Source organism: Mobula birostris, chromosome 15 (genome assembly GCF_030028105.1).
Source record: "Mobula birostris isolate sMobBir1 chromosome 15, sMobBir1.hap1, whole genome shotgun sequence".
NCBI lineage: Eukaryota > Metazoa > Chordata > Chondrichthyes > Myliobatiformes > Myliobatidae > Mobula > Mobula birostris.
Window position 1 is genome coordinate 39,437,330 of NC_092384.1, and position 72,089 is coordinate 39,509,418.

Here is a 72,089-nt window from a genome sequence, read left to right on the forward strand (position 1 = left end):
CCTTTTGAACAGAAATGAGGAGAAATTTCTTTAGCCAGACATTGGTGAATCTATGCAACTAATTGCCACAGATGGCTGTGGAGGCCAAGTCATTGGATATGTTTAAAGCGGAGGTTGATAGGTTCTTGATTAGTAAGGGCATCAAAAGCTCTGGGGAGAAGGTGGGAGAATGGAGTTGAGAGAGATAATAAATCAGCCGTGATGGAATGCTGGCAAGGACTGAATGGCCTAATTCTGCTCCTAAAGCTTACGGTTTTATGAACTCTTGTGTTCAGGTACAAAGGTTGAGCAAGCAGCTAACCTTGAAACTTTCAACTCTCACAACTCCTCTTGTTAATTCTTGAAGAAATAAAATTTCAATGAACATTTGCTCACAAAACATCTTCCGTTGTATTCTATGAGACAAATGCCATACCGTACTGCAACTCAATTGATTGTAGACTGGTCAATAGTCTACAAATGTAACCAATTTAACTCTTCAAGGTTGAATATAATCTTCAGAGCAGAAGCTCTTAATTCCAGCATTCACTATGCTTTTTAATCCTTTTCTTAACTTGTCCTGCTAATATCAATGAATCATGCAGATATGCAGTAACATGTGTTGTCACCCAAACTAAAACAAAATAACTGAGCCCAGAACACACACACTCTTCCAACTCAAGCCTTCTTCTATTTCATTTGTGCACAAGGAGCATGGCCCCTGTCACCCACACTCTTCTGAAGTCTGAACAGAAAAAAAACTGCTATTTTTATAAAGAATTGGCTTATCAATTACCGATATTGACCATTTGGTAAATTGTATATGCCTGAATTCCTTACTTGCAAGGTAAATTACCATTCAGAATGGAGATTTTAGATGTCAATTGAAACTTCAAGCTGACAACCGATGATGCACAAACAGGAGGAAATCTACAGATGCTGGAAATCAAAGCAATCCATGCAAAATGCTGGAGGAACTCAGTAGGCCAGGCAACATGTATAGAAAAGACTACAGTCAACATTTCAGGCCAAGGCCCATCATCAAGACTGGAAAAAAAAGAGATGAGAAGTCAGAGCAATAAATTGGGGAGGGAGAGGAGGAAGGAACACAAGGTGATTGGTGAAACCATGAGAGGGGAAGCGGTGAAGTAAGGTGGGAAGTTGTTTGGTGAGATACAGTGCTGGAAAAGGGGGAATATGATAGGAGAGGACAGAAGGCCATAGAAGAAAGAAAAGGGGGGAGGAGCACCAGAGGGAGGTGATGGGCAGGTAAGGAGATAGAGTGAGAGAGAGATCGGGGGGGAAATGGAATGGGGAATAGTGAAGAGGAGGCAATTACTGAAAGTTCATGCCATCACGTTGGAGGCCACCCAAATGGAATATAAAGTGTGGCCTCATCACGACAATAGAGGAGGGCATGGACTGACATGTCGGAATGGGAATGGGAAGTAGAATTGAAATGGGTGGACACTGGGAGATCCCGCTTTTTCTGGCAGACAGAGCATAGGTGCTCAGAGAAGTGGTCTCCTAGTCTGTGTCAGGTCTAACTGATACACAGGAGGCCACACTGGGAGCCCCAGATACAGTAGATGACCCCAACAGACTCACAGGTGAAGTGTTGCTTCTCCTGGAAGGACTGTTTGGGGCCCTGAAGGGCAGTGAGGTAGTAGGTGTAGGGGCAGGTATGGCACTTGTTCCACTTGTAAGGGTAAATACCGGGAGGGAGATCAGTGGGGAGGGACAAGTGGACAAGTGAGTCACGTAGGGAGCAATCCCTGTGGAAAGCAGAAAGTGGGGGGGGGGTGAGGGAAAGATGTGCTTGGTGGTGGGAATCCCATTGAAGATGGCAGAAGTTATGGAAAATTATGTGCTGGATGCAGAGGCTGGTGGAGTGGTAGCTGACAGCTAATGATATTTTTAAGTTAGTAAAGCAATTATACCTTAGCTGTTGGGTGTATTTCACATCCCTCTGTCATTCCTCTAGCTCCTGTCTCCAACACCCCCTATTGTGTCAAGGGATGCTTTGTATTACGAAGACCTTTCTAGAAAGATCTCACTACAGAGGCCTCACTTGTCTGGTTTGAATACACACTACCACAGTCAATCCCACATATCATCTGGAATAAGCAGAGGTGTTTCCAGTGTCATTTCAAAGGTCTCCCTTGACTACTAATGTCCTAGGCTATTCTTGCCCAGACACTGTCTTTAATCCTTGCCTTAACACAACTTCCACACGTGCCCATATCTTTCACTTCAGTCTTCTTCAATACATTAACCTTTTGTTTTTTTTGTAAATAACTTTTTGAAACCGACATAACTTTTAACCTAAAATATGACAAAACAATTAGAATGCCAAAGGTCATAAGCAATCATTGGCTTTTGAAAAATTAGTCTGATTGAGGAAGATAGCAATTGAGATAACTGATAACTAACTCAGTTTGCTTCTCTAAATATCAATTCCAATTTGCCAATATATATGAGATGGGAATCGTGTACCAAGAATTGGAGATTTTTAAATCTTTCGCAATATTAACAAAGGACTGCATTCAAACATTGTGGAACTCTGTCCTTATTTCTTTCAATATTATCTCTTCCAAATTACAAATAATTAAATCTTAGTAGCTTTAAAATAACCAAAGAGGAAATAGAGAACTCTCAGGAAACTCTCAGGAAAAGAAACAAAACCAAGGCTTATAATTTCCGCCTTTAGAAACCTTTAAAAAAGTTAATTTCCACAGTGAAATAAAACCTTAACACTCACATTAAAAGCTAAAGGAAAATATTAGAAGATGAAGCCACAAACAACTCTTAAATCACATCTTAAAAAGGCACTGGCTCTTAAAATATGAGACTCTACAACTTAATTTCTTATTAAATAACACACAATCATTCCTTTAGTTGCATCATTCATTTTACATATTGGGTTTAGATGGAGCATATGATTGCTTCAGATTTCCTCCCAGCAAAGGCTTAAACATACGTAACTGCTTTTTGTAACTTCCTTTCCCTCTCAAGCTTATTCACTCTTCCTTTCTCTCTCATTCTGCCTCACCCACTCATTCCCTTTCTTTTCCTTTCTGCTTATAAATGAAAGAAACATCCAATGTTTAATTTAGATAGTACCTGTTGTTATTTCAAACTATCCCTTAGCACAGTATTTCTCATTTCCTTTCTCATTCTCGCTCACTCACACATTTTCTTCTCTCCCTCTCACACACACATACACATATTTTCTCTCTATCATCCTGTTTGAATCAATAGGAATGTCCTATGCCTGGTACCTTCTTACTTTAGACAAAAAAAACTATTCCAGTTTCATCCTTGAAGCACTGACTTACAAATACCCCGCATCATTTTTCACTTCCTCGCTAAGCATGACTCAAGTCTCAATGTCTCAAGTTTAATGGACTCAGGAGAGATGTGTAACCAAAAAACAGAGTTAATGTCACTTTTTTTAAGTCAAGGGAAAACATGCCTATGAAGGTTCAGAAGGGAGGATCAAGAGCACTGTAACTAAAACACTCTTGGTCAACACTACACAGGGTACTGGAATACATATTCTTGCTACAGTTCTGCCTACTATAATAATAGTTTTTAAGACTAGTAGAAAGGCAGAAAGGTGGCAGATGAGATTTGGTTGCAAGGTTGAAACCAGATTGAGATAATTAAAACCATGAAGGAAGTAGGAAAGGTACACAGAAAGAAACTGTTCCAAAGGCAGTTAAGTGAAGAGTAAGGAGATATAATATAGTCAGAGTGTTGTAGAGTTGTACAGCATGGAGATAGGCCATTTGATTGATCTCAGATCCATGCTGACCACTTGTATTAATCCCATCTTCCAGCGTAAGGCCCATAGCTTGCTCTTCCTAGGTGATTCAACTGCTCATCTAGACACTTCTTAAATGCTGTCAGCAACTCTGCCTGCACATGCTCTGAGGCCGTGTGCAGCTACTCACTGCTCTCCAGTTAAAAGATATCCCCCCCGCCCCCCCCCCCCCAGATTCCCTTGAAATCTATTATCCCTTACACTAAATCCATGCCTTCTAATTTTGTCTACTTCTGATACAGGATTAGGTTTCCTCAATTTGGATAGGTACAGGGAGCTTGGTAAAATAGATTGCTGTGCGGTAGGGTAATTCTAGCCAGTTTCTAGAGTAGGTTACATGGCCGGCACAACATTGTGAGGCGAAGGGCTGTAATGTGCTGTAGAGTTCTGTGTTTCTATGTTTAACATGTACATGCCCCTCATAATTTTATAGACACCAGCCCTCTCTTAATCTCTCCTGTTCCAGGGAAAACAAACACAGGCTTTCCTCATTAACTGAAATGCTCCATCCCAATGAATCTCCTCTGCACCATCTCCAGGGCATTCGTACCCTTCCTGTGCCTTGGTGACCAGAAATGCACACAGTGGTACTCTAGCTGAGGTCTGACCGATGTTTCATAAATTGGAACATCATCTCTGTGCTCTCCTATTTGACGTGCTGGCTAATGAAGTCCTGTATCCCATATATCTACGTAACTATGGGATCTATCTGCATTGCCACTTTCAAGGATCCTTGGACTCATACACCAGTGTCTTTCTGTTTCTCTGTACTCCCTAAGAGCTGATCGTTCAATTATAAACCTCAAAATGCATCATCTCATTTCTCAATCCATTCAATCAATACTTCAATCTCACCTGTATCTTAAGATTACCCTCCACTCCAATAACACCACCACCGTTTCTCAAGTAACTTGCAAATTTACTGTTCCTTTTTCAATATTTTTATTGATATTATATAAATTACATGAATACAAATACAAAATTCATAAGGATATAAGTAAATAATATGAATTACATTACATTTAAATCACAGTAATATGATCACAGTATCCCATATTCCAAAACAATCATGTATAAAAAATATTGAATTATGAAATGAAATAGAATAAAATAATTCTATTTTATTTTCAAAAATCTACCTCCACTACCAAAATGAGCTGGTTGGTAAAAAAAAAAAGAAGAAAAAAGAAAAATACCTTACCATATGATATTATAATAATAATAGCACAGATCCACACTTTAATAACAGTTCAAAGATTGTGAAAATAATTCTGAAAGGGTCCCCATAACATTAAGAAATCATGTTTCACTTGAGCAAGATCGCCCTCCTGGCCATAAGAGACATAAAGGCCAATACCCACAAATTAGATGGCTTCAATTTTGTAGTACTATCCTCAACAATATCAAACAAGGCAGTCAAAGGATTGGGCTTAATGCTGACATTGAAAAGTGCAGAAAAAGTTTGAAATACATCTTTCCAGAATTTTTTAAGGCTCAGACATGACCAAAACATATGAATTAGTGTGGCCACTCTATTAGTACATCTCTCACAGTAAGGGGAAATACCTGCATAGAAACGGGAAAGCTTATCTTTAGACATATGAACTCTATGTACCACTTTGAATTGTAATAAAGAATGACGAGCACATAATGATGAAGAATTAATCAATTTTAAAATAATCTTCCAGCTCTCATCAGATATGAAAATCTGTAAATCCTTTCCCCAGTCTTCTTTAATTTTATCTAAAAGGGCCATTTTCAGTCCCAACAGTAGACCATAAATGTAAGATATTGAACCGTTATCAAAGGGTTTCAGATTAAAAATTGTATCTATTATATTCTTATCTGGACTTGTAGGAAATGTAAGTAGTTGAGATCTTAAAAAATCTGTAATCTGCAAGTATCAATAAAAGCGAGTGTTGGAAAGGTGAAACTTCATTTAAAGTTGCACAAAAGAAGAGAGATTCCCTCCATCAAACAAATCCTGAAATCACTTAATACCCAATCTATCCCATTCTTTAAAAGATGAGTCAATTAAAGATGGATCGAGAAAACAATTAGAAAATATGGGACTTGAGAGAGAGAATCTCAATACAGGTGTCCCCCGCTTTTCGAACGTTCGCTTTACGAAACCTCACTGTTACAAAAGACCTACATTAGTACCCTGTTTTCGCTTTCAGAAGGTGTTTTCACTGTTACAAAAAAAACAGCGCACGAAAAAATCAGTGACGAAAAAAGGCAGCGTGCACCCCGAGCAGCCGCTCTCCCCCGGATTCAGAACGGCATTGCTTAAACACATTGCATTGAGCAGCCGTTAGCAAGATGAGTTCTAAGGTGTCAGAAAAGCCTGAAAGAGCTCGTAAGGGTGTTACACTTAGCGTAAAACTAGACATAATTAAGCATTTCGATCGTGGTGAACAAAGCAAGGACAAAGTGAATTTGGCTTGTGGAAGCTGACGAACATGATGTTGAAGAGGTTTTGGCATCCCATGACCAAGAACTGACAGATGAAGAACTGATACAATTGATAGAGGAAAGGATAACAATCGAAACCGAATGCAGTAGTGAAAGTGAAGCAGCTGCATGAGATTTTCGCTGCAATGATAAAGTACGACTTTAATTTTGAAAGGGTATGTAGGTTTAGGGGATATTTGCAGGATGGTTTGAGTGCTTACAAAGAAATGTATGATAGAAAAATGCGCGAGGCTCAGCAGTCAAGCAAGCCTTCCACATCAGCTACAGCAGACGACGAACCTCGACCTTCGACATCAAGCCGGGCAGTCATAGGAGAAGATGAGCTGCCTGCCCTGATCGACGATGAGATGACACCCCCGTGTCCCACCACCTCAACCTCTGGGCCCCAGATAGATACTGTACCGATTCGTGGAGAATGCAGCAGTAGCCGGGAGGCACACAGCACATCTTTAAGAAAAAAGCCCATGCAATCGGCAATCGCCTCTGATCTGCGCCGACATTTACGTGCCGGGCAGCACCTAATTAATTAGCATGTTTATTTCGGCTTTTTTCTTAAAGATGTGCTGTGTGCTTCCCAGCTACCGCTGCGTTCTTCGCGGCAATGTATCGGTTCGGCGGCCCGGGGGGTGAGGACCACTGCACCACCCCAACCTGCGACAACACAGTCTAACACACCATCATCAGTGTGCTCGGCGCTGTTTTCCCAATTCTGGTAAGTGATACTACATTGTACATACATTATTTCTACTTTATATAGGCTGTGTATTTTTACCTGTTATTTGGTAGATTTGGCAGCTTCATAGTTTAAAGGTTACTGGAGAGCGCGTTTATGCCAACAGCGCTTGCGTGAGATTTTCTGCCGAGAGTGCTTGCGTGAGATTTTTGCTATGGAGATCTGTGCAGGCAATCGTTATAGAGAAGTATTTCTACTTTGTATAGGCTGGGTATTTATCATATCATTCCTGCTTTTACTATACGTTACTGTTATTTTAGGTTTTATGTGTTATTTGGCATGATTTGGTAGGTTATTTTTGGGTCTGCGAACGCTCACAAAATTTTCCCATATAAATGAATGGTAATTGTTTCTTCGCTTTATGACATTCCGGCTTACGAACTTCATAGGAATCATAGGAATTCCGGCTTCATAGGAATGTTCTACCTTCGGGTGGCGGGGGAAACCTGTAAACCAAAATGTTTTCTAAACTGTAACCAAATCATCAATGTATGTTTAACCACCACATTGTCAATTAGTTTATTTAAAGATAAAGGAAGCGAGGATCCAAGTAAAGAAATAATGGAAAATTTTATAACAGAGTTGACAAAGAAACCCATATAGGGTAATTCTCATGGTTAATGTAATATATCCTCCAGAACGTAATATTACATATATTAACTGCCCAATATATAACCTAAAATTGGGTAGAGCAAATCCTCCATTCTGTTTGGTTTTTTGAAGGTGAGCTTTATTTATACGAGGTTTTTTCATTTTTCCATATATAGGAAGAAAGAATTGAATCCAAAGAGTCAAAAAAAGATTTAGGAATGAAAACAGGCACAGTTTGAAAAAGGTATATAAATTTAGGTAAGATATTCATTTTAATAGAATTGATTTGGCCAATCAATGATAAAGAGAGAGGCGACCAATTAGAGAGTGTTTTTTAACATAATCCAATCAACTTTAAAAATTTTCCTTAAATAAATTTTAATAATTCTTAGTAATTGTTACTTCTAAATACGTAAATTGTTTTCTTAAAATTTTAAAAGGAAGGTTAATATCAGTTGATCAGTTGGTATTAAGTTGTTTAAAGGAAACAGTTCACTCTTCTGTAGATTTAATTTATATCCTGAGAACTGACTAAAATTAGTCAGTAAACAGCACACAAATGGTAAGGAGGTTGTAACATTAGATATAAAAAGCAATAAGTCATCAGCATAGAGCAACACTTTATGAATAGTACCTCTCCTTAAAATACCAGTGATCTCTTTAGACACTTGAAAAGCAATTGCTAAGGGTTCTAATACCAAATCAAAAAGCAGAGGGCTCAAAGTACAACCTTGTCTAGTTCACGTTGGAGTTTAAAGGGTTTAGAATTCTGAAAATGAGTACGAACCTGAGCAGAGGGAGATAGATGAAGTAATTTAATCCAAAGAATAAAATCAGGTCCAAAATTAAATTTTTCTAAGGATGTAAATATAAAGTTCCATTCAACTCTGTCAAAAGCCTTCTCCGCATCCAAAGATATCACATATTCCGATACTTCCTTAGATGGAGAGTGCATAACATTTAACAAACACCATATATTAAAATGGGAATATCGATATTTAATAAATCCTGTCTGATCATCCGAAACTACAGAAGATATAATATTTTCAAGTCTGCGAGCCAACACTTTAGATAAAATTTTAGTATCAAAATTGAGTAAAGAGATAGGTCTATAGGAAGAACAGTCAGTCGGATTCTTATTCTTTTTGAGAATGAGTGAAATGGAAGCTTCGTAAAAGGACTGCTGTAGTCTTCCTACCTTAAAGGAATCAGTAAGGGTGGAACTTAAGTGTGGTATAAGCAAGGAGGAAAAAGCCTTATAAAACTCTCCAGAGAATCCATTGGGTCCTGGGGATTTCCCAGAATGCAATTAATTCTCTAATAGCCTGAGCAATTTTCTCCTGGGAAATACGTTGATCCAATTGCCTACAATCATCTAACAAGAGATTAGGAATATTTAATTGATCTAAAAAATAATTTATTGCAATATTATCATTAACAGAGTCAGAACTATACAATTTAGAACAAAATTCCCTATAAGTGTCATTAATTTCAAGGTGGTCAGTTGTCATGTGCTCATTAATTTTTTTTAATTTGCCGCTTGGCTGAAAATTGCTTCAATTGATTAGCCAGTAGCTTACCAGTTTTATCTCAGTGAATATAAAATTGACTTCTATCTTTTAAAAGCTGGTTTTCAACTGGATACCTTAGAATAAGATCATATTTAGTTTTAGTTTTAATATGTCTCTTATATGCTTCAGGATCAGGTACCGAAGCATATTTATGGTCCAGTTGCTTTAACTGATTGGCTAATTCATTCCTCTCTTTATTAGCTTTTTTAATGATGTTTGCAGTATAAGAAATAGCTTGACCCCAGATGTATGTTTTAAAAGTATCCCACATAATAAGGCTAGATGTCTCTTCCAACGTATCTTCTTCAAAAAAAAGAGTAATTTGATTCTCCATAAATTTAAAAAATCCTCATCAGATAATAGAGTTAAATTAAATCCCCAAAATCTACTCATGGGGATAGGACCAGGAAGATTTAAAGATAGAATTACAGGAGAGTGGTCAGAAATAGCTATCTCTTTACATTCGATCGATCGGACTAATGGAATCATTTGACTGTCAATAAAAAAACAGTCAATCCTGGTATAAGAACAATGAACATGAGTGAAAAATGAGTACTCCTTGTCCGTCGGATGGAGAAAACGCCAAGCATCAACTATACCATATTTAGTTAGAAAAGATTGGATAAACAAAGCTGATTTATTAAGTGTGGCTGGATTAGTAGATGAGTGATCTATTACTGGATCTAACCAGCAGTTAAAATCTCCTCCCATCACAAGCTGGTAAGTACATAAATCTGGCAAAAATGAAAATAGACGTTCAAAAAATCCTGAATCATCTACGTTGGGGGCATATACATTAGCAAAAACAATCAATTTACTGTCTAAATTCCCTGATACAATAGCAAATCAACCATTAGGGTCTGAAACAACTTTAAGCTGAATAAAGGAAACTGTATTATCTACAAAAATCGAAACTTCACGTGATTTTGCATTAAACAAAGAATGGAATTGAATATCCTTCCACTGAGTAAAAAAACATAAGCTATCACAGTTGCGTATGTGAGTTTCTTGTAAAAAAAATAATGGGTGCTTTTAATTTTTTAATATAAGCAAACACTTTGTTCCTTTTGATGGGGTGATTCAGCCCTTTCACATTCAAACTAAATAAGTTAATATTTCGAACCATTTTAAATACCAATCAACATGTAATTAAAAGATCTGGCCATAAGTTATTAAAACTAGAAAGGAAACCGTAAAGTAAGGTATTCAAACAACAATCATATATTCAACCCAACACAGCTCCCAGAGGAAAATAGGCCTTATCTCCTCCCCCACCCAAAGCGAGACAGCTGACCAATAGACAGTCAGTGAGCTAAGAACTAAGTACCCGCCCCAAAAAATCCTGTTGACAGAAAAAAACTCCAGTCCTGGAAGGTCATTATGTCCCTGCCAAGACACAACATAAAAAGGAAAATAACCCAGTATTCAAAAATATGAAAGGATCAGTTTAAAGAAATTCAAAGAAAGCTGTATTAAAATAAAGCCTCAAAAAAGGATAAAATAAAGAGGTATCAAAAAAAACATAACAAAAGACAATATATGAACAGCCAAAATGTAAGCTTAATGAAACCTTATTTCAAATTCATATTAACAGAAGAAAAAACTTGATCAAATAAGAAATATAACAGTTTTAGACTTCATCCTTCAGAAACCCTTCTGCATCTTCAACCGACTTCATTCTTTTTCTCAATCCATTCTTCAAAACAATACTCAGATGGGCGGGGAACTGAAGGGATGGTTTATATCCTTTGTTGTAAAATTTCAGCATAACTTCTTTATACTTCATGCGATCAGCCATAACTTCAGGCGAATAGTCTTCCACAAATCTAACCTTGTAATTTTGGAAATTAATCATTCCTTGTCACCAGGTATGGCAAATTAAAAGGTCCTTAATATGAAATTCATGAAAGCTTTGTACGACCGATCTGGGTTTCGCCGCCGAGGACAGCGGCTTCAAAGTCGGGGAGCGATAAGCTCGATCAAGCTTCAGCTCGGAAGTGAATAAAGCAGGGAAATGCTGCTTCAGAAAGTTTGCAAAAAACTTTGTAGGGTCAGCGCCTTCAATTGATTCTCCAAGACCCAGGATTCGCAAGTTATTTCTCACAACACGCTGGAGGAACTCAGCAGGTCGGGCAGCATCCGTGGAAACGATCGGTCGACGTTTCGATCCGGAACCCTTCATCAGGACTGTAGGGGGGAGGGGGCAGAGGCCCTATAAAGAAGGTGGGGGGAGGGTGGGAAGGAGAAGGTTGGTAGGTTCCAGGTGAAAAACCAGTAAGGGGAAAGATAAAGGGGTGGGGGAGGGGAGGCAGGGAGGTGATAGGCAGGAAAGGTGAAGAAAGAATAGGGGAAAACACAATGGGTAGTAGAAGGAGGCGGAACCATGAGGGAGGTGGTAGGCAGCTGGGGGAGGGGGCAGAGTGACATAGAGATAGGGGAAGGGAGGGGGAGGGAATTACTGGAAGTTGGAGAATTCTATGTTCGTACCAAGATTATGCAGATCCACAGATTATTTTGTGTTTGCAAGTTATTTCTCCTGTTTCTATTTTTGAGACTGATAATCCTTTTCAGCATTTTATCGTTGGATAAAGATAACTCTTTGCAGAGTTTAATTGTATCTTCAACGTCCTCTTCAAGTGTCATTAGCTTCGCAGTATTTTCCTGAATTCGGTTCTCATGCTCAGATAAAGCTTGTTGAATTGTATCCAATTTGCCGTTAAGTCACTGAAGCTCCTCAGAAAATTCCGATTTTTGCCGTTTACGGAAGTCACTGATTGAATCCAAAGTGACTGGGGATTCACTTTCTATTTCTCCTTCATTTGCAAACACTTTGGTTCTTTTCCCAGCCATAGTAAAGCAATATTGAAGTATTATAATAAGGTTTCAGAAAAAAGACTGGTAAGAGACAATTAAGTAAACAGGGTAGGAGCAATCGAAAAACTATGTTACTCCATCAGCTGCCAACAGGGCTCTGAAGCAAATTTACTGTTAATGCATCCAATGCCCAAATCTAAATAATTCATGCATATTACTAACAGCAAGAGTTCTAGTGCCAATCCCTGTGCGGTTACGTTTCACACAGACATCAGATCACAAATGCAAGCCTTGACCATAACCCTCTATCTTGCATGACCAAGCCAATTTCGGATCCACTTTATCAACTTGTCCTGGATCCCATGGGTGTTAACCTTTTGGACCAGACTCCAACATGTGTTCTTGACAAGAGCTTTGATATTATCCAGATCGATGACACTGCCCTCATCCATACACATTGTTACTGCTTCAAAAAATGCGTTCAGATTGGTCAGATTAGGCCTGCTTTGGATAAAGACATACTGGCTTTCGAGTGATCATTCATACTGTCCCTATTAGGCTTACAGGTTTGTAATTACCAGGCCCTATTTTCCTTCTTGAACAGAGGAACTATATTTGCCATCCTGCAGTCATCTAACCTCACTTGTAGCCAGAACTTCAGTCAAAGTCCCCGCAACCTTCTCCCTTGCCACCATAGATAAATCTCATCTGGCCTGTGAATTTATCCAACCTTTGGCCATTGTGTAGCTCATCTTCAATTATAGAAAAATGTGCCAGATTTTCATCTTCCCCTTCTCTGAAAGTCTCTTTCCACTACAAAGTCTGTTTCCTTTGTAAATACCAATGAAGAGCACTCATTTAGGACCACACCTATACTTTCTGGCTCCATGGTTATATGTAAAGGTGACTAGCAAAGGAATTACAAGATCACGGTCCTTAACAAAAGAATGATGTTACAAATGTATTTTTTTCTGCACAATGAATTGTTGGAAGCACCGATATACAAGACATCCTACAACACGTTGATGACACCACAATTTAGAATACTATGTACCATTCTAAACGAAGGAATCAGAATCAGCTTTAATATCACTGGCATGCATCATGAAATTTGTTGCTTTGTAGTAGAAGTACACTACAATACATAATAATTTTTATACTGTAAATTACTGTAAGCATATATATAAAGTAAATTAAGAAAGTAGTTCAAAAATAGAGCAACAAATTAGTGAGGTAGTGTTCATGGGAAAGAAGCTGTCCTTGAAATGTTGAGTGTGTATCTTCAGGCCCCTGTACTTCCTTCTTGATGGTAGAAATGCAAAGAGGGCACATCCTGGGTGATGGATGTCTTTGATGGTGAATGTCCTTAATGGTCGATGTCATTAATGATGGATGTCTTTGATGGTGGATGTCATTGATGGTGGATGTCATTGATGATGGATGTCTTTGATGGTGGATGTCATTGATGATGGATGTCGTTGATGATGGATGTCGTTGATGGTGGATGTCATTGATGGTGAATGTCCTTGATGGTGAAGGTCCTTGATGGTGAAGGTCCTTGATGGTGAAGGTCCTTGATGGTGAATGTCATTGATGATGGATATCCTTGATGGTGGATGTCTTTGATGGCAAATGTCATTGATGATGGATATTCCTCAGCCCGAAATGTCGACTGTACCTCTTCCTATAGATGCTGCCCAGCCTGCTACGTTCACCAGCATTTTTTGTGTGTGTTGCTTGATGGTCGATGTCTTTGATGGTGGATGTCATTGATAATGGATGTCATTGATGATGGATGACGCTTTCTTAAAGTATCGCCTTTTGAAGGTGTCCTTGATGCTGGGGAGGACAGTGCCTGCTATGGAGCTAGCTCTGCTTACAACTTTCTGCAGCTTTTTCTGATCCTATGCAGTGGCCCCTCCACACCAGATGGTGATGCAACCTATTAGAATGCTCTCCCCAGTACACCTGTAGAAATCTGTGAAAGTCTTCGGTGACGTACCAAGTTTCCTCAAACTCCTAATAAAATATGGACGTGTTATGCCTTCTTTGTAATTGCATCAATATGTTGTGCCCAGGATAGATCCTCTGAGATGTTGACACCCAGGAACTTGAAACTGCTCACCCTTTCCACTTCTGATCCCTCAATGAGTGTGTGTTCTGACTTCCCCTTTCTGAAGTCGCCAATAAATTCCTTGGTCTTACTGACATGACAATAAGTGCAAGCTGATCTATTTTGCTCCACATGTCATCCGGTCATCACCTGAAACTCTGCCAACAATAGTCGATTCATCAGCAAATTCAAAGTTCAAAGTACATTCACCATCAAAGAATGTGTACTATATACAACCTAGAGGTGCATCTCCTTACAGGCAGCCACAAAACAAAGAAACCCAATAGAATCCATTAAAAAGGACTGCCAAATACCAAATGTGCAAAAAATAAGAACAAATCATGCAAACAATAAAAAGTAAGCAAATAACATTCATAACTAAAGTCCATGGAAGTGAGTTCACAGCCACGAAGCCAGCTCATTGCTGTAGCTGGCCCAGGAGCCCGTTAGTTGCAGGCCACAGTTTCAGTTCGGTGCAGGGATGAGTAAACATTGCCAACCATGGGCTTAACCCTCGCCTCCAACCCCGACACCCTGACCTTTTTAATCTGGCATGGCACTTAAATTAGTCAAACATTAGCTTGTTCTTTGCTCTCGAGACCAGGCCCTGCTGCCTCCACTCTGCCTCACCTCAGATCTGCCGCTTCAACTTGGCTATGTTCACTCCAGCAGAAGCCACATTGGCTCGCTCCTTACTCTCGAGTCTGGGCCGTCACCTCGATTCAGCTGGTACATGCCACACCACAACTGTCTCACACCTTCAAGACATCAGCTCACACTGCAAAAATGCCAGGTTGTACAGGCAGTTCAAAAGCTCAACTATGAAAGGGAAGTACCAAGATATTGATTGCAGTGATCGTTTTCCAGAAAAAATGCGAGTAGCAAAGAAGTTCGAAGCTTTATTTGCTGCCAGTAATGTGTCACTGTATTTCACCAGTGCCTTCTTAAAAGGCTATGCCTAACCACACAGTCGTGGGTGTAAAGAGAATAGAGCAGTGGGCTAAGCACACATCGTTGAGATGCACCAGTGTTGATTGTCAGTGAGGTGGAGATATTATTTTTGATCTGCACAGACTGTGGTCTCCCGATGAGGAAGTCAAAGGTCCAGATGTGTTGGGTGGTACAGAGGCTCAGATTTTGAACTTGTTGATTAGTAATGAGGATATGATTGTGTTGAACACTAAGCTGTAATCAATAAACAGCAGCCTGATGCAGGTATTACTGTTGGCCAGGTGATCTAAACATGAGTGGAGAGCCAGTGAAATTGCATCCCCTGTAGACCTATTGGGGCGAAATGCAAACTGCAGCATGTCCAAGTCCTTGCTTAGGCAGGAGTTGATTCTAGCAATGAGCACCCTCTCAAAATACTTCATCATGGTAGATGTGGATGCTACTAGTCAATAGTCATTGAGGCGTTCACCTTCTTCTTGGGCAATAGTATGATCGGCGCCCTTTTGAAGCAGTGGGAAACTCCGACTGCCAGAGCTGATGTGCATCCGATTCCATCTCTAACTTCAATCGAAATTGTTTATTCGGCCTTAAAATAGCCTTCTGTAGGTAATAACTGGACTTCTTGCGTTCTGGATCACCAGTCTTGAATGCCACAGATCTAGCCCTCAGCAGACTACAAATCCCCTGGCTCATCCATGGCTTTTGGTTTGGGTATGTTTTCAAAGGCACACGCTCATCCACATAGGTTGATGAAGTTGGTGACAATTGTGGTGTATTCATTCAGACTCAAAGACAAGACCCTAAATACTGCCCAATACACCGACTCAAAGCAGTCCTGTGAGTGCTCCTCTGCCTCCTTTGACCGTACCCGCTTGGTCCTCATCTCAGGTGCCACGATCTTTATTCACTGAGAGTAGAAGTTCAGCCAAGTGGGTGGACCTTCCAAAGTGTGGGCATGGGATGGCACTGTAAGCATGCTTGATGGTGGTGTAACCGTGGTCGTGTGCTTGCTCCTTTGGTTCCACAGGTGTTATGTTGGTGGTAATTGTTTAGAAACTTCCTCAAAATGGTCAGGTTGAAATCCCCCACAATGATAGGGAAGTTATCAGTGTATGTTGCTTCATGCCTGTTGATCATGGTGCCTAGCTCCTCCAGCCTGTCTACATTAGCCTGAGGTGGAACGTACACCACTACCAGGATGATGGCAGAGAAGTCCTTCAGCAGATAAAATGGACGATACTTGACCACTAGATGTTCCAGGTCAGCTGAGCAGGACAGAGACAAAACCACCCGTCCGTGCACACAATGAGTTAACCATGAAACATTCTCCGCCACCTCTACCTTTAAAGGACTGAACTGTCCTGTCTTTGTGGAGAATGGTGAAGCCATTGGGCTGCAGCGCTGATTCTGGTATGGCTTTAAACTGGAAAGGGTGCAGAGAAGGTTCACAAGGATGTTACCAGGTTGGGACAGCTATAATTAGAAAGAGACAAGGATAATGGATAATGTGGGGCTGTTTCCCGTGGAGCATAGGGAACTGAAGGTGACCTATTCAAGGTATATAAATTCATGAGGAGCATAGAAATTGTGATAGGTCAGTCTTTTCCCCCAGGGCAGGGGAGTCTAAAATAGGTGAAAGAGGAAAGATTTAAAGAGATCGGAGGCGCAACATTTTCACATAGAGGTTAATAGCTACATGGAACAAGCTGCCAGAGAACGTGGCAGAGGCGGCTATATTTGCAAAGTTTAAAAAACATTTATACAGTTACATGGATAAGGCTTGACAGAGTAGATGTAGGGAGGTTATAGAGTCCAGAACTAGCCGTCACAATCTCAGAATAAGGGGTAGACAAGTTTGAAAAGAAATTTCTTCAATCAAGAGATGATGAATCTTCGGAATTCTTCGTCCAGGAGGCTGTAGAGGCTTAGTCAATTGGTCATTCAAATCAACATACGTTTGAGGAGGTGGTACAAAAAACAGAACAAAGGAAAGTCAGCCATGTTGAATGGGCAGAGCAGACATAGTGTATCAGGTGGCTAATTCTTATATTCTTCTGTACAGAGGGAAAAATCCTCTCAGCGTCTTACTTCACAGACCTACTCAGAAACTTGCATTCCTGTTTCTGTATCTTCTTGATACAGATTCCATGGGTTAAAATGACGAAGACCGAACATAAACTGGCAGAAGTCCAGTTCTGACGAAGGATCATCGACCAGAAGCAATAAATACTGTTTCCATGTCCATGGATGGTGCCTAACCTGCTGACCTGCTGAGTAGCCTCAGCATTTTCTGCTTTTACTTCAGATTTCCAGCAAATCAACTGGCAAATTTTTAAGCAAACTCGAAAGGGCCTCGTTAATAGTAATTCCACCCTTTCTTAATGTGAATGCATTGTGTAATTTGCAGGTATACTCCCGTTTACACATAGAACACGGAACTCCCCAATACGGCATCATCGAGCCCAGGAAAGTCCCTATCCACTGCTCGTGCCCGTGCCCGTGCTCGTGCCCGTCCGCGCACTAACGGAACCCGCCTATGGGCGAGCAGAGCGCACTTCCGCGCTGACGTGACGTTTGCTGCGTGGTGACGTCAACGCCCGGGCGGTCTGGTTTCCCCCCACCTCCTGTGTTGAGGTGGATTCGCGATGTCGAAGAGCGGAGACGGCGCTCGGTCCAGGTCACGGTAGCGCTTCATGGCCACTAGTAACTACACCGAGCGGCTCATCATGGCTGGAGTGGCGACTTCGAGCCATCATATGGCTCAAAACCAGCCGTACAGAATAGGTCCTTCCGGAAGCTCGGACATAATTCCCCGCCGATGCCAGGCGCAGGACATCGGCCAGGTCGAGGCCCAGGTTAGCGATGAGTTCGCCGTATCCAGAGACAAGCAGATTTACCTGGAGAACAACAAAGACGTAATTCAGGAACTCTTCCAGGTTGTCCTGACCATCTTGGCGCCGACGCCTATGGCACAGTACCTATCGGAGTCGGTTGACTCTCAGCAGATCTGGGCCCAACTGAAGGGGACTCAGGAGCATGTGAAGAAAGCGAAGGTAGGCTATGGGAATGCCTTAGGGCGAGTTCTACCTCGGCCTATTGGCCGCAGACTTGGTGTTTCTGTTCATTCTCGATCTTCTCCCCAAGGAGGGGTAAAGCCGGAAATAGGCCAACAAAAATAACCCCAGTCGGCCGTGTTACACGAACAGCAGCAGTAGACCATTTTAACAGTAAACATTATGGATGATAGACTTCTTCACAAACGTTTTCTTTGTTCTGGTTTTGAAATTGTTGCTTAGGCCGGGAAACTAAGTTTGGTACTTCCCAAGTGTTTGGGCTAACTTTGGGACTTTTTAATGCACGAAATTTAACTTTTAATGTATACTAATTCCATGATAAATCCTTGGTGTCTTCAGATGTGGAATAAGAATCTAGTTTTGAAAGGGGAAGTTAATTGTGTTACTTTAATTGGATTCGCTGTACACTTTAAGACAGGACGGTGACTTGTGTTTTAGCAAAAGCTTGATTCTTGAGAGGTTAAATTTTACAGCCAATGCTATTAAATTTTAAAAGGCAGGTTTTTTTTCTTCAAAAAGAAATTTAGGGTTCTTTCAGGCTTGGTGTGAGTTTGAATGGAACATAATACTGTTGACCCATGGGAGAAAAGCAAAATGTTTAGAATACTTGACATGTAAGTCATGGCATGTTTACAGAAAATTCCATGGTTGCAACATTCAAAAGCTGCAATTCAATTGAATCATTAGTTTGTTAAACAATCTTTTATAAAAATAGGTAGAATGATGCTAAATATACAAACGTTTGTAATTTTGCCCTTTGTTTTTAGTCAACCAATTGGAGCAAAATGAAAACTGAACCGAGAAGTTCAAATAATACCAGTGGGGAAAGAAATCAAGTTGGCAAGGCTAAAATTTTGGATTAAGGACTCATCCTTTGGGGAATCATAACACTGGGTGTGTTCTGTCTGCAATTTGTGCTATTCTATTTGATCTATAGAATGCTCTGTAGAGTGTTGTTTTTTGCTGGGTGCTCTAGTTCCCCTTGTTCCCCAATTCCTAAAGCTATGCCTGATTGGCTACTGTAAATTACCACTTGTTATAGGCAACTGAATAAAAATGTAATTAATAGTAAATGTTACAGGGTAATAAAGACAAAATAAAATTGAGATTGCTCTGCTGAGGATAGGCTTGAATCTGAGGGGCCAAGCGCCCAACTACAGTTGTCATTAAATATTTTAAGAACATGAAAAGCAAGAAAGTGAATATGTTGCAGAGATTGAAAGATGTGCAGTGTCTGTGATAGGTTGCTGATTAAGGTGACTAATAACTAAGAAGATAGGGCTTTCCCTCGGACTGAACAGTGTGTTCTACATAGTGGGCATCCAATCTGGATATAGTTGCAACACACATAAAAGTTGCTGGTGAACGCAGCAGGCCAGGCAGCAATCCTGACGAAGGGTTTCGGCCAGAAAGGTCGACTGTACCTCTTCCGAGAATTGCTGCCTGGCCTGCTGTGTTCACCAGCAACTTTTATGTGTGTTGCTTGAAATTCCAGCATCTGCAGATTTCCTCATGTTTGGATATAATTGCTCCAGTTTTTCTCCAGCATTTGAGCTAATAGGCTTTCAAGGTGAAGTAGCAATGTTCCTGGATGATGAAAAGTGAAGAAATAAAGAGCAGGTATTGCAATTGCCATGTTTGCATGGGAAGTGCTCCAAGGAGGAGGATTGGTTTTGGATGGGAGCGGCTATGAGGGAATCATGGAAGCAACAGGTCCCTCTGAATGCTGAAAGGGGAGGGGAAGACATCCAGCTGTGAAATTTTATTAGAGACGGCAGAAATTGTGGGGGCTAAGAGTGGAGGCTGATGGAATGCAAGGTGAAGATGAGAGGAACCATATCTCTCTCCATTGGGAGGGGAGGTTGGTGAGAGCCTGTACTGGAAGTATAGTCGGCCAACTATGGTTAAAGGAAACTCAAACAACAGGAATTCTGCAGATGCTGGAAATTCAAGCAACACACATCAAAGTTGCTGGTGAACGCAGCAGGCCAGGCAGCATCTGTAGGAAGAGGTGCAGTCGACGTTTCAGGCCGAGACCCTTCGTCAGTCCTGAAACGTCGACTGCACCTCTTCCTACAGATGCTGCCTGGCTTGCTGCGTTCACCAGCAACTTTGATGTGTGTTGCTTAAAGGAAACTCATGGTTGAGGACAAAGACACAAATATTAAAGGTACTGGTGTGGAAAGTCTTGTGATCAGACAAAGTACATTGGAGCAAATAGAGTCCTTGCAGGAAGTAGGGTAGGAGGAGGTGCAGCCAGCAAAGTTGGGGGGGGGGGGGCGAGGGTGGTTGGTAGGCTTGTAATGGATGCTAGTTGCTAACCTATTCCCTGAGACGAGATGATAAAAGTAGGGGAAGAATCATATATGGGCCAATTGACAGAGCAGGGTGGAAATTGTCAGTGAAGAGCCCAGAGCTACATTTTTGATTTGCAGAAAATGAGCAGAGGTGAAGGCGAATTCTTTTCAAGAGTTTAGCCAGGTGAAGAGGAGTGGTAATGAAACATGACTGCCTCGCCTCAGTTTAGGGAAGAAGTGAAAGTTTCACCGTGGATTGAAAACTGTCACAGTTAGGATGGTACTAAATTCAACACTAATAAAAGTGCGAAGTGCTAGACAAGTGGAAAAACAGAGTTAAGGGAGGAAGAAATGAATCTTGGGACAAGAATGGTGGAAATAATAGGTTTGTTGGGGTACTCCTGCTTCTGCATTTTTGGAGAGGAATTAATACATAGGTTGACTGGGATCTGGAGCCTGTGGGGCTGTTGACTAGATAAAATGAGGCCTGTAATTGTCTGGACGTCAGTGGTCTTGATGTTTAGCATTGGTATGGTAAGATGTATTTTACACTTGATGCAGTTTCTGAGGTAGAGGTCAGTTTGCAATATCACATACATCTTGGGTTGTTTGATGGAATTGGTCTCTAGTGAGTGGGGTACAGTAAGTTCAGAGGGGGTAGATCAGAATGAGTAAAGACTGTTGAAATAGTCAATGTTGTGTCATCACTTATCACAGAATAGGTTTAGAGGGGGTAAAAGCTGAGAGTCAAATTGATTTGAGAATTCGGGAAACGAAAATGCATCCACCATCGGAGGTGAAGAATCGTAGCTGAAGAATAGATGCAGCGATAAATGCAACAGCTGATGAGTTCAGCATCATGTCGGGTTCAGAATTCATTATGATGGGGGAATAAAGAATTGAAACTGAGGAAGTTCAGAATGGATATAGTGAAAAAGTCAAGTGAAGAGATTGGGTTGGAAGAAAAGGAAGGGGAATCTTAGAAACATAGAAAGAAACATATAAAAATTACAGCACAATACAGGCCCTATGGCCCACAAAGTTGTGCTGAAAATGTTCCTACCTTAGGGTTACCCATAGCCCTCTATTTTTCTAAACTCCATGAAAAAGTCTCTTAAAAGACCATATCGTATCCGCCTCCACCATCATTGCCGGCAGCCCATTCCACGCACTCACCGCTCTCTGCATTAAAAAAAACTTACCCCTGACATCTCCTCTGTACCTACTCCCCAGCACCTTAAACCTGTGCCCTCTTATGGCAGCCATTTCAGCCCTGGGAAAAAGCCTCTGACTATCCACTCAATCAATGCCTCTCCTCATCTTATACACCTCTGTCAGGTCATCTGTCATCTTCTGTTGCTCCAAGGAGAAAAGGCAGAGTTCACTCAGCCCTTTTTCATAAGGCATACTCCCCAATCCAGGCAACATCCTTGTAAATCTCCTGTACACCCTTTCTATGGTTTCCAAATCTTTCCTGTAGTGAGGCAACCAGAACTGAGCACAGTACTCCAGGTGGGGTCTGACCAGAGTCCTATATAGATGCAACGTTACCTCTCGGCTCCTAAGTTCAGTTCCACGATTGATGAAGGCCAATACAGTGTATGCCTTCTTAATCACAGAGTCAACTTGAACAGCTGCTTTGAGTGTCCTATGGACTCAGACCCCAAGATCCCTCTGATCCTCCACACTGCCAAGAGTCTCACCGTTAATACTATAGTTTTCCCCTCTCTGTAACTTAACACACTACTCACATGATCCACTGAGTTTTTCTAGCATTTTGTTTGATCCTCCACATTCCATTTTGTTGTTCTAATGAAGCACCCTTGGCCCAAAACTTGACAGTTTTTCTCCAGTTAATGCTGCTGGATCCCCTGAGTTTTCCGATATTCTCTTTTTTTGGGGTATAAATTGATTTGCTTGGGCTAGACACGATCAGTTTCAAAATGAGTTGTTTCTAATTTTATCCAAGGTCAAACATAATTTTTCATAATTCTCCATTCTGATGTAATGATGCTCTGAATATTGGTCATTTTACTATATAATTTTTACAGCTAAATGTTAAATTATTTTGCCTTAGAATATTCTATTAAGTGCATTGTTCTTGTATCTCGTTTCAAAATTGCCAAGTAACATTTGGAGTTGTCACTTGGATCAACAATAATACTATCTTTCCTTGTCCATTTTGCAAAAAAAATCTTGATCTCCTCCCCCCTCCCCCCCACAAAGACTGAGAATAGACCATTTGCAGAAGTAGAAGTATTGAATGAATAGCCATCTAATTTTGTTTTGCCTTTCTTTTAGGAATATATCAAAGGCATTTGTAATCCAGAGCTTCTTCAAATTGAGTGTTATCCAAAGGATATGCATTGCATTTTTGCAGGAGCCAGGGGCTTATTTCTGAAGAGTCTTATACAAGACACTTGTGCTGACATCTCCATGAAAAGTGCTGGAGTGATTGCCATTAATGGATGTGCCGAGGCAGTGATAATGGCAAAAACCCGAATACAGCAGTTTGTGAAGCTCTTTAGAGACAATCAATGCTTACCACCCGGAAGGGAATCTTACATTAAAAGAAAGTTCAAACTTTTTGTAGAATTACATACTGATAAATACACAATGGATTTGCTGCTCTTGCCAAGTTCCGTACAGGAGGAGCTACTGAATCTTACTCAAGAAGTACTTCATCTTAAAACATGTATAGATCTTACTTTGGATAGTGATCATTCCCAACCTGTTGTCCACGATGCAGTTAATTCTTCTCTAGAGACACAGTGTCCAGAGGAAAAATGTGATGATCTGTCTTTTGAAGAATCTAGAAAGCAAGCTGGCACACCTGTATCTGAACTAGCTCACCAAATGGACACAGTGTTTACACAAGATACACGACAGTCAGGAAGAGAAACAGAAACATCTCACGAGGAGACATCAGTGGTTAAGGAAAGACAGTCATGCAAAAGAAGATCGTCTGCTAGTGAAGACAGACATACAAAACGGCAGTTTTCTGGCGATATTGATGAGTTCACTGCAATTAATGCTACAACAAAATCACCTTGCATTGATTTGGTCTCTGATTCTGATGTATTGGTTCATCCCTTAAGTGGACAGCAAGATAATCAAATTGAGGAAGACTCTACCACTGCTACTTCAGAAAAGGAGTTCAGAATGCTAGTGGAGTTTTTTAGGTCAATGGGTTATTCCATTGATATTATTAAAAAAGTCATTAAGGAAATGGGAGAGACTGAGGAACCTATGGAACTGCTAAAGAAAATTGTTGAAGAAAGTAACCGTTTGGAAAAAGAGCAGGCCAGTGAGACAGATCAAAAATCTGTTCCAAATACTATTCGTGAAAGGCTAACAAATAAAGCAAGGAATTCACAGGTGAAGAAACTTGAAGTTTGTACTGTTGGAACTGCTGAAGATAGACCGAGAAAGCAAATATCTGGTTCAAGCACCAGTTCTTTTCCACAGAGAAATGAGTTACTTAAAGAAAATTTCCATTCTGAAGATGTAGCATTGATTGGTAAGGCACAGAACAACAAAGACAAAGTCTTAAAGCTGCCTGCACTCAGACCAACTAAAGGCACTGAAAGTTTTTGCTCGGCTAAGCTTTGGACCTCTGACTTGACTAATGAGAGAATGCTAAATGAAAATGATATTGTAGCAAGAGGAAGTTCTGAACAGACTAAATTGCCTGTTAATTGTGGTGTGCCTTCTAATCAACAAGTAAGAGCTTCAGTAACTGGAGTTGAACGTTTCCATGATTTACTTAAAGGGCCTTACAAACTAAACCTAACAAACGCTCCTGGGAAACAAAATTTAAAACATATCGTAATTGATGGAAGTAATGTTGCAATGTCGTAAGTATGAAATTATTCTCAGGGTTAATTGGGTGGTATGAGCTCGTTGTTCGGAAGGGCCTTTTACCATGTTGTATATCTAAATAAATATATAAAAATGCTGGAGGAACTCAACAAGTCAGGCAATATCTTATAGTGAGGAATATACTTCATTCTTCTCCATGGATGCTAACTTGCTGAGTTCCTCCAGCATTTTGTGTGTGTTGCTCAAGATTTCCAGCTTCTGTTTGTTTTCAATATGTCATTCACAAGAGTAAGGTATCTGCTGAACATGACACTTGAAAGAAAGAATTTCTTCAAAGAAGCAAATGAGGAGGAGATTGGTTAGGATGTGTATGGTGGGAGTTGCAGATGCAGTTACAAGACAAAAATATTTTTTTAGCAGGATCTAAGAACCCATGTATACTTGGTGCCAGTGTGATAACTTCACACTTGAAAGCATATTGCAGAGGGAAATAGATAATTGATTCAGTCATTGCTGTCCAGGTTATGACCAAGAATATATGAAAATGAATGCATAAGGCCCTGTGTAGAGAGCACAAAATGTGTATGTCAGTGAGGTGGGGTTGGGGGGAGACTAAAGAATATAAATTCTGAATTGCTACTTGGTGAAATAAACTGATTTACAGATTGTCTAAAGTACTACTTTAATCCGGAGCAAAATTTAGCTTTCTTTTTGGGTAAAGTTCTTAATCACGGTGTGTTAAGGATACTTTTGGGGAAAGGCTATTTTTGATATAATAGTTTGCCACAAGAGAGAATTAGTTCTTATAGTTAAAGTTGTGATATTAAGGAGAGCAAGCCAATATTATAAAAGAGGATACCAGAAGTTTTTTTTTTCCCAGATATATAAAGAGTAAAACAAAGGCATGAGTGGATTATCATCCTGTTGGGAAAAAGATGCTGGAGAGTATGGGGAAACAAAAATATGGCAGATGAAATTAATAAGTCTTTTGTGACAGTCTTTACTGTGGAAGACATTAGCAGTATGCCAGAAATTCAAGTTTGTCAGGGAAGTGAGTGTGGTTGCTATTACTAAGGAGGAGGTGCTTAGAAAGCTGATAGGTCTGTAGGGAGATAAGTCACCTAGACTAGATGGACCACACCCAGGATTCTAAAAGAGGTAGGTGAAGAGATTGTGGAGGCATTATTAATGATCTTTTTAAAAAATCACTAGATTCTGGAATGGTTCAGGAGGACAGGCAGATTGCAAATGTCACTCCACTCATGAAGAAGGAGGGAGGCTGAAGAAAAGAAATTATAGGTTAGTTAGCCATGCTTCAGTGGTTAGGAGAAGTTGAAGTCCATTGTTAAGGATGAGGTTTCAGGGTACCTGGAGGCACATGATAAATAGGCCCAAGTCAACATGGTTTTCTGAAGGCAAAATCCTGCCTGACAAATTTGTTGGAATTATCTCAGGAAATAAGCAGAATAGGCAGAGAAGAATCTGTAGGGGTTTTCAGAAGGTCTTTGACAAGGTGCCACACATGAGGCTGCTAAACAAGAACCAGTGGTATTACAGGAAAGATACTAGCATGGATAGAAGATTAGCTGACTGGCAGGAGGCAAAGTGTGGAAAGAAAAGGGCTGCAGTGACTAGTGCTTTTCCACAGGGTTCATGTTGGGGTTGCTTCTTGTCATTGATTTAGATGATGGTATTGATGGCTTCATGGTCAAGTTTGCAGTTGATACAAAGGTGGAGGGGCAGGTAGTGTTGACGAAGCAGGGGGTCTGCAGGACGGATGGGAGAATGGGCATAGAGGTGACAGATGAAATATAACATAGGGAAGTGTATGATCGTGCAATTTGGTAGAAAGATTAAAGCTGTAGATTATTTCTAAACAGGGAAAAAGTTCAAAAATCAGAGGAGCAAAAGGCCTTGAGACGCTTGTGCAGGATTTCCTACAGGTTAACTTGCAGGTTGAGTTAGTGGTAAGGAAGGCAAATGCAATATTAGTATTCATTTCAAGAGGACTACCATATTAAAGCAAAGATAAATTGCTGAAGCTTTATTAAGGCATTGGTCAAGCCATACTTGGAGTTTGGTGAACAGTTTTGGCCACCTTAACTAAGAAGAAATGTGCTAGCATTGGAGAGGGTCCAGACAATGTTCACAAGAATGGTTCTGGAAATAAAATGGTTAACATGTGAGGTTTGTCAGGCTCTGGGTCTGTACTCCCTGAAGTTCAGAAACTGACGGGGAGGGGTTGAGGGATATAATATTGAAAGGCCTAGATAAAGTGGACGAGGAGAGGATGTTTCATATTGTGGGGGAGTCTAGGACCAGAACGTACAGCCTCAGAATAGAGGGACGGCCATTTAGAACACAGATGAGTAGGAATTGCTTTAGCCAAAGAGTAGTGTATCTGTGGAATTCATTGCCACAGATGGCTGTGGGGGCCAAGTAAATGGGTATATTTAAAGTGGAGGTTGGTAGGTTCTTGATTAATTAGGATGTCAGAGAATAGGGTTGAAGTGGATAATAAATAAGCCATGATGGGCTGAATAGCCAAATTCTGCTCCTATGTCGTATGACATTTCAGGAAGGGAGATTTTAATGTTTTGGTATTTTTTTTTGCATAATTTGATTCAATCCAAAATTGGGACCTTTAGTCAAAATGGAAACAATAATAGGTATTCAATTTAAATTGACTGCGATAGATTTAAAATCTTTACTATAAGGTGTGACAAAGGCTGATGTTCAGAGAATTAATGGATAATGTACCTCAAATGTATAGTAATCAAGAAGGAAAGGGGTATTTCAATAGTAGATGAAAAGAAACATTGTAATAGATTTAATCAGTGGAAAAGCTAATATTGTTTGAAAAAGAAGTTAGGTCCAAAGATTGGGAAAATTTTGAAATTCAGCAAAAGACCAGGAAATATTTATTTGGGAAGTATAATGAGTAATCTTGTGTCAGAAACACAATGGACTAAAAAAGATTTCATTAATGTATAAGAAGAAAAAAATGACCAGATGTGAAGGATTAATTATCTTGGAGGAATAAGAAGTGGCAGAAATTAAATACACACTCCTGCCAGGTGTTGTTAATCTACTGAGCGCTTCAATATTTTCTGGGGTTTTTTTTGTGCTGCATAGGAATAATTTCCAAACCTCATACATGTGAGTGTCTAAGTTAAGTTTGCTGAGATGGGATATACAAATGCAATTTCTGACATACATAACTTTTTCTACTTTCCTGGAACATATGGGCCATCTAGTCTAGCGATGTGCGTACCCCATCCCACTTCCCTCTCTCCTTTATTGTCCTATTGCATAATCATCCTTCAGCATTTTGATTTTCATAGTTTTATTAATAGGCAGATTTTTAACATCTCACTAATGGATCAATGAAGTAAAGAGATTTGGTGTAAATTATGGTATAGAGGCTCTTTCTGCTTCCTCCACCATCCTGCAAGCTGCTTGGTTCTTGCTCTTTTCATCAAGGCCCAGCACAGACAGTAAGTAACCTTCATGTCGACCTTGCTGGACACCCTCTACCCTCAAATAACAGCCAAGCAAATCTTCATTCAGTCCATATGGAGACAGTGTATGCTTGTGTCCTTCTTGATCCAAAGCCTGTTTTGGATCCATTTTACCTATTGAAATCTATAAATTGTGGACATAACAAATTGAACGCCCTGCTGCGTTTTATAAAAGTAAATAATTTATAATCAGAATCTTTTCCCTTTTAAAAGATAATCGAAGCATTAAATTGTTAATATTTCCAATTAGCAATTTTGGTCTTGTCTTGAAGGTTTTCTTGTGCCAAAAATAAATTAAGTCTAAATAGCATATTTCGCAACTCCTTGAGACTACCGCCAATTCTGATATGCAGAATAATCCACTTCATTTTCTTTCTGCATTGAAATCAACTGCCCTACTAATGGCTCAGCTTACAAAAAGTGCAATACGCATCAGTTAATCAACCTACCAGCGCTCGTGTCTGGACGTGGGAGTAAACTGAAGCCCCAGGGAGAACAGGAAAACTGCACCAGAACAGCATTTGAGATTGAGGTTGAAACTGGGTTCCCGGAGCTGTGATTCTATACTCAGAAGGAAATGAGCAATGTTGCTCCTATAGTTTTGTCTTGCAGATAGTTTTTAAAATGGATGATGCAATTGTGCATATTTTGGAAATGAATTATTGCAGGTGGTAGAAATCTGAAATAAAAGCAGTAAATGCTAAAAATGCTCAGCAGTTCAAGTAGTATCAACATCTGGCCAATTGCCTTTTATCAAAATCGTGTCTGAGGAGGGAAGGGGAATAGGTAGATAGTGCAGTGTTCCACTGTGGCTGTTCCCCTCAAAAAAAGGTATAGCACTTTTGGATACTGTTGGGTGGGGGGTGGGGGAACATCCTACGCAGTGAAAGCCATAAGGACCAGACCAGGTCCCTGGCACTGAGACTAGTTCTGTTAGGGGAATGCGAGTTTGTAGACTCACAGATGGTGTGTTGCCAGGGTCAGGGACATCTCAGATAGGGTCCTCATCATTCTATGGAGGGAGGGAAGGTGAACAACTAGAAGTCATGGTATCTATTGATACCAAAGACATGGGTAGGAAAATTGATGAGGTGCTGAAGAGCATAAAGGGAGCTAGGTAGGAAGTTGAAAAACAGGGCCTCAATTGCAGTAATCTCTGGATTGCTGCCTGCACTGTGCACCAGTGAGATGAGAATAGGTTAATTTGGCAGTTGAATATGTGGCTGAGGAATTGGTGCAGTGGGCAGGGTATCAGATTTGTTAATCATTGAGATCTTTTCTGGTGAAAGTATAACCTGTACTAAAAGGATGGGCTACACCTGAACTTGAAGAGGACCAATATTCTCATGGGCACATTTGCTAGAGCTGTTAGGGAGGGTTTAAACTAGTTTGACAGGGTAATTAGAGCCACAGTGATAGGTCAGAGGGTGAGGCAGTTGGTGTAGAGGTAGATGCAGCATGTAGAGAGACTGAGGAAGGACAGACATAATTGCAGTCAGTTGGATGGGTTGTTACTGGAGACTTGACTGTCGCAAGGGCAGGAATGGTTGCCAGATACTCCTTGGTTTAGATGTTTCAAAGGGGACAGTAAAAGGTGGAAGAGTGACATTGCTAATCAGGAATAGTTTCATAGCTGCAGGAAGAGTGGACATCCTCACATCCTGAGGATGTTATCTACTGACTCTGTGTGGGTGGATGTCAAATAGGAATGGAGCAATCACTACTGGGAGTATTCTATAGAACTCCCTCCCCCCCCCCCCCCCCCCCCAATAGCAAAAGCAAAAGAGACACTGTTGATGCTGATAGGAAGGCAGATTTTGGAAAAGTGCAAATATACAGGGTTATGGTCATGGATGATTTCAGCTTCTCTAATATTGATTGGCATCTCCTTAGTGCAAAAAAAGTTTAGATGAGGTGGAATTTAAGTGTATCTAGGAAGGATTTCTGATACAATATGTTGACAGGTCAACAAGGGGAGAGGCCATACTGGGCTGATACTATGCAATGAACCTGGTCAGGTGTCAGATCACTCGGTGGGTGAGCATTTTGGGGACAGTGGCCACAGCTCCCTGACCTTCACTGTCGGCTTGAAGAAGGATAGAAGCAGGCAGTCTGGGAAAGTATTTAATTGGAGGAAGGTAAATCACAATACTTTTAGACAGGAACTTTGGAGTTTAAACTGAGAACAGATGTACTCAAGAAAATGCATAACAGAAATGTTGTTTAAGGAACTCTTGCATGGCATTCTGGATGTCCCATTGAGGCAAGGAAAGAATGGTAGGGTGAAGGAAGCATGTGGGATATCTGGTCAAGAAGAAGAACAGACTTGCGTAAGGTTTAAGAAGCAAGGATCAAGCTGGTCTAAAGTTCTCACCTTCTGTGTAAAGAGCTTAAGAATGGATTTAAGAGAGCTAGAAAGGGACATGAGAAGACCTTGTGGTGAGTAGGATTAAGAAAAACTCGAGGCATTCTACACGTACATGAAGAACTGGAGTATGACGAAAGTGAGGAAAGCACTGATCAGGGATAAAATAAAAAACATGTGCCTCAAGATAGAAGTGGTATGGGAGGTCCATAATGAGTACTTTCCTATATTATTCACCAGTGATAGGGACATTGATGAATGTGAAGTCAGTGTAGAACAGACTGGTGTGCTGGAACATGTTGATCTTAAGAAAGAGAATGTGCTGGAATTTTTGAAAAATATTAGGATGAATATCCCCAGGGTGGGACAGAATATATCCTAGGTTACTATAAGAAGCAAGACAAGAGATTGCTGCACCTTTGGGAATTATCTTTGCATGTTCACTGGCCACAGAAGTAGTACCAAACGTTATTCCTTTGTTCAAGAAAGTTAATACGAATAACCCTGGGAATTATAGTCCAGTCAGTCTTGCATCAGTGTTGGGAAAACTATTGGAGAGGATTCTTGGAGACAGGTTTTATGAGCATTTGGATAAGTTTAATCTGATAAAGGATGGTCAACATGGCTTTGTGAGTGGCAAGTCATGCTTCACGAACCTAATAGCTGGTATATCTCGCTTCTGTACACCCTCTCATCTCCAGCTGAGGTTCTACCAGCAATGGTTGTATCATCAGCAATTTTTTAGTTGGTATTTGAGCTATGCCTAGCCACACAGTCATGGGTACAGAGAGAGTAGAGCAGTGGGCTAAGCACACACCCCTGAGGTGCACCAGTGTTGATTGTCACCGAGGAGGTAATATTATCACCAATCTGCACGGATTGTGGTCTTCCAGTTAGGAAGTTGAGGATCCAATTGCAGAGAGAGGTACAGAGGCCCAGGTTCTGCAACTTATCAGGTTTGTGGGAATGATGGTGTTAAATGCTGAGCTATTGTCGATGATCGGCATCCTCACATAGGTGTTTTATTGGCCAGGTGGACTAAGGCCATGTGAAGAGCCATTGAGATTGCGTCTACCATGTTTTTTGCAGTGGATCCAGTACAATCTCACTCTTGTATTGGGATTGCAATGAGATTTAACTGATTCCATCAAATTTAGCACAGTAACTAAAGCATGACTAATATTTTCTCCTCCTTCCTCATTCTGTGCTTGTGAGTGCATATGTTAGACATGTTACTGAATATGCGTGCACATCGTTATTCACAGCAATAAAGCACGTCATGACGTTCTGAATCATAAGTAAATTCCTTGCATAATTGTACAATGGAGATGCAAAGTATCTAAGCTTTTCAGTGGAACAAAGTAATGAATCACCATTTGTCTTCTGACTGGGGATTCCCATACTGTCATATTACCATAAGCATAACTTCTTTGCAATGATCTTTGTACTTTTGACCTTTGCATAACCATGTGAATAAAATTTTGTTAATAGTTTGTAGTTTTTCTGATGCAGTAAAATTCCAGTACTGAATTTTTCATGGCTTTGCTGCTGGACTGGCAGATTTTCCAGGTTATGAATGACATTCCAGTTCGTACCCAATAGACTTTTAATTTGCTTTTTAGATAATTAAGCTGTTGAAAGTTGTAAGTTAAAAGGGAGCACATGAATGGGAGACCCAGAAGGGAACATGGCAGTGGGCACCAAGAGAGTGGAAAAACATTATACAATGAGCCAGGTATTGAATCATGTAGTTGGAAAGCACATCATGGTAGTTTTACTGTAATTGTAGAAATGTTCAGTTTCTATGAGAACGTTGAACTGAGTAGATTTTTATTTTTGAGGCATGTGAAAATTTTGAGAGTTAATTCTGGAAATTGTGTTGGAAGTACTAATTTTGTAATTGGATATGATTTCTCCACTGATTCACTTTTTACAGTTGGAACAAAAAAAATGGCAATTGATAGCTCCTTGCAGGGATCTCCACAAGTGTGAATTACAGTGCCTATAAAAGTTACTCAACCCAACCCCCCCCCCCGCGAAGTTTTCATGTTTTATTGTTTTACAACATTGAATCTGTGTCAAAAAAGTCAGATTAAATCCTCTCCGATCACAGAAAACTCTTATGTATTTCTGTCAAACAAATTTCTACAAATTGGTCTAAATTTATTACAATTATTAAACACAAAATAATTGATTACATAATTACCCCCTTCAAGTCAGTATTTGGTAGATGCACCTTTGGCAGCAATTACAGCCTTGAATCTGTGTGGCTAGGTCGCTATAGGTTTTGCACATCTGGACGCTGCAAATTTTCTCGTTCTTTACGAAGCTGCTCAAACTCTGCCAGATTGCATGGGGATCATGAGTGAACAGCCCTTTTTAAGTCCAGCCACAAATTCTCAATTGGATTGAGGTCTGGACTGTGATTTGCCCACTCCAGAATGTGAATTTTCTTGTTTTTAAACCATTCCTGTGTAGCTTTGGCCTTATGCTTGGGATCGTTGTCTTGCCGGAAAACAAATCTTCTCCCAAGTTGCAGTTTTCTTGCAGACTACATCAGGGTTTCCTCCAGAATTTCCCTGTATTTTGCTGTATTCATTTTACCCTCTACCTTCATAAGCCTTTCTGGGCCTGCTGCAGTGAAGCATCCCCACAACATGTCGCTTCATGGTAGGGACTGTGATTCAATGTTATATATCAATTAAACAAGAAAACTTCCATGGAAGTGAATACTTTTCATAGATACCGTTATAGGTGAGTAATTTCTTTAGCCAGAGAGTGGTGATCTGTGGAATTCTTTGCCACAGGCAGCTGTGGAGGCCAAGTCTTTCTGTATATTTAAGGCAGAGGTTGATAAATTTTTCATTGTTCAGGGCATGAAGGAATACAGGGATAAGGCAGGTAATTGGGGCCGAGAGGAAAAATGGATCGGCCAGGATGAAATTCTGCACCTATATCATGGTCTTGAATGTGAATTTAAGGAGCTAGAAAAATCTGGAGCAGTTATAAAAATTTTAGTTTCTAATTCAAATGATGCATAGGGTTGTAAAAAGAATGGTGGAGAAGATCAGTGATTATGTTTCTTGAAGCTGTGTTATCAAGGTGGCAGAGGTCATTGAAGAACATTGGAAACCTATTCATTGATAGGATGGAAGAAGTTGTGGAATTGTTCATTTGGGTGGACATGATCTCAGTTTTATGAAGATGTGTTAAGTATCAATAATGCTTGAAAGTGTCAGAAAAGTTTGAGAACAAATACCTATTTGAGTACTAGCATTTGGGAGTGGCAATGGTTTTGTGAAAGGGAAATTTTTTACTAAGTTAGATTATTTTGAAGATATAATGTGCAGAGAATAATGGAAAACCAGTATTTATCTCTGCTGAAATTTCCAGTCAAGCATTTGATAAGATATCATGTTACATGTAATGGAAAAAATAAAAAATTATGATGTAATATGCTAGCCAGGTTAGAAGGCTGACTCTTCTAACAGGAAAGGGAGCAGATATGCAGTCTCTGTAAAAAGTATTTCTCTTCTCTCCCCCCCCCCCAGGAAATTCTCATGTTTTTTTTACAACATTGGATCACAGTGGCTTTAATTTGACCTTTTTTTGACACTGATCAACAGAAAAGACTTCTTCAAAGAGAAAACAGATCTGTACAAAGTGATCTAAATTAATTACAAATATAGAAACACAAAAAAATTGACTGCATAAGTGTTAACCTCCTTCAAGTCAGTATTTAGTAGATGCACCTTTGGTTGCAATTACAGCCTTCAGTCTGTGTGGATAGGTCTCTATCAACTTTGAAAATTGTAGTTTTGGCTTTATGCTTGGGGGTATTGTCTTGCTGGAAAACAAATCTTCCTCCAAGTCGCAGTTCTTTCAGATTGCATCAGACATTCCTCCAGGATTTCCCTGTATTTTGCTACAGTCATTTTACCCTCTACCTTCCAGGGCCTGCTGCAGTGAAACATCCCCGTAGCATGATGCACCCACCACCATGCCTCATAGTAGGGTATATTGTGTTTTGATGATGATGGGTGTTTGGCTAATGCCAAACATAACATTTAGTCTGATGGCCAAAAAGCTCAATTTTAGTTTCATCAGACCATAGAACCTTCCTCCATTTGACTTCAGAGTCTCCCACATGCCTTCTCGCAAACTCTAGTCAAGGTTTCACCTGCTTTTTTTCAGCAGTGACTTTCTCTTTGCCAGTCTCCCATAAAGCTAGAACTGGTGAAGCACCCAGGCAACAGTTGTTGTATGCGTAGTCTCTCCCATCTCATCCACTGAAGCTTGTAACTCCTCCAGAGTTGTCATGGGTTTCGGTGGCCTCCCTCACTAGTCCCCTTCTTGCACAGTCACTCAGTTTTTGAGGATGGCCTTCTCTAGGCAGATATATATTTGCGTCATATTCTTTCCACTTAATGATTGACTTAACTATACTCCAGCGACTTGCAAATTTTCTTGTATCCATGTCCTGACTTGTGCTTTTTAATAATCTTGGAGTTGATTGGAATGCTATTTTGTCTTCATGGTATAGTTTTTGCCAGGATACTGACTCAACAGCAGTTGGACCTTCCAGATACAGGTGTATTTTTACTACAGTCAATTGAAACACCTTGACTGCACACAGGTGTCCAAAACAGATCTTCATTTAACTAATAATGTGACTGCTAAAACCTATTATGATCACTGATGCACCAATAATGATTTACTGTGTCATATTAAGGGGGTGAATGCTTATGCAATCAATTTTTTTGTGTTTTTATGTTCCTAATTAATTTAGATCATTTTTTAGAGATTTTTTTCACTTTGATACGAAAGTGTCTTTTTCTGTTGATCAGTGTCAAAAAATGCCAAATTAAATCCACTGATTCAATGTTGTAAAACAAACATGAAAACTTCCTGGGGGGGGGGTGGGCAGTGAATACTTTTTATAAACACTGTAAATGATACTTTCTCTGGTTAATAAGGTATAAGTGGTGTTCAACAGGGATTGGCGCTAGGACCTCATGCTTTCACGATTTAAATTAATGTCTTGGATGAAGACACTAAACCCTAAATGCATTAATGAAGAAAATAAGTTGTGAAAAGGACGTTCAAAGCCAAAGTGATATCGATGGATTTCATGGGTGATCTGAAGATCCAGTTAATTGAGTATGTGGAGATTTGTGAGGTGGCCCTTTTTGGGAAGAATTTTTTAAGTTATCTGAATGGTAAGAAATTGCAGGGTTCATATTTGATAACCGTTACTTTCTTCCATCTGTCCACAGAATTTATTTCTCCCTAACAACTGTTTTGCTTCTTAACATTGCCTTTCCACTGACATCCATTTTTTTTTTATGTCCTCTGCAAACATCGATAGTTGCCATGTTTTTGGTCCCATACAGCTTGTTTTCACCATAGCTGATCAATCTGTTCACATCTTCATACCACACACGCCATGATAGCTTGAGCGTCTTTCACTCCATTGAACAGATAACCAAATCAGTACCCTTCATCTGCCTGGTTGAACTTGTTCTTACATTGAACAACTGCTGTAATTCTGTTCACATTATCTGAGTGGAAGATGTCGGGAATTCACAAGAGCTTTTTGTTTGTGCGATATATAAAACTATCTTTGTTTCAGTCATTATTAGGCCCTGTCCTTCATTGCTTTTCCAGTACTTTGATTCTATTGCTGCTGTTTCCTGCAATGAAGCAAAAAATATGATACATTTGCTGCTGATTTCCACCCTATTTTTACTTTGAAGATGTTTGTAAATGCTTTTTATCCTTGGTTTAACATCTTTATTGCCATCTCAGGCTAGGTTAGTAGCCAACATTCATTAGAAGCCCAGACTCCTACAACAATGTACCTCTTACCCTGCTACCTGTAAGAAGCCCATTCGATTTTCTAGCTGTGTTACTTCTGTTATACTGATGACACTTTTGACAGCAGTATTTAAGATATCTTCCTTTCTCTCAACCATGGATTTCCCTAGTTGACAGGGAACTACATCTGCTCTGTTTCCCACATTTCTTTTCTCATCCCTCCCACAATGCGCATAAGCAGGAACCACTTGTCCTTCCATTTTACCCCACCAGCCTCCACGTTGAATAGATCATCTTGTGTAATTTCCACCACCTTCAACTAATGCCACCATTATTTGCATTTTCCCCCCTTCCACTTTCAACATTCTAAAGGCGTTGTCCCCTCTTTTTTTGTTATTTTTTAAATAATCGTCAACCATTCTTTCTCACTGTATGTTCCCATGTAACTGCAGGAGATGTAATACCTAACCATTTGCCTTTACTTGTCTCAGCATCTTGGACCCAAACAATCTTCCCTAGAGTTGAAGTACTTCACTTTCACTACCAGTGTAGTGCTTCTGATGTGCTTAATTTGCTAAATAGTTCTAGAATTCCTTTAGGCTTCCAACAACCGTGTTACAACATTCTCCATGTGTTTTTGTTGCCCTGTTCTGTCCTTTATTTGTAAATCCTTTAAATCAGTTACACTGAATAAGCGTTCACCACCCTAAGCACTCCAAACCTATACTTACTATCTATATCATAGTCGCCATCCTGTCCTATCCCTTCCAATGTATGGGGGAATGAGTTTCAGAACCAAACTGAGAGAATTGCTGTTATGTGGCTTCTATGCAATAACAATTACATGGGTCTTTTTGTTATGTATTAGGCTTTTAAACATACTAACATTTAAGGAAAAAGCCTTAACTATTTAAAAAAGAAACTCCTACCAGAAACCTTTAAATACAGTATGCTATTTGTCTATCTGCCACAATTTTTTCTTGCTTTGTAAATTTTTTTCCTCCATTCAAAAGATGAGTAATTCAAATATTGATGACAGTATTGGGGATGCTTAAATTACTAGCTTTACTATCAGAATCTTGGTCTGGGCAGCATTCAAGGTTGATTTGAAGATGTATTAAAATAATCTGATACTCCATAATTTTATCATATTTTTATTTTCATAGACATGGAATGAGAAAAGTATTTTCCTGTCGTGGTATTGCTATTGCAGTAGAATATTTTTGGAATCGTGGTCACCGAAAAATAACTGCGTTTGTTCCTCAATGGCGAACCAAACGTGATGCCAAAATCACAGGTATGCTCCATTAATAAAATGTGCAATAATTTTAAGTGACATTTCTGTTGCTGGTAAATATAATAATTTGAATGTGTTTACACCTTGAAATTAATTTCTTTGGCTTTGTATGAAAATTTTAATTACCTCAACATTCATATTTTACACTTGTTATATGCATTGGCTATCTTACAACTTTGGCTCTCAAAAGTATCTTAAAAAAATTCAGTCTGAAAGCATTAGATGTTTTCAGTATAAACAATTTTTATTAAGCTGTTAGTGATTGTCTATAATTTGCAATGCAAGTGTGATTTAAAATTTTGTTTATAAACAGAGCAGCATTTTTTAAATGAACTTGAAGAACTCGGTGTACTTTCCTTCACACCGGCTCGAAGTGTGTGTGGTACAAGAATTGCATCGCACGATGACAGGTAAAATGACAGATTGGGCAGACCTTCAAGAGCTCTAATCATACTAGTAGTACAAATACAATACATATATTTTTGAAAATTACTTTAGTATTGAAGTTCTCACTCAATGTTTCTATTCCCCTGATCCCCACTATCCCGATTTTTAAATAACTCATTCACCAGAATCTTACACAGTTACTTGTGCAGGGACTAATTGTATCTGCATGTTCTACATTGACTTTGGTATCCTAAAAAATTAAATAATATCCACGGTGAGGAATCTACTTGAGTCAAACTGAGAGTTTAAAGTTAAAATACTGTTTATGGTACTTAAAATTTTCAAAGTAAGAAAGAAATATTCATGAAGAAATTGCTCCCTGGACATGAATTACCCCATTGCTCAATGTGGAAAGGAGTCCTCATGAGGGCAGATATTGAACACACAACCACTCTTCTAAATTGTCATTCAGAGCTGCATCACGACCATCTCTATATTTGCAAGCCATTGGCAGGAACTGACAGTATCTACTGCAGGTGTTCAAAGAGAGCCTAGATGCTACAGTTCCTCTCACCTTATATTGCACGTGGTAATTGCTGTTACTTACCCCACTCTCCCAAACTATAATGCCTTTACATTTCCTGAGCTAATCTATTAGGAGCAGATGACTGAAATCTGACAAATAGAGAAAGTTTGAATGTGGGTGAGGTAAAACGTCAGTAGAATAGCCTTAAATGTGTTTGTTGGTTGACCTGAGTTGCTAAAACAAGGTAAAGGAATATTGATAAGTTAAGACACTAACCAAGGGAGTGAAAATCTGCCCTTGGTTCCACCCTCGGTGATTGACAAACATTTTTGTCATTCTGTTGTTCCTTTACAGGTTTTTATTGCACCTTGCTGAGAAAACTGGAGGAATTATTGTCACTAATGACAACCTGAGAGAATTCGTGTATGAGTCTGCAGCCTGGAAATCAATAATTCAGGAAAGGTAAGCACACATTTATAACAGTATGCATTGAACATTCTAATACTGGTGCAAAAACTGTTTGACTTGGATCATAGTAGATCCTAAAATCTGTAGTCATGAAACTGAAGATACTAAGTGGGCAATCTAAGGTCAAGCAATTTTGGGTGATGCCATAGTTCAGGTTATGCCTGAATTGATACAGAGTTCAACACAACTAACTTGTAATTTTGAAACATTAAAACCTAGTGTCTGGTAGCATAGATCGGGCTTTCTGAGTGGATCAAGCACTGAAAATAGAACTGTGAGTGAATCGATCTCAAACTGTGGAATACTTTTCAACTATTAGATTTCAGTGTCCATTCGCTTTGCAACCCTAAATATTCTCCTTACTCCATCTTGTACTTTGTTCCTTTAGCCATCAATTTTATTTATTCATATTGGATCCATTGATGAGCATTGCAATATTTGAACATTTTTCTGCCTCATAAATTGAGAAAGAAAAATCACATGCTGGGTTGCTTATTCCTGGCACACTCAATATTTGTGCCAGTACTACAGAAGTAAGCGTTTAGTTTACTATTCGTGGAATTCATGATTTTTGCAGTCATTAATGGGCAGAATTGTGTTCACAAAAGTTGTCAGACCGTTCAAATTCATTTTGGTTTTCTGCCTGCATTTTATATGAAAAGCATGTCTGAACGGTGATTTAGACAAGATTTTAGCAGGTGAATATACATTGTCAGTCCATTTAAAGTTGTCTGTGGCTATTTCATTAACTTTCAGACAAAGTTCATTAAATGAAATTATTGAAATAAAATATTCAGAATTTTGGTTTTTTCCAAACCTTTAAATGTATGGATTTAAATAATGAATGAAAGTATCTGTTAATTTAGATTAATGGGGAAATTCTGCAAGTTAATAACAGGCATTTTTCAAAAAGCATTTTGACTCATCATCAAAACTGGCAGTGAATGAAATATTTTTCTTAGGTAGGGTATTTCCTACCTAAAAAAGATTTGTTATGATTTTTCATTATTAAATATTGACAAAATGCATGGTTCAGAATTGTCTCATTTGCTTGGTAGCAGGCAATCTTTGAAAGAGTGAATGGTTTTATTTTACAACTTTTTCCCCGTTTTGTCATTTAAGTGATGTTTTACTTGAATGAAGCTAGCTTAATTCAAAAACTTCATTTGAGTAATCTTCATGCTTAAACTGCTGATACTTATTCCTTATCTATGAAGGGAAGCATTTTGGATGAATTTTCCAGCAGTAGTAACTAAATTGTGAACAAAAGCATTGACTATGATTTAATTGTCTGCCAGGGTCAGTGGCTTTAATTGCAATCCACCCACCGTTAGTTCATGCAGGTTGAGCAAACTTTCATAATTTGCATGTTGATTACAATCAGCACCAAATTGTTTGGGTTTAGCATTATATAAAATTATATGTTTACTTATCTTTGCTCCTTTGCAAAGGGAATTTATAAAGTCTGGTGACAACCAGAAACACTGATTTTTTGCTTGTCCTCTTTAAAAGGTTCATCATTCTCACAGATTAGAAGGTAGCAAATGTAACCCCATTATTTAAGAAACGGTGAGAGGGTAAAATAGGGTGGGTGGTATGAAGCCCCAGTTGTCCTATCTGTATCAGGGATTTGGATAAAGAGATCAAGTATGTTGCAGCAATTGATGCTGTTGCCTCATGGTTCCGGAGACCTGGATTGCATCATGACCTCAGGTGTCTGTGTGGAGTTTGCAGATTCTCCCCATTTCATGTGGGATAGGGAGAATGTGCAAATTCCCATGTCATAAAGATGAGCTTTTGAGTTAATTAGCTACTGTAAATAGTTCCAGTGTAGGAGTGTTGCATATATGAGAGAAGATAGATTACAGGGATCTAAGTGGACGAATGTGAGTGATGGGTTTGCGCTGGGAGAAGGCACAGACATTTGTATATCACATTGATTCAAAATTGTAAGTAAGAATGAAGAAATAATGCTTTCATGTATTCTGCTCCTACAAAGTTGGGTGGAAGATTGGTTTGTAAGGAGGGATGCAAAGGTTTGGGGGGTTGTGTTCCATTTATAGGTAAAAGGATGAGGAATAACAGATGGCATAGGTGAGAATGCAAGGGTGTTGGTTTTAAGGGACAAAACAGAAAAACCAATTATTATTTTAATGGTGAGAAATTGAAAAGTGTTGATGCTGAGGGATCTCGTTGGTACACTTTGCACCAGCCAGAAAGCATATCCCTTATCACACTTGTTCCAGAATTCCCTTAAGAACACTGATATATCAGCTGGGTTTAGTGATTGAACAGTAGTCTTATGGTCATTATTACTAATAAATAGATTTTTAAAACCACAATTTAAGTTCAGTAGTTTCCAGGAAGAGATTTGAATTCTCATCTCTGGATAGTTACTCTGAATCTAAGTAGTCTATGCCACCGCTTTGCCTGTTCTGCAGGGACTACTCATTAGCATAGGAAACTAGGAGGTGATCACAGAAAAATATACATCAAGTTTAGCAGAACAAATGCCAAAATGATGTGTGCCCTGGCTGGTGTGCCTGAAACCAGGATTCACTGCGTCAAGGGTTTGCCATTCAGGATGGATGTGAAAAATAGTTCTTCAGCCAGTGTTAATGAAATTGTGGAATTTTGGAATTCTCTGCCTATTTGGATTGCAAAGACCCTTGCTGGGTGTTGAGGGAACCAGGGAAAAAGGCACTAGTGAAAGAAAGGAACACGAGGTAAAGGCCAGCTATAATTGTATTAAATGGCAGAACAGGCACAAGAGCAAATGTCTACTGCAGCAAACATTTTTTTATATTGTTATAGTTGAGGCTGAGTTTGAGGCATTCTTACTGCTTGAAATAAATGAATGTTTAAGTAAGAAACTACAGATTTGATAGGGAAAATTAATGATTATGTGCCCAAATTCTTTAGGCAAAAATATTGCAATTATATACACACTTAAATTATGTATTGAATTACCTTATTTGGGCAAGTATTAACCTGTTTATTCTGTTTATTAGATTACTACAGTATACATTTGTTGGAGACATATTTATGATACCTGATGATCCCCTTGGAAGGAATGGACCCAGACTGGACATTTTTCTGCAAGCAGGAACTTCCAGGTACTGCATCCTAAAAGGATTTTATCCAGATGTTTGTGCTGTGGAAAGGAGTCACTAAGATTTTTGAATTTTTTCATGTTTCAAATGTTATCATTCTAAAAGAAGTGAGCTTTTATATGTTTTCATTTATTTTCTGCTAATGATTTTTATTAGAGTGCAGTTTCTTAAACCAGTAAGGCACTCCTGCAACTTGCTGGAATAGTTTCCCCTGAAAGTAAGTAGCATCAGTTGGCTGTTCACCACAGTGAAAACTGCGATTTAATTATGTCTTAGTTTGACATGGGCATGTAACTACTCAGTTCCTTGTTCAGTTCCTGGGGCCAAAAGCAGATTTACAATTTCAAACAACGTTTTAGTACAGACTGTTGTTTTTCAGTTGAGGTTGAATTCTCATCTGCTTGTTCAGGAAGAGTGAAAGATCCCACAAAAAAAAAAATTTGCTTTGGATTTCCAGCGTCTGCAGATTTTCTGGTATTTGTGAAAGATCCCCTATGGCAATTTTTGAAAGATGATTAGGGAGTTATTTTGCTGTTTGGGTCAATAAAATGCATTAATATTTGTATTTCTGATATTTATGGTGCTTTACATAAATTGGATTCTATTTGCTTATATGGGGCTGTTACTTTTTTAAAATAAAAAATAAACTCCATTCAGGCAAATGAAACTGCACACAGCACCCTCTTCACCAATCAGAATCTGAGCTACATCTGCCCTTAATTTGCCATGGTAAAAGTACCATGGATGTATTTAAATTAGGGGTTCAGATACTGTATGTCCAGTTGATTCAATACATCTTGGGAGGGGGAGGGAGAGAAGGAATACATCTTGAAAGTGGTTGTATTATGCCTTATTTGAAAGTGACTCAGTGCACTGGAGAGCAGAATGATGCATTTCGTTCTTCAATAGTATTTTTAGCAGGAAAAAAACACTTCATCCTGTTGAGTTTGATTGCACATTTTCTTTGACGATACTGTCTATAGTGTGGATGTGATCCAGGAACTTTTCCTCCTGCTGAAATTAATTGTTTCTGTGCTTTTCAAGTGCACCAGTCCATATGCTCTTGCAGAGTCCAGGCTTCTGTGTGGCAAATAGCAGTATTGTGCTTGTTGAATTCAGTTAATTTAGAGTCAACTAAGGTCGTCAGTGTGTCTTCAATACAGTTGCTAAAAATGCTAAAAGATTAACCTAAGTTTATGCAAATTTGTATTTGAAAGCCAATATATAAGCACTCATGTCTTGCATATTATACTGTCAGAATGTTGTATTCAGTCTCTGTCAGGCTTGAAGATTACCTTTACTCTGAATCTTAGACTTGGAATTTCTCCTTTTAAGTGTTGGTTCAAGGGCATTTTCATAATCCCAGGTTCTTAATGTTTTGGGGTTTCATAAGGAGTTAAGTTCCTGGATATCTTCAAGTTAAGTGTATTGTTCCTTATCACAGCTGACTTGATCTGGTTCTAGCTATTCAGTATAATCCTAAATTAGAATTCTGATATGGTCCCAAGCAACTTGCTCCTCAGTGTGAGCTTTTTATCGGCCTTCGGACTTGTATTCACTTTCATTCTCAGAACTTCGCGGACAACAAATCACCTTTGCAGAAGCCATCTCGGAATATTGATTAAACGTATTTCAACAGTACATTCTTCTATTCCCATGATGGTTGTGATAACCCTGTGACTACCATAATCATGAATAGCAGGCATTCACGATCTCCAGCAAGAGAATTTCATACCCTTTACTTGATGCTACTATTTACTTGTTCTGGCCAACAGCAATATGGAATTGTTGATCAGAAATTAAACTGAACCACCCCTGATGGCTGCAAGAGAAGGTCAAAAGCTAAATAACTTGCTTCAAGTGGCTTTGTAGTGTCCATGATTCTCCAAAACTTTATAATAACTGGAAAGAGAAAATTGGGTGTGGCTCAGAATGCACCTTGTCACTTGGGTGAGCTACCCTAAAGATACTCACTACCAGCCAGAACATGGCTGTCCAGTTGATTATTACCCACTCTTCTCTCTATACTGGCAGCGTAGAAGGATGCATTACAACAATCCCCAAGGCATTTTTAATGTCATCTAGAACCATCTACGAGTGAAAGAGCAACTTCGATCCCATTGCCAATTCTTCATTATCCATTGGTTTAAATCCTGGAACTTGGTATCCTAATGCAGGGGTCCCCAATTTTTTGCACTGCGGACTGGTTTATTATTGGCAATATTCTAGCGGACCGGCTGACCCTGGTGTGGGGGGGGGGGGGGTAGGGTTGCCAACGGACAAGAGGAGCAGTCAAATACGTTGTGTTTACCCCGAGAAAGATTACCATGACCATAAAGCCTTGCGTGGGCACCTGTGTGCGAATGCGTGTACATACCGATTTTTCTTTCTACAAGTTGTTCTTGGCCATTCTGTTGGGGGGGAGGGGTTAATCACGACCAGAATATAGGTGATAAGTGGCTAATACACTCAATTTCATTTCTAAAAGGGTTTATCTGACGAATTTAAAATTAAACACACAGCGCATATTTTCCTCGCATGAATATAGTGATAAGTCAATTATCAGGAGAGTTTGAAGTAAGTGTTGAATGAACTTCCAGTAGAAGTGGTAGAGGCAGGTTGGATACTATCATTTAAAGAAAAATTGGATAGGTATATGGACAGGAAAGGAATAGAGGGTTATGGGCTGAGTTCAGGTCGGTGGGACTAGATGAGAGTAAGTCTTCCGCATGGACTAGAAGGGCGGAGATCGCCTGTTTCCGTACTGTAATTATTATATGGTTATATAAGTCACTTATAAGTCAATAGCATCATAACATTTTAAGTAACGTTTGGATATTAAACACGCAGCACATATTTTTCCTGTATGAACATATAGAATCATTGCAACACACCAATATCGCTGAATCAGTGGGAATCCTGGGCTTGTTTCCCTGCAACAAGACGGTCCTATCGAGGGGTGATGGGAGACAGCGATACTCGAAGGGGGTTTTTTATGTCCAGTCTATTCCGCAATTTAGTTTTCGTTGCATTCATTGCAGAGATATGTTGGAAATGGAAGCAACGTTTTCAGTGCTTTCGTGGCTATCTCAGGATATTTAGCCTTGACTTTGATCCAGAATGCCGGCAGAGATGTTATGTCAAACATACTTTTCAGCCTGCCGTTATTTGCAAGCTTGAGGAGTTGATCTTCTTCCCGCGCTGACATGGATGACGCGCGGGTAATGACCTCACATGCGTTCAAGCTGAACAGTAGGTGTGACAGGAAATGAGGAAATGTGCAGCTGACTCATATTGCCAAATCGTGCCGTTTCCTTGCGGCCCGGTTGGGGACTGCTGTCCTAATGCACCAAGTAATTTCCTTCAGATGGATTACAGTGATTCAGATGGTGGTTAATTAACGCTTAGGATACTTTAGAAGCAGAAGTAACTGCTGGCTTTGACAGCAATCCCTGCATCACATGGATGGTTTTGATTATATAAATGGACAATTTGGGATTCGAGTGAAATCAGTGGGGGAACACCTACTGTAAATCTTTTTTGCAAGAGTTATAAAAATTGAAAATGTATTTCAAAAACGTGTCTGAACATCATTGCTATTTACGAGATTCAGTCTGCATTTCTGTTCTCAAAATGCTAGTAGAAGCAGTTGAATGTGTGCTGGTGTCATTATTATGTAATGAACATACATCTAACAATTCTGAAAACTAAGCACCTTATGGCATTTGTTTTCTTCCTTTTAGGACTTTGCAAAATGCTGTGGTTAATCAAAGTGTGCCTTTCGCAACACCACCTGTTAATTACCCTCCACTCTTGGAGCAACCTGTGATTCCGCATTTGCGATCAAAAGAAGAAACTGAACAACTGAAACAGGAATTGTTCAAGATCTTTCCTGATCTTACCCAAAGAGAAAAAATTGATCGAATTCTTTCAGCAAATCCACTCATGAGAGATCCCAATGCACTATCTGCATTGGTGCTGGATCACGAGTAATTTGCTGCATTTGTTTGTTGAAATGTTTGTTAAAACATAAATTTTAATATTTCTGAAGTGAAATTTGAACTCAACACCTAAACTATATACCCTAATCCTTCGTAACATAAGAGCTTGTTTCGGGATTGAAGCAGTGCCTGGCTTTGAATGAAAATGTTCTTTATTCAAAGACTGGAGCCCTTCTCTACATCAGGAGCAACTGCTATATCTATCACATTGAATATATTTTTGGCTTCCATCTTATTTTCCTATTACAGCTACAGAGAATGCTGAGTCAATAGTATCTATGTTCCTGTTTGTGTCCTTTCAATCGAGAGAGCACAAAGTGAGAATGGAATTTAAAAGCCTGATTATTTGTACTGGTACCTTATTTAGTGCTCCAAGTTTTCCAAATGTGAGGCATGGATTTCCGGCCAAAAAAAGGACATTGTAGCATTATATACATATATAGGCAGATGTGTTACTGACAGTGCTGCTATGCCAGGATTCTGGCATGATACCCTGCCTTCTCCACTGCAGCCACTACCGTGCAGGAGACCCTTTATAAATATAGCAATGAATGTCTTCTTGGCTAGGTGTGGGGCAGGCCACCTGTGGGTGCTGGTGCAGTTGTCTGCAGTGAGTGATGCACCACTCATTGCTGAGACTTGGAGCTCAGGATTGCACAGCGATTATGGGGCGTTGCTGCCAAAAATGCAACACCTGCTTTCAGTGGTGTCAACCCTCCCAAATCACTGTTGGTTGCATCTAATGGAAACTGCTGTTGTCTCCTCACTTGGTGGCACAGCCCTCTCCAGCCTGGAAATTTCACTAACCTCAACTGAGGCACATTATCACATTTGAGAAGGAGTGGAGATGACACTGGATGTGAGTAGTCTGCCTACAAAATGGACGGCTTCTATCAGTTCCCAACAATCACCTAAATTTACCTTTCCAGCCAGTGCAAAGATCCATATCTTAGCTCTTAAGTGGCTATATCGCTTGCCCTATCCTGTTCAATACCATTCCTCATAGGCTGTCTCTCCACACTAAGTCATGGGGTGATTTGTTGCTGGATCCGTGCAGCTTCCCTGCACAGCAGCTCACAGTAAAAGCAGAGACTTTGTGAACATTCAGACTAGAGCAGTGAGTGCTTAAATTGTATCAGTGGGGGTACCAGTATAACCTTTATTTTTGTAAAATATACATGTTCTGGGACATATTCTTTATTAATTTGTTTTTAATGGTTGGATTTCAAGATGCTAAACGTACAAAAAATCTTTGTAAACATGCCAGTGTGTAAACTGGGAGATTTTTTATTTATTTACTTGCTATAGGCAACATGTAAATAGCATGAATATCAATTATATATTTTTTTGACAAATGTTAGTGTAAATTTTGAAAAGTTGTTCATGGTTTAGAGGACTGGTTTGTAACTTTCCTGAGATTGTATTTTGTCAAACCAAAACTAGTTTGTAAAGCTGTTGATGTAAGAGTTAAACAGATGTGCTCAAAATACTTCAGTTGATCACTACTGAATAACCTGTTGTTTGATTAAAGTCTTTCTTTGATTTTATGTACTGGCATGCCAATTTTTTAAAACCAATTTCCTTGGTATCAGATGACATTTTGTTACCATAGACAATGCAAAATTGGCAGTCAGATAAAGTGTTCCTTGGGTAGTTTGATACACAGCAGTGTTGTCTGCACACTTTGATCCTTGATTGCAGCTGCTTTAACTTTTGAGGCTGTAACTGTAATTAAATAATCTCATTCTTTAAATACACGAGTATGAGTAGACTGATTTTATCCAAGGTACAGTCGGTATGAGAAATAGTGAAGAGAAAACCAGTAATATCTGGAAGATCCGTGAGAATTTATTTAACTCCTGCTTGGTATGTTTTTCTTAAGGAAATAGATCTTAAGTTTTCAGAAAAGATCAGATTGACAATATATAGATTACATATAATTGAATTTTGGTCTGGATGCTTCCTTGGTTGCTACTTTTTAATTACAATTTTTTTTGCAAATTGTGTAAATAATTTTAAGCGCTGCTTGAAAAGTGAACATCTGAAACTCTTCTGTGACTTAACCAATAACGTTCTTCAAGATATAAGCTATAGTTGTGGAGATTATTCATCATTTTACGCTGTTCAGGAATGGAATTCAGTAATATTTTTCTTCAGTATTAAAATTGATATCACTGCATTTTATATAAATGCTGTACTTTCCAGTATAGCATGTTTGATTCATATCCTCTGGTGCTAATTAAACTTCATAGTGCTCAGATAAGCATCACTCCTTCCATGCATGCATATAAATAATGCTGTTGGATGTCCTTTAAGTGATAGTGTCCTACAAGATATTGGCTTTTATTCAGGGCTACATCATATCCAACCAAACTCCAAGCAATCTTTAACTTCAAATTTCACATGTGTTGAAGTGAAGTCCAGTTTAACAAGCCACCTGGTGTACCATAGTTAAAGCTGTGTGTATATGAGAAGCCCAGGAATACTGAGTGTCCAAAACACTGGGCTTCGTCGTCATCGTCACAGCCAAAAAATAGTGATGTATGTAATCTCAAGAATTTGAACATAGGAATTTTTCAATTTCATGCACTGAATGTTATAAAAACAATATTACAAATAAAATTTCACAACCATTCCAAGAGTTAAGGAGGTTGTTTTCATATAAGTATATTCATGATTACATTTCAAATTCATTGACGAAGTCCTGACAAAGGGTCTCGGTCCAAAACATTGACTGTACCTCTTCCTATAGATGCTGCCTGTCCTGCTGCGTTCCACCAGCATTTTGTATGTGTTGCTTGAATTTCCAGCATCTGCAGATATCCTCGTGTTTGCGTTTAGAAGTCAATATTAGGTTTTACAGTCAGAATGATCCACATTTAAGATCAGTCTGCAATGGTTTGAAAGTCAGGATATATGTCATTTACTAACAATTGACTTTTGTACCATTTAGTGAATAAGGACGTACAAACTGTTTCATCTACAAACTCATTAAGATTCTTTTGACTTGTGTAGTACAAGTTTGCCCTATTTTTGTAGTTAATCAAGTGGAGTTTATTGTCATTTAACTGCATATATGTATATAACATATATAACCATATATTGTATATAAGTGAGACAGTGTTTCTCCAAACCAGGGTATAAAACACAGTAGTACACGTGACATAACTTATGAAGGAAAGGATGAAATCTACAGAGGAATCACGCATAAATAAAGTGCATTAATTTATATAATGATCTGTTTTCACGATTCTCTTTAAAATCATAGAGAAGTAGAGCACAGAAATAGGCACCTTGCCCCATCTAGTCTGTCTGAACCATTTTAAGCTGCCTACTCCCATCGACCTGCATACCACTACCATCCACTTACCCATCCAAACTTCTCTTAGATATTGAAATGGAGCCCGCATGCAGCGCATTCCATACTCTTATGACCAATGTTCCCTTTGATTAGTAATGAAGTGTGTTCAAAAGTCTTGTGCTATGCAATTTTTTGCCTAGTTACATGTGTGAACTGAATAATTTCTTCAAAACAACAGTATAAATTAGTTCTAAAATCTGCAAACAAATCATTGCAAGCTCCACATTGTCAACACCAACTGCATCAGAGAATGAAAAAGAAAATGTGATTGTGTATGATCATGAAATAATACATACCAACTGGGTAGAGGCTGACAACCTCTTGTGTGCAATTTAACTTCTTTTGTGTGCTAGTGGCATAAGATATGTGTGTGTGCATGCACCTTACAGGGAACGTTACTCACGACCCTCTGAGTGAAGAAATTTCTCTTTCTGTTCCCCTTAATCTTTTCACTTTTCATCCCTGGCCCATGACCTCTAGTTGTAGTCCTGCCCAACCTCAGTGGAAAAAACCTGGTTACATTTACTGTCAATACCTCTCGTAACTGTGTATACTTCTATCAAATCTCCCCTCAATCTTCTACATTTGCAGGAATAAAGTACTAACCTATTCAATATTTCTTTATAACTCTGGCCTGGCACCATCTTTGTAAATTTACTGTCTACTCTTTAAACCTTGTTTACATCTTTCCTGTAGGTAGGTGATCAAGACTCCCAAGATAGCCCTCAACAATTTCTTGTACAACTTCAACATAACATCCCATCTCCTGTACCCGATACTTTGATTTATGAAAGCCAATAGGCCAAAAGCTTTCTTTAAGACCCTACTTACCTGTGACACCACTTTCAATGAATTTTGGACCTGTATTCCCAGAGTGTTCTAAGTGCCTCGCACTTGCTTGCAGTAAATTCTATTCGCCATTTCTCAGCCCATTTTTCCAGCTGGTCCAGTTCCCGCTACAAGCCATGATAGCTTTCCTCATTGTCCACTACACACCCAATCTTGGTATCATTTGCAAATTTACTCAGTCATTATTATCCAAATCATTGATATAGATGACAAACAACATGGCACTCTACTAGTCACAGGCCTCTTGTCAGAGAGGCAACCATCTAATGCTATTCACTGGTTTCTCCCACAAAACCAATATCTAATCCAATTTACCACCTCACCTTGAATGCTGAGTGACTGAATTTTCTTGACTAACCTCCCATGCTGGACTTCGTCAAATGTCCATGTAGCCAACATCCACTTCCTTGCCTTCATCAACTTTCCTGGTAACTTGCTCGAAAAAGATTGGTTAGACATGACCTACCACGCACAAAGCCATACTGACTATCTTTAATCAGCCTATGTCTATCTAAATACTCATAAATACAGTCCCTTAGAATACCTTTCAATAACGTTCCCACTACTGACGTAGGTGCAAAGTGTTCCCCTACACAGACTTCTATCACCTGCCCTGTCTCATTCCCTGTAGCAGGTCAAGTATTGCACCCTTTTTCGTTGGGACTTCTACATGCTGATTAAAGAAACTTTCACTTAAACTTTTTCACCCTTGATTGTTCAGCCAGCTCTTTCCAAAGTGCAAGTTTCAGTTTCAGGATTAATTTCAAAAACGTATTTTAGTGGTGAATGAAGTTTCCGTGCATCATTAAACCTCTGCTGTGGCATTGATCCCTCCATGACGACCACAACCTTGTTGGTGGGTTTGCCTCAATGACTCGGAAGCTATGTTGGCTGGAGTCAGGACTTTGTGTTTTGGCTCTTGGAAGGGTCATCCATGCCAAACAGTAGAGGCTAGACTAAGAATAGTCCAAGAATCCTCCAGGTTTGGGGATTCAATTCAGGGCTTGCAACCCTGACTGCTAAAATAAAATTGTTACAGAAACAATGAAGAATCTTTCTACATCTGTGTGCGACGGTATTCCTGAGTCTCCACCTGGGACTTGCATGACTGACAGTAGTGGAAACTGAGAGGAAGCTTACTGACATGATGAAGGAAGCCCTCAATGCTGCCAGAGATGGCGGATGATCATAGGTGCCCTAAACACTAGAGGCGTAATGGGCAAAGATTATTTCTTGGCCACTCATAGAAAGCCCAATTATACATGGTGGCTTCAAGTCAATATTTGCCTCCGATACTGTAGTAGTAGCTTATTGAATACAAAGCAAAATAAAAATCAGATTATATATGGTACAATTCTTAAACTATTGAAAGTATATGACTTTGGCTCATGATGATAATTGTGGTTATAGTGCACGTTCGCACTTTTCCAGGAGATGGTAAAAACTACTCATTAAAAGATTGTTGAAGAGAACCAAAAAAATTCTCTAGTGACTTGGATGAGAAAATCTGCAGAAGCCGGAAATCCAAAATAACACGCAGAAAACGCTGGAGGAACTCAGCTGGAGAGGCAGCATCTATGGAAAAGAGTAAACAGTCGATATTTTGGGCTGAGACCCTTCATCGGGACGAGAGAAAAAGATAAGAAGTTGAGGGGAGGGGAGGAATAAGTACCAGGTGGTAGGTGATAGGTGAGAGGGGGAGGGGTGAAGTAAAGGGTTGAGAAGCAGATAGGTGAAGGGGATAAAGGGCTGGAGAAGGGGGAATCTGATAGGAGACAGTGGAAAACCATGGAAGAAAGGGAGGGGGAGGAGCACCGGAGGAAGGTGACGGGCTGGTGAGGAGATGAGGCGAGGGAAGGAAATGAGAATGGTGAAGGGGGGCAATGTAACTTGGACCTTCAGTTTGATGCAGAAGTATTTAATATGAAAGTTCTATTGACAAACAGCACAATATGAATTTTAACCTTACACAATATTTGGAATTTTATCATGATTATTAGTAAAAAACCTATACTTAAGTGACAAATCCTGATATACTAATTAAACTGGATAATATATATTTTGATATCAGCTCAGAAGTTTGAATCACCTCCTTGCATCAGCAACTGATTGACTTGCTTATGAGCTGAAGTGAAAAGTTGAGGAGAAACTGAGCAGCCAAGATTAATTGTGCTTTTATCTCTCTGCAGAACTGGGCTTTCTCAAAGCAGTGATACATCAGTTAATCTAAAATGAAAGCATAAAAGTGAAGGTATATGTCAATCAACTTTTGATTTATGATCTATACTGATGTGACAATGCATTGTGAAATCACTGCATGGTCAGAGTTGCTGTCCTTCAATTGAATCAGTAAATCATTTTCTATGTCCAGAACTGTACCACTTACATGTTTTTTCTTGATGTATTAGATTTACTGCATAGTTTTTTTGCTTCCATTTGCTGAGCAGACCTGCTCTTGCTTGATGAATAGTTGCTCCTTTCCCAGCACCCTATTCTAACCCCTATCTCTGAGGATCTAGGTTTCAATGAGCATGTCAAAAGTAGTCAGTGACTGATTGACCAGAGGAACAATGCAGAAAGCCTTATTGAACACAGCCTATGGAGACCATTACCTGAACGGCTTCAAGACTGATGAACAGTTTTTCTCTGTCAATTTTCAATTTTCCAATCCTAAATTTTATCATCTCTTCCCAATACTGCTGCCTTTCAAACTCCGTTTTTCTGTCCATCAATTGCTCCCATATGATCAGTCTCTTTCCAGGACTCTACATGGGTACGTGAAGAGGGGATTGAAGTGTTGCAAAGCCAAAGGTTATTGTTTCAGATTTAAATTCATCCACCGCAGTCAAAAAAATCCTCTGACTGACCTTTACCGTTTTTGATGATTTCCAACACGTTTTCTCCTTTAGCACCTGTGATCCACAGGCTGAAAACTCTGTTTCTTTTCTTGTTCCCAATTAATAACAGCAGTATTTGAGAAAGCAATTAGTAATTGCAGAAAAATAATGGGCATTCTAGGTTTCAATAACACTACATGTGAGCTATTTACTGTTTTATAGTGCAAATACAGTATCTTTGGTAACAATTCTCTGAGGGAAGGAAACACTGCAGATTATTTCACTTTATTCTGCTAGTCTGGAGACAGAGAGGACATTTCTAATGCCCTCCTTAAGTTGGTAAAAAATGAAATCAGATCATTAGAAAGAGGTGACATGGGGTCGGAGGGTGTTGAATCATTGTTGGATAGAGCTAAGGAACTGCAAGGGTAAAAAGACTGTGATGGAAGTTGTATACAGACCCACAGACAGCAGTAAGCATGTAGCCAACACATTACAACGGGAGATAGAAAATGCATGCCAAGAGGGCAATGTTACAATAGTCATGGGGGGATTTCAATATGCAGGTAGATTGGGAAAATCAGTTTGGCACTGGATTACAGGAGTGGGAATTTCTAGAGTGCCTACAAGATGGCTTTTTATAGCAGCTTGTGGTTTATTTAGCCCACTAGAGCAGCTTTTCTCAACATTTTTGCCCTGGAGGAACCCTTGACATAATTTTCAGGTCTCAAGGAACCCCTGCTTAAAAATTATTACATCTATAGCTCAAGATATGTTGGTATGATCAGTAAGTTGCAGAGATAATAATCCAAAAATAACTGACAATGCTCCTTTGAGTAGAGAATTGGTCTTTAGCTTACCTTTCTTGAAATCAATCTCTTTCTTTCCCTTTCATAAATTTTAAAAACACATTAGGCAAACATAATAAATTTCTCAATTCTGGGTCGAACTTGAGATAAGCACGGACTTCACCTTCAACTGAAATGAGATGATTTCTAACCCTGCTCTTGATGCTTGTTAAACAAGAAAAAGCTTGCTCACATGTAGAAGAAGTTGAAAACTGCAGCACAATGTTCATTGTTTTCCTATGAATGGCAGGATACTCTTCTTTCACAGAAGTCAAAAGGCAGAAAGGCAGAAGGGCAGTGTTATGATAATTGTGGGAGATTTTAACATGCGAGTGGATTGGGAAAATTAGGTCGGCACTGGATCTCAAGAGAGAGAATTTGTAGAATGTCTGCGAGATGGCTTTTTAGAACAGCTTGTTGTTGAGCCCACTATGGGACCGGCTGTACTGGACTGGGTATTGTGTAATGAACCAGAGGTAATTAGAGAGATTGAGGTGAAGGAACCCTTAGGAGACAGTGATCATAACATGATTGAGTTCACTGTGAAATTTGAAAAAGAGAAGCTGAAATCTGATGTGTCGGTATTTCAGTGGAGTAAAGGAAATTATAGTGGCATGAGAGAGGAACTGGCCAAAGTTGACTGGAAAGGGACACTGGCGGGAAGGACTGCAGAGCAGCAGTGGCTAGAGTTTATGCGAGAAGTGAGGAAGGTGCAAGGCAGGTATATTCCAAAAAAGAAGAAATTTTCGAATGGAAAAAGGATGCAACCGTGGCTGACAAGAGAAGTCAAAGTCAAAGTTAAAGCAAAGGAGAGGGCATACAAGGAAGCAAAAATTAGTGGGAAGACAGGGGATTGGGAAGTTTTTAAAAGCTTACAAAAGGAAACTAAGAAGGTCATTAAGAGGGAAAAGATGAACTATGAAAAGCTAGCTAGCAAATAATGTCAAAGAGGATACTAAAAGCTTTTTCAAGTATATAAGGAGTAAAAGACAGGTGAGAGTAGATATAGGACCGATAGAAAATGATGCTGGAGAAATTGTAATGGGAGATGAGGAGATGGTGGAGGAACTAAATGAGTATTTTGCATCAGTCTTCCCTGAGGCAGACACCAGCAGTGTACCGGACAGTCAAGGGTGGCAGGGAAGAGAAGTGTGCGCAGTCACAATTACAACAGAGAAAGTACTCAGGAAGCTGAATAGTCTAAAGGTAGATAAATCTCTAGGACCAGATGGAATGCACCCTCGTGTTCTGAAGGAAGTAGCTGTGGAGATTGCAGAGGCATTAGCAATGATCTTTCAAAAGTCGATAGATTCTGGCATGGTTCCGGAGGACTGGAAGATTGCAAATGTCACTCCGCTATTTAAGAAGGGGGCAAGGAAGTAAAAATTAAATTATAGACCTGTTAGCTTGACATCAGTGGTTGGGAAGTTGTTGGAGTCGATTGTCAAGGATGAAGTTACGGAGTACCTGGAGGCATATGACAAGATAGGCAGAACTCAGCATGGTTTCCTTAAAGGAAGATCCTGCCTGACAAACCTATTACAATTTTTTGAGGAAATTACAAGTAAGCTAGACAAAGGAGATGCAGTGGATGTTGTATATTTGGATTTTCAGAAGGCCTTTGACAAGGTGCCACACATGAGGCTACTTAACAAGAGCCCATGGAATTATGGGAAAGTTACATACGTGGATAGAGCGTTGGCTGATTAGCAGGAAACAGAGAGTGGGAATAAAAGGATCCTATTCTGGTTGGCTGCCGGTTACCAGTGGTGTTCCACAGGGATCCATGTTGAGGCCGCTTCTTTTTGCGCTGTACATTAACGATTTGGATTATGGAATAGATGGTTTTGTGGTTAAGTTTGCTGATGATATGAAGATAGGTGGAGGGACCGGTAGTGCTGAGGAAACAGAGAGTCTTCAGAGAGACTTGGATAGATTGGAAGAATGGACAAAGAAGTGGTAAATGAAATACAATGTTGGAAAGTGTATGATTATGCACTTTGGCAGAAGAACTAAACAGGCAGACTATTATTTAAATGGGGAGAGAATTCAAAGTATTGAGATGCAACGGGACTTGGGAGTCCTCATGCAGGATACACTTAAGGTTAACCTCCAGGTTGAGTCGGTGGTAAAGAAAGCGAATGCAATGTTGGCATTCATTTCTAGAGGAATAGCGTATAGGAGCAGGGATGTGATGTTGAGGCTCTATAAGGCACTGGTGAGACCTCACTTGGAGAACTGTGGGCAGTTTTGGTTTCCTTATTTAAGAAAGGATGTGCTGACATTTGAGAGAGTACAGAGAAGATTCACTAGAATGATTCCAGGAATGAGAGGGTTAACATATGAGGAACGCTTGTCCACTCTTGGACTGTACTCCTTGGAGTTTAGAAGAATGAGGGGGGACCTCATAGAAACATTTTGAATGTTGAAAGGCATGGACAGAGTGGATGTGGCAAAGTTGTTTCCCATGATGAGAGAGTCTAGTACGAGAGGGCATGACTTAAGGATTGAAGGGCTCCCATTCAGAACAGAAATGCGAAGAAATTTTTTTCGTCAGAGGGTGATGAATCTATGGAATTTGTTGCCAAGGGCAGCAGTGGAGGCCAAGTCATTGAGTGTATTTAAGGCAGAGATTGATAAGTATCTGAGTAGCCAGGGCATCAAAGGTTATGGTGAGAAGGTGGGGGAGTGGGACTAAATGGGAGAATGGATCAGCTCATGATAAAATGGTGGAGCAGACTCAATGGGCCGAATGGCCGACTTCTGCTCCTTTATCTTATGGTCTAAGTCCAGAACTTGTCCAGGAGCAGGTCAGTAAATCTCATCTTAAGTGCACAATCAAATTGCAGCTCACAAAGTTCTTCCGCTTCTCTCGAAATCAAGATCTCCGGCTAAGCAGAAGATTCAGAGAAAGGGTCCCTCACCCAGTCATACACTTGTGTTGAAAGGAAGGAAAAATACTGTTATGTTTTGTTCTGCAGTTCTTCCAGTAGTTTTCAGTAAGGCTCAAGGCTTTCTGATATCCTTCCTCACTCTCAAGCCCAAACAGCAGTGGAAACATTTCGATATTTCTTTAGCAACATGATTTTTCGAAAGATTCAACTTCACTTTAAATCCAAGTATCTTGTCACTTGAATTCAAAACATTTTCTCCAGGGCCTTGCAGAGACTTGTTCAACTGGTTCATGTGATGTAAAATGTCTGTTAAGTAGGCTAGTTTCTGTAGCCATTCTTCAACTTCAAAGCACTCAGTAAAACCTGGCCTACTATTTTCTTGAAGGTACTCCTGCAATTCACCTTTCAGCTCAAACACCCTGTTGAGAACTCGTCCTCTGCTAAGCCACCGGATTTCTGTATGTAGCAGGAGATTGGTGTGCTCTTTGCCCAGCTTTTCACACAATTTTTTAAACATTCTCTAGTGAAATGGTCTTAAAGCTACTAAATAACTTGCTTCCTGAGTTTTGTTACTGACTGTGACTATATCTTCAAAAACTTTAATCGGTTTGTTTTGGGATACCAATAGTTGTTTAAAATAATCAGCATTTTTGTATGTCATATGAGACTATAAGACATAGGAGCAGAATTAGGTGATCTGACCCATTGAGTCTGCCCTGCTATTCAATCACGGCTGATCCTTTTTTCTTCTCCTCCTCAGTCCCACTTCCTGGCCTTCTCCCCATACCCTTTGATGCCATGCCCAATCAACAACCTATCAATCTCTGCCTTAAATACACCCAACGACCTGGCCTCCACAGCTGCATGAGGCAACAAATTCCATGAATTCACCACACATTGGCTAAAGAAATTTCTCCGCATCTCTGTTTTGAAAGAGCCCCCTCTATCCTGAGTCTGTGCCCCCTTGTCCTAGACTCTCCCACCATGGGAAACATCCTTTCCATATCTACTCTGTCTAGGCCTTTCAACATTCGAAAGGTTTCAATGAGATCCCCCCTCATCCTTTTGAATTCCAGCGAGTACAGACCCAGACCCATCAAACGTTCCTCGTATGATAACCATTTCATTCCTGGAATCATCCTTGTGAACCTCCTCTGGACCCTTTCCAATGCCAGCACATCTTTTCTAAGATGAGGGGCCCAAAACTGTTCACAATACTCAAGGTGAGGCCTCACAAGTGCCTTATAAAGTGTCAGCGTCACATCCCTGCTCTTGTATTCTAGATCTCTTGAAATGAATGCTAACATGGCATTTGCCTTTCTCAGCACCAACTCAACCTACAAGTTAACCTTCAGGATGTTCTGCATAAGGACTCCCAAGTCCCTCTGCATCTCAGATTCCTGAATTTTCTCCCCAATTAGAAAATAGTCTGCACATTTATTTCTACTACCAAAATGTATGACCATGCATTTTCCAACATTGTATTTCATTTGCCACTTTCTTGCCCATTCTGCAAACTTGGCAACAAAGCCATCTATTCCATCATCTAAGGCTACGTCCACACTACGCCGGATAATTTTGAAAACGCCGGTTTTTAGTAAAAACGACAGGCGTCCACACTAAGTATTTTTCAAAATATCTCTGTCCACATTAGGCGGATATTTGGGCGAATCTCCTCCTACTGGGTATGCGCAGGACACACAGAAAACAAGCGAAGAGGAAACGATATACTTGGCGCGCGTTTGTCCAGTTACAGAGTAGAAAAACTTTAAAGGAATTGCTCTTGGCTGTCACGCAGGAGGACTGACAGGGAGTTCACAGACAGTATGACCCGGCTGATGACGAACATTGAAAAACTGACTAACTCTGTTGCATTAATAAAGCACCTTGTTAAATGTATAAAATGTCTGCATCAGCGTTATCTTGTATTTCCATACAATGTTACATTAGACTGTTACACATCTATTGTCAGAGAAGTACTTGCATAAATAGGTAAACCACCTTCATACAAGCAAGGACAGAAAACAGGGCGAAGTGAGTATACTTATTCACTTCTTCACTTCGTTGTTAAAACAACGAACATCTGTTCCAGCACGTCATGACAGCGTTTTTAAATAGTCAAAAAATCTCACTTTACAATTTAACTCTCACGTTGTTCACACTGACTGCGCGTTATAACAGCTTGCGCAGTACCAAGCAGAAGCAGAAAAAAGCATTGTTGTTGTGGTGTTGTCATGACAGCGTTTTTAAATCTCTCCGGTTACCCTGTACACACTACGGCGGATATTAAGCGTTTTCAGATTTATTCACTCTGGAGAGTGTTTTCGAAAATCTCCGTTTTCGGGGGCTGAAAACGTCGGCTCAGTGTGGACAGGAGGGCAAAACGAAGAGAAAAAGCTTTGTTTTCAAAATTATCCAGCGTAGTGTGGACGTACCCTAAATCGTTGATATACAGCATACAAAGAAGTGGTCCCAATACTGATACCTGCAGAACACCACTAGTCACTGGCAGCCAACCAGAAAAGTATCCTTTTCTTCCCATTTGCTGCCTCCTACCAATCAGCCAATTCTCTAACCATGTTAGTAACTTTCCTTTAATACCATGGGCCCTTAACTTGGTAAGCAGCCTCATGTGTGGCACCTTGTCAAAGGCCTTCTGAAAGTCCAAATATACAACATCTACTACATCCCCTTTATCTATCCTACTTGTAATCTCCTCAAAGAATTCTAACAGGTTCGTCAGGCAGGATTTTCCTGAAGGAAACCATGCTGACTTTGTACTATCTTGTCCTGTGTCACCAAGTACTCCATCACCTCATCCTTAACAATTGACTTTAACATCTTCTTCTCAACCACTGTAGTTAGGCTAACTGGTCTATAGTTTCCTTTCTGCTGCCTTCATTCTTTCTTAAAGAGTGGAGTGACATTTGCAATATTCCAGTCCTCTGGCACCATGCCAGAGTCCAATGGTTTTTGAAAGACCATTTCTAATGCCACCACAATTTTTATCGCTACCTCTTTCAGAACCCTAGGGTGCAGTTCATCTGGTTTGGGTGACTTATGTACCTTTAAGTCTTTCAGCTTTTTGAGCACCTTCTCTCTTGTAATTGCAACAGCACCCACTTCTCTTCCTTCACACACTGTAGTTAAGTGTCTTTTCAATTTTGCTGGAGGCATTGCTACATCTTTAAGTTGTTTACCACAGACTAGGCACAATGGAATAGGACAACTTGAATCACCAGTCCATCTCAAACCCATTGACAAGTAGCTTTCATTGTAGAGATGGACTTTTTTTGTGTTCATTGTTGCACTAGTGCAGGGAAATGACTCTGAAGATGGTGATTTTTCATTGTTAACCTTATCAGAATTGTCCATAGCCTTAGGCCTAGAATCCTCCTCTTCCATCTCACATCTCCTCTTCAAAAATCACCACAGTAGACCACCTTTAGAATGAAAATTTCCTTCCAATTTTCTACGACACTGGTAGTTTGTTCCCTTCTATAAGTCAGTCGGTGGCTCGTAAGGGGAAATTGGGGGAGGGGGGTAATTCCCCTCTTTCAATACAGCACTCACCAATTAACAGCCTATCGTCCTTGCTTCTGTGCAATACAGTACTCACCAATTATCAACATCCTCCTCTAACTCACATCAAAAACTCAGAATGGACTTAACCAAATAAACACACTCCTACTGCGCACTGCCATACTAGGGTGAGATTGCTCACAGGGCTGCTCAGTCATTGCCCACCACTGTGAGCACTAGCATCACGTGTTGTACCAAGTTCGAAAACTGTGTGTATCTTTTTTTAATCACGATAGTTCTGGAGGAGTGGAAAATTGCAAATGTCACTCCACTCTTCAAGAACGGAGAGAGGTAGAAGAAAGGGAACTATAAGCCAGTTAATAAGACCTCAATGGTTGGGAATATGTGAGAGTCAATTGTTAACGATGAGGTCTCAGGGTACTTGGAGGCACAAGATAAAATAGGCTGTAGTCAGCATGGTTTCCTCAAGGGAATATCTTGCATGACAAGTCTGTTGGAATTCTTTGAAAAAATAACAAGCAGGATAGACAAAGGAAAATTGGTTGATGTTGTGTACTTGGATTTTCAGAAGGCCTTTGACAAAGTGCCACAGCTGAGGCTGCTTAACAAGCTACAAGCCCATGGTATTACAGGAAAGATTCTAGCCTGGATAAAGCAATGGCTAATTGACAGGAAGCAAAGAATGGAAACAAAGGAAGTGTTTTCGGACTGGATGCTGGTGACCAGTGGTGTTCCACACTGGTCTGTGTTGGGACCAATTCTTTTTACATTATATGTCAGTGATTTAGATGATGGAATTGATGGCTTTGTTGCAAAGTTTTCAGACAACATGAAGACAGGTGGAGGGGCAGGTAGTTTTGAGGAAGTAGAGAGGCTACAGAAGGACATATGGATTAAGAGAAGAGACTTACATGGCAAGGAAATGGCAGATAGAATACAATGTATGGTGATGCACTTTGGTGGAATAAGTTAAAGGGTTGACTATTTTCTAAGTGGAGAGAAAATACAAAAAACTGAGAAGCAAGGGAACTTGAGAGTCCTTGTGCAGGATTCCCTAGAGGTTAATTTGCAGGTTAAGTCTGTGATGAGGAAGGCAAATGGGATGTTTGCATTCATTTCAAGAGGACTAGGATATAAAAGCAAGAATGTAATGTTGAAACTTTATAAAGCACTGGCGGGGCCTCACTTAGAGTATTGTGAGCACGTTTGGGCCCCTTATTTTAGAAAGGATGTGCTGAAACTGGAGATGGACAGAACTGGAAACTAGATGTGGAGAGGATGTTTCCTATGGTGGGAGAGCCTAAGACCAGAGGACACAACTTCAGAATAGAGGGGTATCCTTTTAGAATGAAGCTGAGGAGGCATTTCTTTAACCAGAGAGATGAGAATCTATGGAATTCATTGCCACAGGCAACTGTGGAGGTCAAGTCTTTACATATATTTAAATTTGATAGATCCTTGATTGGTCAGGGCATGAAAGGATATGGGTAGAAGGCAGGAGACTGGGGCTGAGAGGAAAATTGGATCAGCTATGTTGAAATGGTAGAGCAAATGCGATTGGCCAAATGGCCTAATTCTTTTGCTATACCTTATGGTCTTAATTAAATTCAGTATATTTGGAATCACACTAGGCCATTCTGGTGTTTTATATGTCTCTAGCCCTCCATGCATTTACAATTGTTAACATAAATATTTATTCAGGATCCATTAACAAAAAATATTTATTAATTCTTTATTTATAATTGATTAATGCAGTCAGTTATACAATTGGAACATTTTTTGTGTTTTACTATTTTTAATGCTCTGTTTGAATAGTTTAGTCATAGTCATAGTCATACTTTATTGATCCCGGGGGAAATTGGTTTTCATTACAGTTGCACCATAAATAATAAATAGTAATAGTAATATTACTATTAGTAAATAGTAAATAGTAACACACATCAAAGTTGCTGGTGAACGCAGCAGGCCAGGCAGCATCTCTAGGAAGAGATACAGTTGACGTTTCGGGCTGAGACCCTTCGTCAGGACTAACTGAAGGAAGAGTGTAAGAGATTTGAAAGTGGGAAGGGGAGGGGGAGATCCAAAATGATAGGAGAAGACAGGAGGGGGAGGGATGGAGCCAAGAGCTGGACAGGTGATTGGCAAAAGGGATATGAGAGGATCATGGGACAGGAGGTCCAGGGAGAAAGACAAGGGGGGGGGGGAAATAGTAAATAGTAATAGTCATAGAAATAATAAATAGTAATAGAATAGTAATAGAAAATAGTAATAAATAGTTAAATAGTAATATGTAAATTATGCCAGTAAATTATGAAATACGTCCAGGACCAGCCTATCGGCTCAGAGTATCTGACCCTCCAAGGGAGGAGTTGTAAAGTTTGATGGCCACAGGCAGGAATGACTTCCTATGATGCTCAGTGCTGCATCTCGGAGGAATGAGTCTCTGGCTGAATGTACTCCTGTGCCCACCCAGTACATTATGTAGTGGATGGGAGACATTGACCAAGATGGCATGCAACTTAGACAGCATCCTCTTTTCAGACACCACCGGGAGAGAGACCAGTTCCATCCCCACAACATCACTGGCCTTATGAATGAGTTTGTTGATTCTGTTGGTGTCTGCTACCCTCAGCCTGCTGCCCCAGCACACAACAGCAAACATGATCGCACTGGCCACCACAGACTCATAGAACATCCTCAGCATCGTCCGGCAGATGTTAAAGGACCTCAGTCTCCTCAGGAAATAGAGACGGCTCTGACCCTTCTTGTAGACAGCTTTAACACTAGTCAATAACTTATTTTGACTGAAATAAATCAGTAATATGATAACAGCAGTCATACTATAGTTGTTTGAAACTCCTGTAAAATAAAGATGCTTGGTACTAGTTCTTCACCATTTTTACTGGGCCATCAGTTTAGCATATTTCAAATGCTGAACCAAGCAAAGCATAATTAGTTGACTTCTGGTATCATTTACAGTACAAGTTCAAGTTTATTGTCATTCAACTGCATTTGTGTATTCTACCAAATGAAACTACACTCACCTGGACCAAAGCACAGAACACATAAAGTAATATAACCACAGTAACCACTAACAGTAAAGCAATTAAGTTTACCGATTATTGAACCCAGAACTGGAGGAACGCATATCTCTTCGAGAGTTATATGCATCGTGCACACTTCAAATTTAGGGACGTGGAGGGTCTTGTAAATAAGGGTGAGAAAATTAAAAACTAACTCCCGTGTTATTTTGCAGGGCTATAAAACCACAAGATTTGGTGTGAGTGAGGATACAGGTGTATTACAGGTAGCGAAGTTTGGTCTAGTTCAAATTCACAAACAGTGGAATGAGTTAACATTGGATTACAATGTAATAGATTGGTTTGGATTAGTGAAGACATGGTTGATTACTCTGCATTGGAGAGTTTGAAGAGGGAACAAAAATTGGGAAATTATGGAGATGGATTAAAAAAGCAGTCTACGAATGTCTTCTGAAGTAAAGTATGCCACAAATGCTGTGAGTAGACAGGTTTGGTTTCAAACGGTTGTCAGCTGAAGATTAGTGTTCATGATGGAAGCTGGAGACCCTACAGAGTTCACAGTGCTTAGCAGGGAGAAATTTATGGTCAACCTACTGGATAATGAACAGCCACAAATCGGAGACAGTGAAGATGCTTGAAAAGTGATCACAGAGATCGGATTCATTATGGTGCATGTAGAAACAGACACTGGGTTTTTGGGATGATGCATGTAGATGAAAATAGAGGCATACAATACATCTTGATTGGGGGTTGGTGAAGTCAAGCAGAGATAATAATGTGAACTTGAAAGAACGATTGTTAATTATTCTCTTGCTACAAATGAATAGAAGGGTACAGCGAGGCCTCTGCCGACAGTATGATGATTGTAGGAGGATAGTGTGCTCAGCCATGTAAAATGTTGCAATTGCTTGAGAAAAGGACAAAAATAAATAAAATGTCATTGTAATAATCATATTGAATGGTGCCGCAAACTGACAGTTTGATGCACTTCTAAAGTGCATTTGAGCACTCCCAGACTTTCTGAGAGGTCCACACTGCTGTCATTCCAACTGCCTTCTGATCTTGGGCTCCTATCAGCAGCAGACAGCCATCTTCCTGTGGGTTTCAGGCTGCCATTTTGGAAAATGCCCGTTGAACCTACATCAAAATAAACGTGCCACAGATTCCGCGACTACATTCACTTCAATGAAGAAAACCTTACGCAAAAGAGAAAGGAATGTTGCAGGTTCCTTACGTATTCTTATATAAATTAGTTGGGTTACATTTAAATTAATAGTTAATTGTATTTAAATGGGTTATTTTAAATGTGTTTTGTTTTCTAATTGCAAGCTAATAAAAACAAATAATTAGAATATGCATCAGGCCTTCTGATCCTTCTATCTTGCTCTGCATTTCATCAAGATTAGGCTGATCTACATTAGCTCCATTTTACTGCACTATCTCCTTTGATTCCCCCTAATAATTAACAATCTATCACTGTTTTTAATGAACTAGATAACTGAGCTTCCACCATCTACTGAGTTTGATAATTTTCAAAACTTCAGTGTTTTATGACAACTCTTTCGTTGGCAAAAATTTCTTCTCACCTCTTTCTAAATAGCCTAATCTTTATTCTGAGACTGTACACCCAATATTGTTCTATTTTTTTCACTGACACTAACATCTATGATTATTTTTTAAAAGTTACCGAATGTTGAAGTCAGGGATATTTACAGACATCTTTGACAATCAGGAAACCAGGCAACATGTAGTGAAAACGTGTTTGGAGATAAGCATACTACTTCTGGAGGAAGGCCTGTCAGATCCAAGCTTTGGGAATGCGCTGCTGATTTATGCTGGACACTGAGAAGCAAAGAGCGAGGCCTGCTCGTTGTTCCAGAACTGATCTGCATACCAAATATGTAAAACTTCATTTGTTGAGTATCAATCGTAAGTCCCAATGGTTTGACAACTGGCTTACAAAGCAAAGTTTATTGTACTCCCTACCCAACAACAGGGGCCTTGGTTTCCGAAACCCTGCCACCCTCTGAGCTCTCGTTCCCGCACTCCCTTTTCACTCACTAGAGTCCTGGTTTCGAGCTCTCTTCCACTCTGGTTCCTGCATTCCACTTCCAGTCCCAGCATCCCATTTCCCACACTCTCTTCTTCCACACACCAGGCCCCGGTTCCTGCTGCTTTTCAATTTATCTGGCTCGTGGGACAATTTATCACAACCCTGTGTAACATCTTAAAGAAGATCAATTGAAATTGTGTTGGGGCATGAATGGAAATTACATCCAAAATGTCTGAAAATCTGCTAGGCGGGCACCACTGAAGTCCCAAATTGCTAGGTTATCAGAGTTTTGCTGTACAGTTGCCAGCCATGGTACTGTTAAACAGACACAGGGTCCAGGAAAAGACAACAAATAATGTAAATAAAATTTTAATAATACATCAAGTTGTATTATCACACTTGATGCTAGTTTTCCAAAATTTCAAAATCTTACTGAAATTCCAAATTCTGAAGAACTCTGAAATTCAACTTTTTTTTAGCCGTGACATTACATCATAAGTGGAAAATTCCATAAGGTGCCATATAGGTTACTGAGCACTGCAGAAAGTTCTGGGAAATGATCTCACACATGTAATGAAGAGGTTAATGAAAAATAGAAAAACATTGCCCAAAGTGAAAAATTATCTTGAATATGTATTGAAAGAGTGGATTCGTCAGAATCGGAGTGAACATAAAGTATGCCACTTAACGGTATGCTGATCATGAAACAAGCAAAGATCTATCATGGTGAACTGGAAATTGAAAGTACTTGTGAATTAGCAGGTTAGTTGCAGAAATTTAAGAAAAGGCATGAACAAATGTAAGACAAAGACTGCTTACTGGTATAAATTAATTAACAGACGGAAATGATAGTGATCCCAAGCTATCTCATTATATGTTCCAAAATCTGAAAAAGTATGAAATCTGAAACTCTTCCGGCCCCCAACCATTTTGTTTAAGAGGTATTTAACATACACTCAGTAGCCACTTTATTAGGTACACCAGCTTGTCAATGGAAATATCCAATCAGCTAATCATGTAGCAGCAACTTAATGTATAAAAGCATGCAGGCATGGTCAAGAGGTTCTGTGTTTGTTCAGACCAAATATCAAAATGGGGAAGAAATGTGATATAAGTGACTTTGACTGTGGAATGATAGTTGGCGCCAGACAGGGTGGTTTGAGTATCTCAGAAACTGCCAATCTCCTGGGATTTTCATGCACAACAGTTTCAAGAGTTTATAGAGAATGGAGCAAAAACAAAACCCATCCAGTTCTCCGGACATAAACAGCTTGTTAATGAGGGAGGTCAGAGGAGAATGGCCAGACTGTTTCAAGCAGACAGGAAGGCGACAGTAACTCAAATAACTACACATTACAACAGTGGTTGCAGGACAGCATTTCAGAATGCACAATACGTTAAAGTGAATGGGCTACAGCAGCAGAAGATCACAAACATATACTCAGTGGCCACATTGTTAGATACAGTGGATATCCAACATAGAGGCCAATGAGTGTATTTGCTCAATCAGCAAGAAGACTTTCCACACAAATATTAGAGATGTTGTATTTAGATAAACAGTAAGATTGAATGGAAGAAGATGGCGCCAGTGAACAGCACAACCAAGTGTGACATCCTACAGACGGTTCACAAAGCTACTTCTTTCACTTCTTTCAAATGTGGTTTTTCTACTGTTGGAGTCTGTCATCTATATTTTAGTGGTATGTTTTTGGACCGACTGAGCAAGCTGGCACTTTGCTGTCTCTGAGGGAGTTCAGCAAGGTTTCAAGTGAAGTGTGTGATTTGGAAGCCAAGAAGCCTGGGGATGATCGACTCCATTTCTCACTGGTATCTCCCTCTCCCTTTCCCTCTCTCTCTCTCTCTCTCTCTCTCTCTCTCTCTCTCTCTCTCCCCCCCCCTCCATCTCTCTCTCTCCCTCCCCCTCCATCTCTCTCTCTCTCCCTCTCCTTCTCTCTCTCCCTCCCTCTCCCTCCTCACCCTCTCCTCTCCCCCCTCCCTCTCCCTCCCTCTCCCTCCTCTCCCTTTCTCTCTCCTCCCCTCTCTGTCTCTTCCTCTCCCTCTCCCTCTCCCTCTCTCTCTCCCCTCTCTCTCTCCCCCTCTCCCTCTCCCTCCCTCTCCCTTTCTCTCGCTCGATGGGTCTTGGGCAAGGTTTAATTGATGTGGTTTGTAGACCGGACTCTGTAGTCCACATCATGTGGTGTTTCTGCTTTCTGATTGCTCCTGTCTAGTCGCTGTTTTGTGTGATTTTGATCAGGGCACACTAGCACTGGGGCCTGCAGACAGCGAGGGACGTGGCACCGGATTGCACTGAACTGAATACGCCTGAACTCTTGCGATGTTTGCGATTTGGTGTTTTGTATTCTGTGTTTTTTGCTCATTTTTTTGGCTGTTTGTATGATCTGTTGGGTTTTTTTTGCACGTTGGGGTCTTGATGTTTTTCTTTAAATGGGTTCCATGGTTTTCTTTGTCTCGTGGCTGTGTGGGAAGATGAAACTCAGGGTTGTATACTGCATACAGAATTTGATAATAAATGTACTTTGAAGCTTAAATTTTGAAATGCTGACATCACTTTATTCCATCACTGTTGAGATGATAATAAAGTGTACAGAAATAAACTAATTAATTCCAAGTTTCTAAGCATTGTTAATCAAAAAATAAAAACAAATTCTCAACTGTTTCTGACCATTCAAAAAAGCTTATCACAGTGCACTGGAAAACGCCCATCCTCTCAAGGACAAGGATAATTTCTCCCCTATCAATAGAGGGCAGTGTTTCGCCAGGTTACAACTCTGGAAATCATTTCAGACATACTGGTAACCTTGGTAGTGTGGGATGTTTGCATTTGTAAACAAGATAAGTGTTCCACATTCAGGGCATGCCCCTTCAAGTCTTGGTACTCTATAATTTAGAAACAGTTGCTAATGCTAACTTACTTGTCTGATACTAACAAACCAAACTTCTCAAAACGTTCTTGGTGCACAGAATCTATAATTTAATCACAAACCTGTTCACATTGACTTGAAATATCCACCTTGGTCACCAAGATTACTATGTAGCTTTGTTTTAAAGACAGAGCTATTAATAGGATAAGAACATCAACTTTGAAACTACAGCAATTCTATCTTCAGTAACCCCTCCCAAGAATTGATAGAAGTGGTAGCAGAGTGGTTATGTTCCCAGACTAGTAATTTAGAGGTCTAATGATCCAGAGTAATTAATTCAAATCCTACGTCTGGAGAACTTTTAACCAGGTAAAAACTAATTAATTCTAAACTCAGGGAATGTGGACAAGCCTCTGCCTCATGTTATCACCAACATAATTTGTCAATAAAACAAGTCATCCCCTTGAAGACTCCAAATTTAGCAATGTTGGGACAGTTACTGGGTGCAAGTGGCAACTCTAAAGCATTTAGAACTTTCTTCACCTAGGTGTTGTGTAGGTGATCCCTGTTTGAGTGTGATCCCTCTCATTTTCAGCAAATATATAGAGGTAGCTGAGTGCACCAAATATCAGCAAGGAACAGAAACCCAGTGATGTCCCAACAGTCGTGCTAGACACTTGCATTCCAAAACTAGCCATGGCCCTAGCCAAGTCATTGCAAAATAACTACCCTATTAATATCCACCTGATTGTGTGGATAACTGTTCATGTAAGGCACTCCCACAAGGCAAGATAAATTTAATTTAATTACTATCCAAGAATAATCATCAGCAGAATGATGGAAGGTGTTAACAACAGTGCCAAGTACTGGCTCATTGATGCTCAGTTTTGATTCTGCCATGGCCACTCAGTTCCAGGTCTGATTACAGATCTGAACCAAGTGTAGAGCTCATTTCCAAAGCTGAGGGAAACCAGCTGCCTTTGACGTTAAGGTCCTATTTAACAAGTTTGGTGACAAAGAGCCCCTGTAGAACTATACCAGTAGTACTCAGGAGGTAAACCTTTCATTGGTTGGAGGCACATAGAAGCCAATAATCTCAGCCTTGAAATGCAGGTACCTCTGCATTGTATACCAGGCCTTGCATTATCAGTAATCTGAACAATATTAAAGTGTGAGCTTCTAAGTAACATTTTGGTCGCACTGTCTGACTAATACCAGGTGATTAAGTGTGTTGATGAGGGTAGTGTTAGAATGATTTTAGGGTTTAGGTCATTTACATTTAGAAATGGCTTTGGCCACTAGTCTTCTGTTCCTTGACAATGTACTGTGGATTTAGTTTGTAACAATGCATTTCCCAAAAGCTGTGAATCCAGGTCCATTTGTAACAATGCATTTCCCAAAAGCTGTGAATACCAGTCCAGATGCTTCTGGCACCTGTGGGATGGATGTGAACCAGAAGGTGTGAAGTTTGCATGTAGTTTCAAAGACAGCATTATCTATACTTTGTAAATATGGATTGTCCTTCATGTTAAGCACGTAAAATACCAAATAAATGTATCGTGGATTCAGTTTGGAACAATGGATTCCTAAAAGCCCAGTCCAGACACTGCTGGCGCCTGTGGGATGGATGTGAACCTGAAGGTGTGAAGTTTGTATGTAGCGTCAAAAGAAAGCATTGTCTATACTTGTAAACATGGAATTGCCCTTTGTGTTTAGCAAATAAATATCGAGCCCCTCATTGGGTGAACAGACCTTTCCACCGAAAGCGTCTCCGTATGATGCCTGCTGTACCTTGTTTTGTCGAATAAAGAAGCTGCTCTATATCTACCAGTAACTCCCTCCGGTGATTTCATTCACGCAACAACAGGTAGCATGGTTAATTTAGTATACATAAACTTCAGTGAAATCTAGGAAAAGGTTCCACATGGGAGATCAATCCAAAAGCTAAGAGCTCATGGGATCCGGAGTAATCTGATATATTGGATGCAAAACTGTATTGGCGAAAGAATCAAGGGGATCGTGGTGAAGAGAAACGTTTGTAGTTGACCAGTTGTGTGCTACAGGGATCAGTACTGGGACCCTGGTAACAATTTGCATGTGATTTCAGGAGTTATGATTAGTAAGTTCACAAATTGCACAAAGACTCGCAGTGCAATAGATAGTTGTCTTCAGCTATGGATGACAGCAATCAGTTGGTAAAATGAACTGGAAATGACACATATTGAATGTAATCCCGTAAAATGTGAGATTATGGATTTTGGGAGGACTCAGAAGGATAGGATATGCGTAATGAGTAGTAGGATTGTTGGAGATACTGAGAATCTTTGGTACAAGTCCGAAGATACTTCAAAGTAGCAATAAGGTAGATAGGATGGCATATGTGATATTTGCCTTCATTAGCAGGGGCATATAATATAAGGCCACTATATAAATCATTAGTTAGGCCACACAATGGGGAAGACGTGATTGCACTTGAGTTGTTGCAGAGTAGAGTCCCTCAGATGTTGCTGGGCAGGTATTAAAGGTGAAAGGGGGATGTGAGGGGTAAGTTTTCTACTCAGGGTCATGGATGCCTGGAATCTGCTGCCTGGGATGGTGGTGGAGGCAAATACATCAGAGAGTTTTCAAGAGATGTTTGGATAGGCACATGGATGTAAGGAAGATGGAGAGATATGGACCTGGTGTAGGCAGGAGGGATTAGTGTTCAGGTGTTTTTCATTGGCTTTTTAGCTGAGTCAGCACAACATTGTGGGCTGAATGGCCTTGTGCTGTACTATTCCATGTTCGATGGAGAACTGCAGTTGAGAGGGGCATAGAAAGTGAGAAACTTCCCACTCGGGGGATGACTATGACCAGGTGGCATAGGTTTATTGTGGAGTTGGTGGTGGGGGAGTGTTGTTTGATGTGGACCTAGAACGGATTTTAGCAATATTGTTTTTCAGCCAGAATGTTGAAGTTTGGACTGCACTGCCTAAGGGTGTGGTGCAGGCAGGTGCTCTCACAATGATTGTGAAGAGATAGACAGATACTTTATTTATCCCAAAGGAAATTACAATGTCACAGCAGCATTACAAGTGCACAGATATACAAATAGACAAATATTTGAAGATAAATAAGAAAGAATAAAAAATAAGTCTAACAGAAGGGGATCATTACTTCCCCAGCTACAGGTTGACTCATTATAGAGCCTAATGGCCAAGGCAAAGAATAGCCTCATATCACGCTCTTTCGAGCAGTGCAGTTGTCTTAGTCTATTACTAGAAGTGCTCCTCAGTTCATCCAAGGTGGCATGCAGAGGGTGAGAAACATTGGTCAGAATTGCCAGGATTTTCTGTAGGGTCCTTTGTTCTACCACAGCCTCCAGTGTGTCCAGTTTGACTCCTATAACAGAGCCAGCCATTCTAATCAGTTTATTGAGCCTGTTGGCATCACCTGTGTTGATCCCATTGCCCCAGATTGAAGACTGTACTGGTGACAACAGACTGGTAGAACATGTGAAGGAGAAGCCTGTATATTCCAAAGGACCTCAGTATCCTCAGGGAGTAGAGGCGACTCTGGCCCTTCTTGTACACAGCCTCTGTGTTGGTGCTCCACTCAAACCTGTCATCCAGGTGCACCCCCAGGTACTCGTAGGTCCTCACCACATCCACGTCCTTACCATCAGTAGTAACAGGGAGCACTCCTAGAGTCCCTCACCATCTCCTTTGTCTTACTGATGTTGAGCTGCAGATGATTCAGCTTGCACCATTTGACAAAGTCCCCCACCAGGGCCCTGTATTCATCCTCCCGTCCTCCCTTTGTACACCTATTGCTGAGTCGTCAGAGAACTTCTGCATTTGACATGACTCAGTGTTGTATCTAAAGTCCGAGGTTTACAGGATAGACAGGAAGGGAACCAATGTAGTCCCCTGTGGAGCCCCTGTGCTGCTTATAGCCATGTCTGGCACACAGCTCTGAAGCTCTTGTACCCAGGATACAACGGAAGTGCCAACCTTCATTGAACAGAGCTTTTCCCCAAGTAATGAGGGCTGTATGGTATT

At 40.0% G+C, this 72,089-nt stretch overlaps 1 protein-coding gene across 1 annotated transcript; it reads left to right on the top strand.

The window, feature by feature from the left end:
* Positions 1-17,642: 17,642 nt before the first annotated feature.
* Positions 17,643-47,498, top strand: LOC140210559 (NEDD4-binding protein 1-like). The gene is made up of 7 exons (XM_072279620.1): positions 17,643-18,106; positions 22,726-24,281; positions 37,116-37,246; positions 37,560-37,656; positions 38,514-38,621; positions 41,639-41,743; positions 45,484-47,498. Exons 1-7 carry the CDS (start codon positions 17,747-17,749, stop codon positions 45,731-45,733), a joined length of 2,607 nt encoding a protein of 868 aa, XP_072135721.1. The 5' UTR covers positions 17,643-17,746; the 3' UTR covers positions 45,734-47,498.
* The last annotated feature ends 24,591 nt before the right edge of the window (positions 47,499-72,089 follow it).

Excerpts from the sequence above, each read along its gene's own strand:
- LOC140210559 (XM_072279620.1), top strand. The coding sequence starts at position 17,747 with ATGGCCACTAGTAACTACACCGAGCGGCTCATCATGGCTGGAGTGGCG. Across the intron at positions 24,282-37,115 it reads GGAAGTAATGTTGCAATGTC|ACATGGAATGAGAAAAGTAT; the intron begins GTAAGTATGAAA and ends TTATTTTCATAG. Across the intron at positions 41,744-45,483 it reads CTGCAAGCAGGAACTTCCAG|GACTTTGCAAAATGCTGTGG; the intron begins GTACTGCATCCT and ends TCTTCCTTTTAG.